At 31.4% G+C, this 72,089-nt stretch overlaps 4 protein-coding genes and 1 pseudogene across 9 annotated transcripts; 1 reads left to right on the top strand and 4 right to left on the bottom strand.

The window, feature by feature from the left end:
* Positions 1-5,996: 5,996 nt before the first annotated feature.
* On the bottom strand, positions 5,997-9,894 carry LOC129317052 (uncharacterized). 6 transcript variants are annotated; one of them, XM_054961380.1, is made up of 4 exons: positions 9,762-9,894; positions 8,935-9,051; positions 8,609-8,673; positions 5,997-6,620 (listed from the first exon to the last, which is right to left on the bottom strand). In XM_054961380.1, the coding sequence occupies exons 3-4, from the start codon at positions 8,635-8,637 to the stop codon at positions 6,086-6,088; spliced, it is 564 nt and encodes a 187-aa protein (XP_054817355.1). In that variant the 5' UTR covers positions 8,638-8,673; positions 8,935-9,051; positions 9,762-9,894; the 3' UTR covers positions 5,997-6,085. The 6 variants fall into 6 exon arrangements, with proteins under 6 accessions (XP_054817355.1, XP_054817356.1, XP_054817352.1 ...); XM_054961381.1 differs by having other exon boundaries at positions 8,609-8,681; XM_054961377.1 differs by lacking the exon at positions 8,935-9,051 and having other exon boundaries at positions 9,762-9,893.
* Positions 9,895-13,061: 3,167 nt separating this feature from the next.
* On the bottom strand, positions 13,062-33,326 carry LOC129317206 (callose synthase 7-like). The gene is made up of 42 exons (XM_054961571.1): positions 32,947-33,326; positions 32,500-32,600; positions 32,141-32,253; positions 31,929-32,016; positions 31,722-31,832; positions 31,459-31,620; positions 30,929-31,015; positions 30,706-30,797; positions 30,450-30,573; positions 29,629-29,763; positions 29,464-29,540; positions 29,272-29,359; positions 28,463-28,588; positions 28,252-28,369; positions 27,794-28,125; positions 27,634-27,686; positions 26,768-26,828; positions 25,190-25,274; positions 25,053-25,102; positions 24,848-24,934; positions 24,516-24,620; positions 24,055-24,149; positions 23,892-23,973; positions 23,638-23,801; positions 22,822-22,945; positions 22,337-22,440; positions 22,126-22,231; positions 21,890-22,041; positions 21,331-21,440; positions 21,132-21,254; positions 20,979-21,047; positions 20,688-20,874; positions 20,484-20,595; positions 20,041-20,163; positions 19,839-19,957; positions 19,105-19,188; positions 17,197-17,309; positions 16,893-17,122; positions 15,250-16,047; positions 15,110-15,160; positions 14,327-14,512; positions 13,062-13,410 (listed from the first exon to the last, which is right to left on the bottom strand). Exons 1-42 carry the CDS (start codon positions 33,158-33,160, stop codon positions 13,165-13,167), a joined length of 5,787 nt encoding a protein of 1,928 aa, XP_054817546.1. The 5' UTR covers positions 33,161-33,326; the 3' UTR covers positions 13,062-13,164.
* An 11,234-nt stretch (positions 33,327-44,560) lies between these two features.
* On the top strand, positions 44,561-45,406 carry LOC129317253 (F-box/kelch-repeat protein At3g06240-like). Its single transcript, XM_054961619.1, has one exon. The coding sequence runs from the start codon at positions 44,561-44,563 to the stop codon at positions 45,404-45,406; it is 846 nt and encodes a 281-aa protein (XP_054817594.1).
* Positions 45,407-55,981: 10,575 nt separating this feature from the next.
* LOC129318838 (GDSL esterase/lipase At4g10955-like) lies at positions 55,982-59,061 on the bottom strand. The gene is made up of 2 exons (XM_054963810.1): positions 58,786-59,061; positions 55,982-57,178 (listed from the first exon to the last, which is right to left on the bottom strand). The coding sequence occupies exons 1-2, from the start codon at positions 58,923-58,925 to the stop codon at positions 56,128-56,130; spliced, it is 1,191 nt and encodes a 396-aa protein (XP_054819785.1). The 5' UTR covers positions 58,926-59,061; the 3' UTR covers positions 55,982-56,127.
* A 10,301-nt stretch (positions 59,062-69,362) lies between these two features.
* LOC129317254 (cis-prenyltransferase 4, chloroplastic-like) overlaps positions 69,363-72,089 on the bottom strand; it is a 4,218-nt pseudogene continuing 1,491 nt past the window's right edge.

The raw sequence follows: 72,089 nt of genomic DNA on the forward strand, positions 1-72,089 counted from the left end.
AATCTTAATTTTTTTAAAGTATTATATATTTTAAAATACTGAATCTTTTTTAAAAATATTTTATAATTTGAAATTGAGGGAGCATTTGATTCATGCACATTCTATAGATTTTACATTTGACAATAAATTTCATAAATTTTTTTAATTTTTGTAGATAATTAACATTTGAGTATTTGTCCGATTTTGTTTACTAATTAATTATGACCACTTCGTTGTTTGTGCGGTAATATTTGGACAAACTATTTTTAAATTTCAGAAGAGGCGCCTTCAATAATCTGAAATTTTTATGGAGGTACTAAAAGATATTTTTTTAGTATCAATTTGTTGAAGAAAATTAAAAATAAATGTAGCTTTTGCAACACAAACACAATTTGTATTAACAAATTAACACATTATAGCGTATGCCAAAACACTGGGCCCTTCACATGGAGGTCTGGTCTGGTCACGACCTCAGAGGCTCAGACTCAGCTAATTTTTCTTAATTTCTTTTATATTTAAAAAACATATGAAAAAGAACTATTAAATAACATTTATGATTTTTCTCAGGTTTCTCTTCATATACGGTTTTAAATTTGAACTCCAATGCATATAATTATTTGTATATTAAATGTTCAATTGGTTAAGTGTAAAATCATCAAATATTTATTGTGCTAGAAAGTGATTGTAAAGTTATGAAAAATTATCTATGTCCTACTTTTTAATTAACATTAAAGAACCTGATTAATTAAATAATTTTTTTGGCTTTACATAATTTTTCTGACAACTTTTTTCCCCTAATAATAGACGGCAACTATTATTGAAGAATCTTATGAATCACTTTTATCACAAGTGATGAATGTGAGGCTCTGATGGGCAGATACATTATTGACCAAATTCAGATATCTTAAAATTATTTTCGATATTTTTGACTTCCAACCAGAGTGAGTGGTTCTAATTTATTTTAGTTAAATTTTAGCAACTAGATTATAAGTCGTTTTACAACATTGAATAATATTGTTTAAAGTTGTAAACCATGTGAGTTCTTATAGAATATATATTAACAAATATATATATATATATATAAAGAAATTTTTATACTATACTTCAACTGTAATTTTTAAAAAATTAATTTTAATTTTGAAATGTATATAAATTTCTCAACTTACCAGTAATTTTAATTTCTATTGAAATAAATTTTATATTACTAACGAAACATTATAATGACCTTTTCCACATATTTTTTGAAGGATACTTTGAGAAAAAAATTAAAATAAAATAAGATTATATATTAAAATAAAACGACGTATATATATTTGAATCAAATTTAATAAATACCTGCGCGCGCGCACAAAAAATTGTATATATATTCATTTTATTATCAAAATTTTTAATCAAAATATAAAAGGTATGTTTACTTTTAAAAAAGACACGTATATAATCATTCAATAATAAAAAAAATGTATACGTGCATATACAATATTTTTTTTTACCAGCGTGTCTATACAATTTGGTAGTATTGTATATCAAATCATCAAATACTGCACAAAAAATGAGTGTAAGTATATGTATATGTAATTTCTGGCCAAAAAATATGTATTTATAATTTATAACAGTTACATATATGAAATGTATGGTTAAATTATATTTCTAATCATTTAACCTAATTTTATAAAATATATTTTTAATATTGTCAGTTAAAAGTGATTACTTTTTAGGTCAATTATTATGATTTTAAAAAAATAAAATAAATATGTCAATATTTAAAAATGTTTTGTTATATTTAAATATTTGATGTAGAATTTTTTTATCGATAAAATTAATGATATTATAATTAAATAAATAAAATAATAAATGATTAAAATAAAATATGTACAAAGTTAAAAGATTTAAAGGTGAACTTTAACTGAAAAGTAATATTTTTAAAAATTATATATAGTATTACTATATTTCCAGTTACATCAAGATATTTCAAACATTTACCAAATAAAATTAGTGCTAGTAGTATAAGATCTCGTTACTTAAGTAAATAATTGAAGATTCATTTATGTATGTCCCCAATTTAATTGGAAGAGGCTATCATTGATTCTTATTATCTCATGAAAAAAAATCTTTACTATCCTCTAGAAGCAAACTCTGTAGGAGGACCAAAATGCAAAATTACATAATAATATAAGGAATTGGTTAAAATTTTTTTGTAACATTGGACAAGCACCTTATATTTAAAAAAAATGTTTTAAGCATTTAACTGGTATGATTGTAATTTTAAATATATAGATATACGGTGAATAATTATTACTTCCTCCGTTAAAAAATGACATTTTTTAAAGAGTTGGATATTAAAAAATATAAAATTTTTTTAATATTTTGAGGTGTAATCATTGTCTTTTGTTTTAAAATGTTTAATAGGGATAAAGATAAAAATATATGATTAGTTTAAAAGTAAATAACTACTTTATTGAGAGATAAAATTTATTTAAAAATATCTTATATTTTTAAAAAGAGAGAGTAATAATTATAATGAGAGTATTTTTATTTTTTATTTTTTAAAAAAGAGGAAATAAAAAGGGGGAAAGGTGTCGGGGAGGGAGGGGCAAAGAGTCAAGAATTTCAACTGGGGGGTGGATTCGGCGAGGCACGTGCGAGGGGGGCACCGTCGTTTGACCGCCGTTACGCACGTGCGAGGGGGGGTGGTCCTGTGCTTGACCACGCCTATGCAATGTAAGTCCTTGTTTGGTAGTGTGGAATGTGATGCATGACATGAGGGAGAGATTTGACGTCGGGGGTTCCGGAGTTAGTGCCACCCGTCTTGCCTGTCCTTCTCGTTACCAAACAAAACAGTGGTTGGTCCAAATATCAACACGTACCCCACCCCCCACTTCTCTTTCTCCGCCTTCCTCTTCTTCCGCGCCTGTCATTGCTCGTTACCCTCTCTCACCTTTTCAAAATGACACTTTCGCCCTCTTTGCTGTGGTGGAATCATTTTTCTTCAATGGAATGGAATGAAGTGTTTTAGGGTCCGGACAAAAGCTGTTTTGAATGAAGATTGCACCGTTTTTAATGGGCCGGATTTAAAACCCGAAATTAATCTGGATCCCTGAAGTGGTTGAACATTTTTGGATTGTTCTAATTACTATCGTTTGTTTTGCATCAAACTAGTTTTTGCCTTTTATTCATAATAAGAATGTTTGTGGGAGAATCACATTTAGGTTCACAAAAGCAAGAAATTTGCAAATGAGGTTCAATGAAATCTGAAATTATTTTCAGAGCCTAAATACCTTATTTACAATTATAATTTCTAATAAAATAACCTATTTGTTCATTTCATAATCAGCTATTATGATACGACTCTTTTTTTCTTTTCCAAATGTCTTATTTTATGTTTCCTTTGCAAGCAATTAAATTGATCATTTTTCTTTGTTTTTCTTCAGGAAAAAAAGGTTGTTGACTTCTCTATAACTTTTTCCCCTCTTAAAGAATGATGAATCTACAATTTGTGTAGTGCACATGGTGGAAGTTAAACTCTTTGAATTTGAAATTGCCCACAATTTGTGTACTGCACATGGTGGAAGTTTTGAATTTGAAATTGCCGATAAGTTAAAATCTATAATTTATGTTTGTGTTTGTGTCTGTGTTATATGTTCACATTTAAATTGGGAAATTTATGACTTGTCCATTGTCATGAAAATGCCCAATCAAACACATTAGATTATGTGGTGTGAAAACATGAATATTGTCTTGTTTATATTAAATGTTCAGTTGTGAAAAATAAAAGTTGAGTTCTTTTTATGTGGACATTTTCTTATATTAATTTGATTGTTGCAAGTTTCATACAAAAGATAGATTATTTTGATAATTGTCTCCTTGGGTTTGAACTTTGCCAACGCGAACTTGTCAATTTCAAACTTTTGCTTGTGAATATATAAACTTTTACTCATAAATATCTAAACCTGGACTTGTTAATATGTGAACATTGTATTGTTAATATGTGAAATTGCAATTAGCAAAATGTGAGTAATTATTTATATATGTGATTTAATAGGTGTTTACATTGATTGCATTGCCAACTTATGTAGTTGTATATAATGGTTAATGACAAGATGAGAAAAGAGGAGAGGGAGCCATATAGGAGCTGTCGAACGAAAACAAAAGTGATAGAATGACCTAACTAATAGAAGTATCATAATGTAAATGCAATTAGGATTATTTTAACATTGTATCTGTGCTGTTTTAAGTTTCTTTTTTTTTTTTTTTCTATAGAATTGCTTTTTTGTATATGGATGTAGGGCAAATATTGTGGTGTATATTAGGAGAATACTTGTTATGATCTTATGGTTAAATCATTTTTAATGAAGTGTACAAGTTATTTAGGTTGAATTTATAATAAAATATCCAAAAAATAATATGGCAATATCCATATATTAACAACGCAATGTCTGTACTTTATATATTGTTTGTATGGTTTAGTAACTTAAAAATGAATAAGTTATTGAGGTGAAATTTACAATAGAACATCTATAAATAATTTCAAAAAGTTCATATATTAATAAGCACACAAATGGTTAGAAATAAAATCATGCATTAATAATAAGGATAGTGACTAGATGGAATGAGATGAATTCTAATGAGAATTCTTGACCGAGTCTATATCATGTGATTTATTTTGGCCATGAATCCACACACAACATGGGTTGGAGTGCATCTTAGTTATTGAACCCATGTTGTACCTCAGACTCTGAACTCTCCAAAACCGAAGATTCAAAGCGTAGGAATGTTTCACCTCAATAGGACGTGGCTTGATCAAATTGTTGGACTACCATGCTTGACCACACCACAGCCAATATTCCTGAACTAATCCTTCCTTGATTCGGTGTCAAACCCACGAATTCCCTCGTCCATGTGTCCGCAATACAAGTCCTTTTCCCATCTGTCCCTCTCAACATACTTTCCACTGCCGCGGAGGAAGGAAGATTGAGGAAGAAGAATATCGGGCAGTAACTGATTATGCAAGGGATAGCTTGGTCACTTCAGCATTACATATAAGGTCCTTGGGCTTGCAGAAAAATATCAGAATCTATTGGGCCTTCTTTACAAATATTTTCATTTTGTGGGCCCAAATGTGATTCTCTCAATTTTTATTTAGTTTAGAAAGATTGAGGTCAAATTCTTTCAATGTTGTTATAGTAAAATTTTGAGTGCTTGATTTGTTGATTAACATTATATCAATTAAAATTGTAGTGAAAAAAATTTAAAACTCATTTGTTTTAAAAGGACAAATAAGGCAAAAAAAAAATGCATATGTAAAAAGCCAGAAAATTAAAATTTAAACTAACAACTTTAAACTAGAAATGACACTATTGATATTTTTAATGTTTTATTTCTTTTATACACACATATTCATTATATTAATATTATTTTTTAATTTAATTATTATATCACCAATTCAACTATTGATCTATACGATTGAACCTTTAGAACCTTGACTCATTAGTCTTTCTTGATTGTCATTTGGTTTAGTTTTTAAATCATTAATAAAATGTGAGTGGGAATAAAAATCAGATATATTATTACTTGAAATTTTTACCGCCACCTTTTAATAAATTGTGATTTTAAATGTAAGAATTTCAATTTGCTTGAAATTTTTTGGGTGCATAATTTGCTTGAATTTTTTTTAAATAGAAAAATGGGTTGACTTGTTTGACTCACCAACTTATCCCTGAGAAAATTCACACTCATTACACACAATCCATTTGATTGAAAACCATCATTTTACATGTTATCATATATAAACAAGATTGTATGACAATATTCATATTAGCGTTTGGTAATAAAGAAAACATCCAAGTAACATTATAATAAACTATTTCACACAGCTCACGGGAATCTAGTGATCGACCCAATCATTGATTTTAAGTGTAACAAAATATAATTAAGATACTTAACCTCACGGATTCAAGACTCAGTATAGGGAAAATGACATTTGAAGGACCAAAAGAAGGTGAAACCACTAATCATAGCAGTTAGCAAGCAAGAAGGAACTCCCAGATTTGGATTGGATTTTGTAATGATATAGTAAATTGAGTTTTACAGTTGCAGATTTCACCCTAACTTACGAATCATGCATCCATGAATTTGGCAACGAAGAACTGAATATTTGAAGAAGCATTATTCTCTCTCTCTTTCCAAGCTTTTTTACACCATAGCCTCGAAAGACACCTAGTTTAAGTGCTTCTCGTCCTTCTTCCACAGCCCTTTTCCTTATGCCTGTCAATGAAGCAGCTCCTTCAGGAGTTTTCATGGCCTCTTTTCCGGCTCCAGGCATCTCTGTGTCAGCTTCTTCCTTTGCACTCTCTTCGAGTTTACCCTTCTCATGTTTGCAGACGTCAACTCCGTCTGCTTTCTTGCTGGGAGAATCAGCAGGACCATTGCTTCCCCACCATTTATTTGAAGTAGTCGAGAGGCCTTCCGATGGAAAACCGTACTTGAATTCATCTAGCGTAGCCATTCCTTTGGCCAAGTTTGAGTTGAGCAAGTGCTGCGATGGCCTGGTTTCAGTGTTCTTGCTTCCTTGTTGGTGATGGGGATTGTGAAACACCGTTACACCTTGTGCCTTTGACCTCGCATCACTTGGATGTTGTAAAACACTGCAATTATTCATTGCCCAAAAAAAAAAAAAACAAATCACCCAGTGCAATTAAAGAATAGCCACCATTGAAATTCGAACGTTTGTACTTTGATTAGGATGGATGTTCGACTGAGATTTGGATAAAGATGGAAAGATAAAACCATAACATATATGTAGCTCATATGTAACGAAAAAGTGATATTCACTAAAGAAGTTCTTTAAATCAAATCGTCTATAGGCATGCAATTATAAATGTGTGTGTGTGTGAAAATGTCACCATACATAGGTTCCATTCCATGTTTGTACTTCACGCCCATCAAATACTTCTCTCTACCTCTCTTTTTTTAATATGGCTATCTAAATGGGCTATATTCGAGCATTATCACACCTAATTGGAGATAGTTCTCCTAAAGAAGTTTTCTGTATTCAGAAGGATTCAAACCGGGAACCTTGAGTTTAAGTGGCTATAATTATTTCCGCTAGGATCAATGTTTGCTGGTCCATGTCTCTAAAGGCACTATACACAGCTATTTTTATGAGGGTTCGGATTTAAATGATCCCAATCGCTTGCTGAAGGCCATTTACTACCAAGGTTCTAGTTTGTTAGTGAGCCAAGTTCCCTGGTAACTTCTAATGCATATTTGGTGTCTTTTAACAACGTCTATATTATTAGCAATACTTTTTGGGACTTTCAAGAGGCATCTAATAACTGATTGATATAAGATATTACAACAAAAGACATCTGACATTTAAGGGAATTTAAACTAGATAACTGCTCTGTGTATGCATGAAGATAACCCAGTGCAACCCCAAGAAACAAATCAACACTTGACGCCATCTTACATTATTCAATCTAAATTGGAACTGGTTCATATATCAGACAAGAAACAATCAATTTGAGAACATGCATGATATAAAGAACAACGGTGTATATTATGACCATATGCTATACTTTCTATAAGGAACTTCTATCATGGCTGAACTATCAAGTAAAAACCATATAATATAGTTGGCTTCAATTTTCTCCATGCTTACAAGCAAAAGATGTACTTTTTTCCTGAGCCATTGAGATCTTTTTAAAATATCTAACTTCCGGGCATTTTAATATAGTTATATACTATATGATGCCAATTTCAGCATGCGAAAAGTAGCATGTTCTAGAGTCTAGACACTAACCAAGATCAAGGAAACATAAAATAAGGAAAATTAGGAAAGTATGAACTTTAACATGTCAAGTGCATGACAAAACCAAATACACAAACACCTAAGATGAGATACTGACAAAATATTCGCAACTAACTAAAATTAATCATGCAACATGCAAAAGAAGAACAATTATATGCATCTACTAGAAGTCAGATCTAAAGGCAATGAATAACATAGATTTATGAAAGCTAATTAATTGAGGCTTATTATTATTTTCCATCAAGATTTTCTTGTCATGCGATACATTATTGACTGTCATATCTTTCAAGGGCTCATATTATGTGGTAACGGACTCATATGTTTATGGTAATTGTAAGTAACTAGGTATTTGTGTACAAGAAGGTGCACAAACAAAAGGGTTAGACATTGGTAAAAAATAAATAAATAAAGTGCCAGTAAGCAACTTTAAATTGCAAGGTATGGCTGCAAGCAGTTGCCACACATTCTACCACCACATCAGACCAAAACTGAGCTCGTCTCACCTCAACAAGTGCTGTTGCAATTTGAAACCATGATTTCAACCAATATACTGCTCCCATATAGAAAGGAGCCTTTTTCTTTTTAGTTGGAATAAAATAATACTTTATAAAAACAGGAAGAAAAGAACAGAGTAGGAAGATCATATAAATCTTCTTATAAGAGAGAAAAGCCAGCTAAAAGAAAAAATGGAATGAGAAAAGTCAAAGACAAGAGAAGGACATCAAGATAGCCCATTAGAAGCTGGTTAATGAATACATTCCTGGTATCAATAGAATTACGAATATCTAAAGAATGCATAGATGTCAGGATGTTGAAGCTTACCTTTTGTTGTTGCCACTTATCAATACCATTGTCACAGTTCTTAATGCAAACAGTTCAAGTCACACCTGGAACACTAAAAGTTAGAATAAAATAAGATTTTTTTGATAATCAAACAATAATTTTTTATTATTAAAAGATACAGCATGTTTAATATTTCAAAGGTTGTTGGTGCAATATAAAATTTGTTTAAATTCCCATGCATGACAACAACATTGTGAATACATCCTCAGGAAAGCTTCTGCGATGAACAAAATTGAGAACCTTATCTGTAATAAGTAAAGAGCAAAGATATTGTCGTCACAAACAGCGATAAGAATACAACATACGAAGTGGCTTATTCATGGTTCTTCTTTCGCAAATTGTTGAGGAGAAAGTAATACCAAACTCAAACAACTCTCTATCCCTCATCCTCTCTTCCCCTGCCAGATCAACTGCGGGTCTCCCTATTACCAGATAGGAATTATCCAAACCGTTCTAGTGTAAAAAAAGAGATTCAATTATCATTTCAATAACTTGCCTATTTCTAACAAAGATATTGAACCAAAGTAGAAAAACTTGTTCCAGAAATCATGATTAGGAAATACAAATACAATAGTTTAAGAAAATAAAAAAAAATGTAAAACACACTAGCACACTATCTACAACAAAAAACCCAGCTGCCATTAAACCGCAGAAGAAGCCCAAAAAAAAAAAACTCCAATATTGCTGCTTATTATTTAGACTTACTACTGAATTATTGATTCCTTATCATCTCACTAAAAATTCTTTTATTTCAAGGTCGTTGCTCGTTGACAAGAAAAGGAAAGTGGAAAGTGAAAGAGAATGTAGTTCGACGACAGAGTCTGAGAAGATAATATAAGAATCAAGGGTTGGACCAGTTTTATACAATAATTTTAGCAATTTGATAATTTTGAAGAAAGGAAAAATAAGCAGCACAAACAAGGGGGGAAGAACTTGCCAACCATCAAAAGAAGAAAACTTGCTTCCCAGCAGACAAAAATTTGATTGCAAAGCCCTTTATGGACTTCATTGCAATCGTAAAATCTTAAGGGCACACCACTTTAGCCATAAATACAGAAATTCAAAACCCAAATACGAGGGCTTTAGAAGATTAATAGCAGAAAATAGAAAGAAGCCGAGTCGCGTGGATTACCTCAGGGATTTCGCTTTGAATTGGGATTTGGAACAGTGCTTAGTCGCACGGGACTACGGCCGCTCAAGGGTGAAAACTGAAAACTCATTCAAAAAATGGAAATCAAAATAGGAAAAAGGGGAAAAAAAATAATTGAGGAAAATTGAAGGGAAATATTTTTTTCTTAAAAAAAATTTCCACCTTTTTTTTTTTGCGGAATGAGAAAGGCCAAGAATCCATGCCAATGACGACAATTTAAATCAGCCAGAATTTACAAAGCTTTTGTTCTTTAAAGGTGGCTATTTTAAAATATTAATATTTAGGTTATCATTTAAAGTTTGACGTACGAGCCGGTTGATGCAATATTTGATTTATTTAAAAGTATGACCAAATATGATTGTCTAATATCCCACAATAAACTCTTTTTTTTTTTTTTTGTGTGTGGTGGTTTTAGAAAGAGGATGCACTGAAATCATGGTGAATGAGGGTGAGAGTTTAAGAGAATCAGATGTTGATTTTAGTAAACTTATTATTTCAACAAAGATAGAGTCTTTTGAAAATATTTAAAATTTGGCAATAGTATTGAGATAATAATTAAGGTATTTAGTAGAGCTATATCTAGACAAGGTCAAATGAGCATTATCTTTACTTGGTGTTTGATCCAATGTACAATTTGGGCAGCCCGATGCTCAACTATTTAGGTTGGTTTTTCTCAATTGATTTAAAAATATTTTTACAAATATTTTTAAAAAATGTATACAAAACATTTCTTTAAAAATATATATTATAATAATCATTTAAAATGTATACCTAGGGAAGGTCAAATGAGCATTATCCTTACTTGGTGCTTGACCCAATCATTTAAAAATATATTTATAATGAAACTAATATTAGAACTAAAAGTAATTTTTTTAAAGTTCAAATGAATGACAATGGTCAATTATTTTTTATATAATAATATGTTAAAACGAATTTTAAATTTTGGATGAAATTCTAAAAATTATAATAACAAAAAATATCTAAGCGATCATAAAAATAATGTAATTTATGATAATTTTTAATGCAAAATAATATCATAAGATAAATGTTATTTACAAAAAAAAATTAGTATATATTCAAGTAGGGTCAAGTTTGACCTTTCTTGGTGCTCAACCTGATATTTTTGAATATCTTGAGTGAGACTGAGCTAACTAAGCAATTAAGCATAGTATGCAGCCTTGATACTTAAAAAATCTTTTTATCCAATTCTCTCTTTCATCACGGATGGGACTATTATTAATAATTAGTCATTAATGTTAAGTTTAACCCAATCAAGTTTAAAAGGTGTCATCTAACTATAAATCTTTTATGATCAACATTTTAAGGTTTTAAATGAATATCTGCAACTGTAAATTGTCCAAACAAAAACAGCTGAATATCTATAATGTTCTATTAACTATTCTTTATAAATTTCTTACACATACGAGAACCAATTAATGGTAAGTCATATTTATCATGAAATACTGGCAAGCCTAATTAAGAATAATTTTTTCAAAAGTATTTTTTTTATTCACACAAATTTAAACTTAGTCACAATCTCTTTTACCGAGACTAACATATATTAATATTCTAAAATTTAATTTTTATTAAAAAAAATTATACATTTAGCTTTGTATATTTAAAGAACTTGTTTGCGGTCAAACTAATGCAAGTTGATATTTTATATATTATTTATTGTATAAAAAAATTTTGTTATTAATATTATTAACACTTTAAAATATACTTGTTTTGACTTAATTAGATAGAAATATATTAAGTATATGAGGTTAAATATTTAAGTCATTTTATAAGATGATGCAAAAATAGATGAAAAATACTCCCTTTGTCAAAAAATGTAAAACATTTTTAAATAAATAGTTGATTGTATTTAAAAAATATCATCTTTTTATATTTACCTATGTTTAATAGGGTGTTTACCTTAAAATAAATATAAAGTGATTTATTTATTATAGACACTTTTAAAAAAACACATTGCACATTAATTATACATTGAAATATTAAAAAATTCTTATATCTTTAAATGTTCTTACATTTTTAAACGAAAGGAGCACTTTATATTTTTTAACAGAGAGAATATAGAAAAGCAGTCATATATTATTTGTAAAGGACTTGTAATTTTCTATTTTGCTGTTTTGCCCTTTGAAACAACAAAACTTTTAATGATCTTATTATTTTAAGAGTTACCACATACCTACAGCTGTTTCTTGGCATAAAAAATTCTCTTTGTATCCTAGCAAAAATGTGTTTGAATGATTAAAATGTTTCAACAAGAAGACTAAATAATTTTAAGAGTTACCACATACCTACAACTGTTTCAACAATAATTAAAATGTGTTTGAATAATTAAAATGTTTCAACAAGAAGACTAAAATAATTTTTAACGTTTGAAACTGCATGATAATACATGTTTTATTTTATTATATACGTATTTAAGAATCAAAGATGAGTGAGAAAAGGCAAAAGTACCACAATGTAGAGTATGCCAAAAAAAAAAAAAAGAAAGAACCAATGGAATGGCTGAAAATTATATTGATACATGGAGGGGAGGGGGTCTCTCCTTTCCCTTACCCCCTCTTTCCTCCACTTCCCCTGCCTTAACTATTCATTAATTATATAATTTTAAAAGGAGAGGCACCTTTCCTCAAAAAGGAATGGTACTTGTGATGGAAAAATTGACAGAAAATATTAGAAATATGTTAGCTTATACTTGGAATATTGTTGTGGCAATGTTTATCAAGAGGTTAATGAATGTGTTAATCAGTTGGCAAATCATACTCATAACATCAATTATTTGGCATATGCTGATCCATTTTTAGATTGCAGGGTGTGGATTGACTCCAATAGACATGGCCAGAGCCTTCTGTTCCAAGAAAAAAAAAATGATGGAATAGTAATTCTTTCCCACTCTTGAAAGAACCCATTTGCTTGCTGTAGATCTTTCCATCAGTCAATCTAGGGAAAGTTGGTGGATTCGATGGTAAAGATGCTACAAAGACTAAATTGCCCTCGGTCTTTTCACATTTTCTTCCCAGAGATACAAGTCTCTCTCTCTCTCTCTCTCTCTCTCTCTCTACACGCATATTTCCATTCCTCTCCTAATTTTATTATATTAGACATTACTTGAATTCCCTTTTGGCTTATAAAAACTCCAAATATATATATATATAGAATTCCCTTTTGGCTTATAAAAACTCCAAATATATATATATATATATATATATTACATATTTCTAGCTGACTATCTCATTTTCTCTTTCATTCCATTTTTTAGAGAATCTTCCATCTTACCAAACAAAACTTTCTATAGAGCATTTTACAAGATTCACCTTGATACACACACTACAGAATAGAATAGTAGCTCAAGACTAACACAAAGTTAACAATCTCATGCTGACTTATCAGAGTCCTTCTCCTTCTTGCCGGCAAGAATCATTGAAATCTGCAGCCCTCTACTGAATGCTTGGTTAAACAACAACCTTGTTTGGAACTCTGATACAAATGGGAACCAAGACAGTACAGCAACAGGCATGAAGATTATGAATCCCATTACGTATTCATATGCTCTGGACAGCTCCTTCACTGAAGCCCACACTATAGCTTCCTTCAATAATCCCCTGCATGCTTGAGCAATCTTGAAAGGAAAAAGAATGAAAGAAAGAAAGATACCTCAGTGGTTTGGAGCGCAAAACAGAAAAAGTGATTTGACTGTTTGTTTTGAGATTATGTAATAAAATTATAACATGTGAAGTTTCGTTTTTAAAACTCAGCATCAAGTTAATGACCTATTTAGAAAAGTTATCTAATAAAATACTCCCGCTATCCCACTTTATATGACAATTTCAGACAAAATTATGCATACTAACAAAACTTATTAAATATACTTCACAACTTTTTAAAAAAATAAAATAAAATTTTAAAATACCCTTTATTTAATAACTTTATAGAAGGAGATAGAGAATATAATAAGGAAGGAAGGGTAATATTGAAAAATTATATTTAATTAAAACTTATTGTTGTCAAACTCTCTTATATATTAGGACACTGAATTACTTCCAAAATTGTCTTATAAATTAGGATGGGGGGAGTAGATAAGGAGCCGTGCATTATTTCCAATTTATAATCTGAGGAACTCATTCCTCATATCCTGTGCACCATACGGAGTTATGTGTCAAGTTGCTTCATGTCAAAAGGTTCCAAAATGAAAGTGGCCATGCAGACCTGGAAATGCTTTTTCTGAGAAATATGGATTGTTATCTAAGCTCTATCAGACTCTACTAGTCAAAAAGTTGATATCTAACTTCTCTTAATCTTTAGTTGATCAAAGGTGAAGACAGTTACTTTCTAGATGGTAATTATTTGCCAGAGAAAGAACAGCTATATCTCCTGCTATAATATTGACCTTTGGCTTGGTTAAATCCCAGGCAGCACATGAAATATAAAGCGATAAGACTTCAAAGTCCAACAGACATCTAAGATAAGCCAGTTAACATAAAAGGCAAAAGATATTCTTAAATAGTGATTTGGGAAATGTATAGGTTTTAACTCACCAGAATAAGAGCCCATCCAGAGGGCATGAAGGCAAGGATTGCAGCAAATAGATCAGTCATGGTAAGCCCACAGACAACGAATAATACAGTCATTACTGACATGAAGCCAAGAAAGAGAAGCGCCTTAAGAACACGGAACATGAGCTGAAAGTCAGTGCCAAATCTTTGTCTGCCCATGGACACCATCTGACAGCCGCATGAGATTTTTGCAAATAACAGCAGAGCAAATACAAATATGTATTAGAAACGTAAGAGAACCTCCAAATGCAAAATGGTAGTCTAAATGCTTCTCTAACTTGTCAGGAAGTTACGACTATACATCTTAAATTTGAATTATGAGGAAAATCGTTTCCAAAATCAGTTTGGTTCTTCAATCATATTTTACACACTTCACTACATAAAATTTCAGTTTTACATCAAATCAATCCTTCCTTGATTCTATTGGATCAAATTTAACATTTCCAGATACAACCCTGGCAATATTTATGATCTCTTTGTTGAAGCATAATCTACAACTATAATTGGATATCACAAATGGATAGACATAGAATAACACAACAGAATCATAGAAGGACTGATTTGATATAAAAATGAAATATGTAATATCATTTGATGTGAAAAAATGATCAAAGGATCAAAATGATGTACAGTCCATCTTTAGGGGATAAGCAAATCAACTTGCTCATTTTTTAAATTTTAATCCACTTTGAATGAAGACTATGATTAGAGGTCTCAGCCAATGCAAAACACTCAGCTCATGATCTATGTATAACATTTACATACCTTTAAAACGACAAGAACAGTAGCCAAAACTATCCAAGAAAGTCCAAAGACCTGTAAGGAAAAGTCCAAGTTGTGAGATGGTGCCATTTAAAGCTAACAGTTATTAATACGATTGGAGAACACATAATTGAGTGCTGTACCAGCAAACTTTTGCTGTGATGAGCTATGTCCAGGTGGTAAACGATTCCATATTGGTACACAAAGAAGCGAAAAGCAAGAATTATCTCAAGTACTTTTCCCCTGAAATGAGAGTATTTCAGGTGTTCATTTTCTTTATCCCACCAAGATTCCCAACTTTTGTCAGGTGGGATACCAATACCACCACGGTTCCCCATCCACCTCTTCCAATCTGACCAATCATCCACTGTTTTTTGCCAATCAAAGCCTGAGGGATTGAACAAAAAAGGGGCAAACAACCATGAAGTGGCCAAAAACCACATTGAGAATGTGACGAACATATAAACATTTGAGCTGCGATAAGACTTCTCATAGACTTCACATACGATCAATAGTAATAGAATCTCTACGCCTTTCACAAAATGACTTCTTGAGTACAACCTGTAGTTATCAGCAAACTTTGCATGGAATACAACAAACCCCCGACCAGTCGATCTGTATTTAGAGCCTCCATGCAAGAGAGTTCTTCCATAATAATGTGATTTTGTTCCTAGATGGAAGGTAAAGAAGACGGAGGCCAGCTGGAGCTGCATGACGATAAAATCACCCAAGGCTGTGCGAAATCCCTTCTCCAAGCCAGTTTCCATAACCATGGGCAATACAAGCAGTAAGCCCAACTGAAAGACAGACTGGGTTGCCAAGGCCTTCTCGAGGACTGTGTTCTGATTCATATTTGGATTTTGAAGAATTGCTCTTTCAACTCCACTCAAAACCATGTATAAGCGTCCATACAAGAACACATAGACAATCCACACCACCACCTGAAAAAAAAATCATAGCATTAAATACAACAATTTGTCAAGCCGCCATTTAATACATGAAAGCAGGGTTCTCTGTTTTCCGAATCTCTTTTTAGTTCCACCTATTTAGACGTATGATTGCATATATCATGATTTGTAAATTACATTTTTCATGTATATATTTCTGTTATGATCACATATATCATTTCAGTTGTATATAATAACATCACTTAAGACGTAAGTATGTTATCATAAACACTGTTCAACTTTAGTTGTGTTACTTTCATGCCTAAAGCCCATACGAATGAAGTGATTCTGACAGGTAATATGAATTTGGTCCAACCACAAGATTTTCATGCAGTGAACAAGGTCTTAAGTGAGCTTATTTATTATTAATTATAAATATTTGGCATGAGGTCAAATATGATGCGGTACTACAAGTGTTTTGACAGCCATGATTAAGTGCTAGATAAGACATTATCTAAATATCCCTTCCACGATCTGTTTCATACTAATCACACTGAGCAGTTTTCAGTCTGATAAAATATAGGTGCAGTTTTAGGTGTTTATATTCTCCAATAAAAATATGACAGGTACGTAGACATTTTTCCAACTCATAATCAAATGCTTGCGTTCTCCAAGAAATTTCTTCCACGTGTCATTGAAGAATTTGATAGCAAATACCTAGGGGATTTACTGAAGTCATCTGTGCCATTTAAACCATGGTGGACCTTCCTTCAAAATAATTGGATTAAACATTATCTCAAAATCACAAGAATCGAATCACAAGTCATGTGTTAATCTATTCAAACAACATGTTAATAATAGCCATAAAATAACTTCCAATGATGAATTAAATTTATTACCATGCTACTGAAATAGAAACCAACTGTTGTGAAGTAGAAGGACAACATTCTGTAGAAGTCAAACCGTCGTCCAAGCCGATAAACATCACGGCTAAGTGTTTGCTCCCCATTTCCATTTGCAAGCTTAGCCTCAAAAAGTGATATCTGGTTCATGCCCACATCACGCGCCTTACCTACTTGGATGTATTCATGATGTGTGATAAATCCTCCGCGAAGAGTTGAATTGAACCCTAACAATATAAGTGCAATTAATGTTACAAGTTCCATCTACCAAGCAGACATTTTCTGCTGAACTTTGAAATACCTGCAAATATATCCTCGCTTAAGTTTATAACTTTTGAAGCTTTGCTTATGCCACCTCTTGTTATGTGGAAGATTCTGTCAAATATATCAGGATGTCCATAATGGAATCGTACCCTGTAAATTAAGCAATATAGAAAACTTAAGCAAGGAAGACTCAAATAATATTCAACAAGGGAAAAAAAAGAAATTGACTCTTGAATATCCTGTCACATGGTTGATTTAAAAATCTTCAAAATTTCCCTTATACTTTATCATTTCTCTAATGGAACTTAATGATTAATTGAACAAGTAGTTAAATCCACAAAAGTCAGCCACGGAATGTCTCCTTTTCACCTGCAATGAAAATAGTAATTTACAAATGAAAGAAAAGAGAGCAAAAGAAAAGAAATAATTTCCTTCTAAAGTAATGGCTTTTTTAGGTTCATTATGGATAAGTAATTTAAATCAAAGAAGATAAAACAGATAAAAGTCCCCCAGTCCCTAAATTAGGACAACAATCCTAGAAGAATGCCCAGAAAATGCTTTAATATATATATATACACACACACATACTCCCTCCATCCCCATATATAAGGTGGTTTCTAGAAGCTTATTTTGTCCCTAAATATAAAAGGTGTCATGATATTTTTGAATACAACAACAACAACAACAACAACAACAAGCCTTTATCCCACTAGGTGGGGTCGGCTACATGGATGCAAGACGCCATTGTGCTCTATCATTTATTAAGCTTTTAGAAATATTATTAATTAAGAGATCACGTTCAACAACTTCCAAGAGTGTTCTCTTAGGCCTTCCTCTACCTCTCTTAATCGGACTCAAAGTTATATGTTCCACTCTTCTCACTGGTGCCTCCCTTGGTCTTCTTTGTACATGCCCAAACCATCTCAACCGATTTTCTACCATTTTTTCCTCATAGGTGCCACCCTCACTTTTTCACGTATGTGCTCATTTCGATTTTATCTTTACGTGTATGTCCGCACATCCATCGTAACATTCTCATCTCTGCTACTCCAACTTTATGCTCTTGCTGTCCCGTTAGAGCCCAGCATTCACTACTATATAACATTGCCGGTCTGATAGCAGTACGATAAAACTTTCCTTTAAGTTTATTAGGCACCTTACGGTCACAAATAACTCCAGCTTTTCTCAATTAAACCACCCAGCTTGAATTCTATGTGAAATATCTCCACTGATTTCGCCATCATCATGATATTTTTGAATAATTAAACAATTTCCCTCGTCTTGAAAATGGAGGAGACATTAGATGCATGTTGTAACCATCATGACCACGACATTAATTGACATTATTAGGGGAAAACTAGAAATTATTGTGATTTTATATGACTTCAACTAAATAACAAACTTTTATTGATATGCGAGATTCAGTTAAAAACACCTCACATATAGAGACAGAGGGAGTATTTGATAACGATTTCTTGAATCACTAACAAATCATCTTTAACTAAGTGTTAAGGGTTTAGATTGTCACTACTCCAATTCTCGTATTTGATTTAATTTAATTTCAGAGAAAAGTAGCACTAAAATCCATTCCTACGGTGTCAGGCCAAGAAGGCTTTTGCCTGACAAGCTGTTCCAGAGATATAAATAAAAAAACCATGCTTTTGCAATGCCATAGCATCACAAGCTTTTAGGATGTATGGTTCAGTGGTTTCCTAACAATAGAGACAGAAGATAAATAAGGGAGCAAAAAGGAATGGATAAGTGGGGAAATGCTAAAGATATACCTGCAACTACCAACCCCCTTTTGGGCGATCAAGTGGAACAAAAAGAAAATGATAGAGAGATAAGAGACAGCCAAGGGCAAACACTCAAGAACCTTTATTCCATATTATGAACTACATGCAATATCAAATTCAGAGTTATGGACAAGCAAATTGGTACTGACCTTAGAGGATTTGCTAATATTCGTTGGCCAATGGTCACAAAGCTGGTCTCTTGGTTTGACATGAACCAAGCAAGTGATGAAACACTGTAAAATAATAACAGTTAAATATTGTAGATACCATAATCATGTGATTACGCAATAACTAGATAATTATGTAATTATTAGCTGACAGAAGGATATAGGCATAAGATCATGGGTTTTATCCCTTTAGTTTAGCAATTTGTGTCCCAGCATTTATTTCCCCCCTTTTTTTATAAATACTTCATGCAAGTTCTCAATGAAATCATCAGGAGCTATTTCCCTCATCCTTTTGTCAGTAACATTATCAATATCATGAAACCAATCATATATTTTCACTTTATAACTTATGTTTTTGAACTAAAATGGTTCTTAACACCGTATAAAGACTCTAGGATCAAATGGTCTAGAGTTTGTTCCTTGTTGCTACACAGATCTCTTAATTAAAATTTCCCACACAAAGTACGGCAGTCCTATGTTTTGTTTGCATTTCAAGCTCAATGGGCATTCATGTGATTGGGCATGTCAAATATATTAATAGAACTAATAGTTGGCTTTCACTTAATGACTTAAACATTACATTTTAAGTGGTTTTCATCACTAACCATAAAATACAGGTTTTAGGGTTAAACCCCAACCCCCCCCAGGGGGCGGGTTGATAAACAAAAAAGAAAAGCTTATTCAACTGATATCTAATACATTGTGACAGGGCTGACCTTCCAGTAAATATATGCTCCCTTAGACCCAATATGGAGGGTTTCCGCTGCCCACTATGACTTCTATGGAATTCCTCCAATAAATTTCTCATTTTGAAAGCTTCTTCATAGTAGTTGTCCTTATAAAAGAGAAGATGACAGTAAGCAGACTGAATTACAGAACATCAAGTGCATCCTACTTTTATGTCTCAAGCAAAGCTACCTGATTCATGTCTATGGTCTGCAAAGCTTCTCCACGTGTAAATATAATAGCATGATTTTGGTTTTCAGGCTTCCCTTCACCAATTGCTGTTGGAGAACCAGGAAGCTTGATGCGATATATTTCCTAATAATGCAAGAGAAAATCATTTGTACTAGAGTTACAGGATTACAAACAAGGACATTAACATTAAGTTAATCATCAACCATCATAGACTGATCCGAATGATGAGGACATTTAAGGACTGGAAGAAGGGAACTGAATTATATCCATAGAATAGCCGCAAAACCAAATTACATCCCTCTAATTGAAAAATGGGATCCCCAGGGATACTGTTCAGTAATTTCATTCCCCATTCAACAATGACTTGTCACATGACTTCTGTTAGAAAACTTGCATAAAGCAGAAATCACAAGAAAAATCAAACTAAAGTATTTTGTACATACCTCATCATACTTGTCCCCTCCTTTGACAAGAACAGAGTAATAAACCTTCTTGATGTCCTTATCCACCATCTCTTCTTTTTCATCAATGTAAGCTACGCGAAGAGCTGGATTTCTGCATGGTAACTTAGATTTTTATTGTGGATGCTATGGATATCATATATTATGCAACTATTTACAATTCTCCAAATGATTATATTGACTCACGTTAACATAAGATTGAGAACATTATTATAGCAGCTTCTATCCCGAGAATTTGTTGATTTCTTTTGAGAACCATAGATCTGACATGAAACAACATAGGTGAACTTTAAATCAGCTAGAGCTTTGGCACGATCCAAAGAGTTTCTCTGATCTTCACTGAAATCCACAGTCCTGTAGCCCCCAAATATAGCTGCACAGGTAACAATATTATTTCATTTATATATGGATGGATTCTGCCACATTTTGGGATTTGATTTTGAAAAAAAAAAAAAGCATACGAAATAGGAAACTAACCATTGTCTCCAGCATATTCTAGAAAGCATTGAAGGTTCAAGGCTTGCCTGTAGTACATCATTCCTCTTGCTACAAAAAGAAACGGAATAAAGATAAATAGAAATATAAATATTAATCTGAAAAAGAAAGCTAGATATACACTATGATATTAACCTGTTCGATAGAGTGTCTGGCCTCTGCAAGATGCCCACTGACGTGTTAACTCACCCTCATCAACTTCTTGAGGATAATAATGCTTTAGATCGTTAAGTCTTTCATGGAAATTGGTCCATTCATCTACATTTAGGAAGAACAATGAGCACAACTAGTAAGTATTTAAAAGGATCAGGGAGCAAATCAACAAAAGACTCACCAGGATATATCTTCTTTAAGTAAAATAAAATCGATATCCCATCTTCATTTTCTTTATTGAGTTCCTCGTCAGAATACAACACATCCTCTTTGTAATATGGGGTAAGAACACTAAAAAACAAAACTCAGATAAGTAACACATCACAGAAGCAAGAGGTGAAAAAAGCAAAACAACCATCTATATCTTCAGGACACTCAATATACTGTAGATAAGGACATGCGACTGTCTAAATAATTGGAAAATTGGGAAAGACAACCATTATAGCCACGAGGCACAAAGCATAATTAAAAAAAAAATGGTAAGCATAATAATTACTCTTCTCTTTTGGTTGATTATAAAAGCTGGAAGCTTCATTCTAGGTGTACCAGAGGTAACCTCGTCACTTTTTTTTCCCCAACACCCTCTCAAGGCCTTACGCCTCCTTTGTAGCTGGGGGAAAAAAGCAGCTCCCAAAACTGAACTTTAGGAAAGCAATACATTTTGAACATAAAGTACCTATTTTCTGACTACATGTACATTGTAATTTACTCCAGTACATTAGTCTATCACAGTGACCAACCTAAAAGACAGCATGTCCTGCACTTTGGGAGCCTTTGGCATGTTCATAAATAAAGAGTTTGCAAAGAATGTTGTACGCCGACGAGCATCCAGATTTTGTGGCACATTTATGGCAGACTCCTTCACAGTTAAAAGCAAATGAAGCCTAATAACCTATAGAGAGGGAACAAAGGTTACAAGAGGCATGCACAAAGAATAATGTAAAGCAACCGATTAAGCGCAGCTGTCATGACTTACCTTTTCCTTCCATGATTTGTCTCTCGCAAGTGCAATATTAATTTTGACAAACCTCTGTCCTTTCATGTCATTATCTACAATATTACGCTGGGGTGCTTGCAGGATTCTGAAAGAGCACAGCCAAGCCAATGTATCAAATCAGTGGGCAATCATATTATAGTGTTTAAAGGAAACAATACATTATTATCAAAGAAAACATTTTCAGACTTACGAATGGCCATGAACCATAACATCCTTGACAATAATTTCTATTATATCTTGCAGAACATTGATTATCTGGGGCCTCAATGACTCAATTTTGTGATCATCAGTTCGCTGTCAATGGAATAAATATCAATGCTCATAAGCTTTGAATGAATACCACCAATATGCCTCACATATGATTATGAGAAGTATGATATTCCCAACGGTCCAAAATATAAGTCTAGTTTACCTACCAGTGTACAGACTAAGGAAGGAAGTTAACTCATTGAATTTATCAAAAAATTATAATACTTTCCAAAACAACCTTTTAAATTCAAAGATGACAATAATTTTAATAGAAAAAAATTATTGACAAGGGTAAATCAAGGAAAAAATATTACCATATGGGACTTATATTTTGGACCAAGAAAATCTTGGAGAAAAGGACTCATGTTTTGGACCAGAGGGAGTAAGAAACAGACATGTAAAAGACATAAAATGGAAGCAAGATACCAATAGAGTAAGAAATTTCTCCAACTTCTCACTGAGAGAGGGCAAGCCATTCATTTTGAATTCTTTGACAAATGTGTGCTGTTGTATGCTCATTTCAACTCTCTGATGTATTTTCTTTACAACCCTGTTTCACGGCCATCCAGTTGAAAGGATTCTATAAGCAGATAATATATGGGCAAGCAGCATGGGGAAGCAAGTTTTTGGGAGAATGACATTCAAGGACCCTCTTAAGAACATTATTTGCAATGAAAGATCCTGAAATTTTGAAATTCCAAAGAGGACCATAGTCCTTAACTTGAATTAAAAAATTTTCTGAGTTAATTTTTTTTGGTACTCATCTTCCACATTTTCAGTACTCATCTTTAACATTTTCAGCATTTGATTTTTCAGTAGTCAGCTTACATGTTTTCAGTATTGAAAAACACTTATTTTCAACTCTTTCCAGTACTGGTATAGATAGTATCTAAGGTTACTACTAATACTAACAAAGGACCATGGCCATTTTCTGAAATTTCATTGGTCCATAACTAGGATTAATGTTCTTAAAAGGTCCTTAAATGTCATTTTCCCTGAGTTTTCCCCCCTCTCAACTTATACATTATAAATAACGCATAATTTTATTCAGAGAACAGATAAAAAAAGATCCACAGGCTGAAAAATATAATGAAAGACCAATTGACCACAAGTGTAGTTGATTCGATAATGGGTCATTTTCCTTAAACATCATCACCCATGGTCTCTTTCAATAATTCTCAACTTTCTAGGCTGGAGATGGGAGGCAGGGGCAGGAAGACAATCAAATTGCTTCTTACTTACGCCTTATCTTGTTCATCCACCAGGAGGTGATATATGATATCCCTGAGTGTCTCATAGCACTCAACAACTGCTGAATGCATGTACTCATCACTCTTAATCTTTTTAAATAACTCAGCATCATCTTTCCCCTTGTAATCTTTTGCCATGTCTAATGCTATTGGAATCTATCATGCATGAAAGGAAAACAGGAAGTAAGTAAAAGTCACACGAATTGAGCCAAAAATAACTTATACTGATCCATTCACAACATATACCTTACTAGCAAGCAAAAATGGGGGCCACTGGATTACAGAAACATGATTTGAGCCGTAGGGGACAAGCAGCAGATCTCTATCCCTGCACAATTTAAAAACAAAAATAATAATCAGAATCTTGAAACTCATACATCAGCTGCAAGGAGCATTTAGTAGTTTGGACCTATTGCTGATCAGGTCTTCATCTCTCATGGAATTTATGAACTCATTCCAAACCTGAGAAAAGTATGCAATATTTCTGCGTTCATATGATTCATCCTGAAACAAAAATTATTCTTTAGCCTGATAAAGAAGGAAACAGGTAAGTCAGTGAATCCTTCTATATCTAATGAAATTTTGGCAATTCTTTGGCACTCATAAATCATGGGATATTGAGGAATTTTTTTCTCACTCTCTCATCTTGAGTGATAGCGTTATGCATAATGTGGATGCTAGTGCATGCACATGACTATAATTCTACATGCATATATTATATAAGAACTGTTAAAAAAGCTGCAAGTAGGGACTGTAACTAGTAGAGTTAAATGTCTTATATGATTAACTAAATAATTTCAAGGTTCATGTGGGTCAAATTACTGCATCACATACAAGAGCTTCTGAAATTGTAAATATGAAGTTCAGTACCAAATCCTCTGGCTTAGTCTCACAGTTACTTCCAGGCAGGAAGCACTGACTGAAAGCTGATGGTATAGATTCAAATCTGGAGCGCAGCATCCCAAGCGTCCTTATCTAAGAGATTAAAAATGCCCCCAGGAGATAATCAACAGAAAAGTTTTGTATCAGGAGTAACACAACCTTATTAGAACTATAAAAGCAATTTATAAACATTTTGAACAGAAAAATCATGTAGGACTAGTTTCATGGAACAGCTGTTTGAATTATTATATATACTTGAGGAAACTATTTTGGAGGAGTAAAAAGAACAAAGAAAATATTAAAATGAATTTTCCACTAACCTCACCCAAATGATGAAAGGCTCCAACAATTCCACCAAACAGAGTGGCATAAATGCCATACCATATTTGAGTATCCATAAAGTAAACCTAGATATCAATGAAATATATAATAGAGGCATGAATTCATGAAAAGAACAAGTACAAGCCAATGGAATAGATCAATATAAAGTCAGTGACTCAAGAAATTCCGTTTTACTCAACTCACCAGTATAATTGGAGCCCAAATTGCAATCACAATAAAAATATTATGAGTATCTGTAGAATTTCCATAGCATGAGTTGGCGCTAACAATATCCACAGAATATACAGTATAGATAATGAGAATATACAGTACAATGTTACCATTTTCTGGAAAGAATTCATGCCACTGGAAGTTATCTACAGGCATCTCCATGATTAATTTTGTGGGTCCAACAAGGGGCAATATCTATGAAAAATTAGTTCAGTAGAGCATAGACAAAACAAAATGATATAAATTCTTGAGAAAATTAAGTTGAGGATACATAGTTACATACACACAGGACAACAAAGAAACAGCATAAAACTTGATAGCAAGATCTCAACAATTGACATTGTGAGGGGGTAGTTTTATTGATTTCTATCTTTGATCCCTTAGTTTACAATTGAACTGTACATATTTGTTTCTCGTGTAGGACATTGGTATTTGGTACTCAACAGAATAAATACCAACAATATGCTGCAAATTTGAAGGCCAAATAGGATTTTTTCTCTTTTTCTCTAACATGTGTTTCTTGGGCAGGACTATTTCTAAATAAATATACAATTTGTTCAGTTGTTCTTACATTGTACTATGGCTGCTTTGCTTTGGAATATGTTATTTGGAAGCTTTGGACAGAGTTGGGTTTGTCCAGAAAATAGGGCTTCATTTATATTGATTCAGTATGTAATTGTTCAGGAAGAAGACATAAATTTTCTGGGGAAACATGTGAATAGTTGTGTTTAGTTGGAAACTAATGTTAGAATATTTTGTAGTGCCTCGACATATCTCAATGAGTTATGGGAAAGAGTCATATCTCTTGCTTCTCTCTAATGTTCTCTATGGTTGTTTCAAGGGAGTCTTCTTGACTATTATGGACAGAGATTGGGGAGCTTTCCTATTTTCTTAAGCTTACATTTTTTTCCTGTCCTTTTCCTCGTTCCCCCCTTTGTTTCTTTCTTTTTTTTTGGGGGGGGGGTGTCCCTCTTAGTCTTAGGAGGTGGTCACAGTGTCTATTGTTACTGTACATCATTGCCACATCAGCACATGTCATCTCCAAGGACATTGACCAAAGTTGACCTTAATGTTAAGAACCGATTCCTCAATGAAAAATTATAGAAGCCGTGGAACAAACAAAGAAGCATCCTCATTTGTTTTAGTTTTGTAATCATAACTGCACTATTTTTCTCTTAATTTGTTGTTGTTTAACGAAGAATAATGGTTTCAACTAATCAAGCATAATAACCAAAGTGTATATCCTATAATCATGGGGCTAATATGGAAGATAATTAAAACATCTAGAATTAAGGAATTGATTGAGGGAAGAATTTGCTGGGAAATATGTCAACAAACTTTCTCATATACATCTCTCTTCCCTCAATTTCTGTCAGCCCTATCATCCCTTTTCCCCTTCTATTTTTTTCCTCTCCCAATTTTCTGCTCTTACAGTAAAGAAAATCCATTTGGACTGGAAAAATGAGAAAAGCCTGTCAAGCTAAGGTGACCTTAAGAAGCCAAAAGGGCCCACATGTGGAACCAAGGGGGTGAGCCGCTATGAGAGGTTTACGTGCATAGTGGTGTACAAAGGAATTGAGGTTTGTCGATATTCATCACTTTGTGTCAACAACTAACTCAGGTGTGATATATTTTAAAAAATGTAAATGATATAGCAAAGCTGCATATAATTGACCTAGAGATTTTACCTCCACATAGTAGCTAAATGCTAGCTTGCTAATTAGCAGCAAGATCCAAAATAGGGTGTACCTGCCACAGTAGACATATTTTAATGCAAAAGCAAGAGGGACTTACTTGATGTGCCAATAATTCAAACAACAGCAGCAAGTCTTATCCCACTAAGTGGGATTGGCTACATGAATTGTACGACACTATAGTGCTCTATTATTTACCAAACTTTTAGGAGTATTATTAACCAAAAGGTCTCGGTCGACAATTTCCATAAGTGTTCTCTTTAACTTTCCTCTACCTCTCTTAATAAGACTCAAACTTATCTATTCTACTCTCCTCACTGGTGACAATGGGTCAAACATTTTGTTTAAATAACAGAAACATGATAGGAATACTTTTCACATGGGAAAAAAGTGAACATGAGAAATAGAGTGCTCAAAATTGAAGAAAACACCACCATGTATGTAGTGACTGATGCATAATGGAACGGATGATATAATACAAAAAGTAATTTTGAAAATGGAAAAAGATCCTCATGTCCCTATGATAGAGACCATTCAGTTATAAATAGAAGAATATAATTAATATCACACAAGAGCGAGAAGGGGTGGGGGGAGTCACTTTCCTCCTGCTTACCAAACAGGCCATAGTAAATTGCAATCAAAGATACATTCATCAGCATAGTAAATTGCAATTAAAGATAAATTCATTAGCACGTACATAACAGAGACTGAAAACCCTGCCAATTTAAAATTGGAATTCTGTGTCATTCTTATTGATTATCCAACCATCTGGAAACAATTTCTTGCAAAATAGAGGTGGAAGCCAATTGCCATATAAAACCAGGTCATTAAATAAGAAGTTACCAGAGATTTTCACTTACTTCAACAGTGATAACAAGTCCTCATGCATACCCTTGCCTACATACAGTTCTGGCTGAAGAAAGGTTGATGTTCATGAAGAGCAAACAAATTAGAAAGATATAGACGAATTAATTCAAGCACCTAGCATGCTGTAAATCTCACAAAAGCTGGTCTTGTTACCTGAGTCCACCACATTAGAAGGGTAACAATTTTCACGTTTGAGTTCTCCAACTTTCTCCATATGGGTGGAAGGAAAAATAGTATTACAGCCACAATATTTGGCAGTAAGTATATTACAACAACATATGTATATAGGGACTGGTCCCCCCAGTCCCCAGCCCAACTGGTTAAGGATTTGATAAGCCCTGATGGATTCTGAAGAGAACTAGAATAACTGACTGGCAAAACAACAAACCAAACAGCAGCGGCAGCAAATTTCAGAAGATACCGCAGCAACTGGGAAATTTTCATATTCTTCAAGGCATTCCAAGTCAGAATAATATCCAAAAAAGCTGCAAGTAGAAGTCACGAGAGGTGGCTTGAATATTCATAGTAACAATAATAGTAAGTAGTTGAATTAGCATTTATTCCTGCCCGACTTAAAACACAGAAAAGTTCAAGCACATAAGATCAAGTACCTTGCAGAAAATTGAGGATGGCATGTGTAATGAATATGCTCATAATACTTCTAAAGACATCTCCATCATAAAACATAGCAAAAGGTCCCGAGGAACTCCATGCAGCAATAATCATGGCCTGAAAAGCAGTATCTATACAAATGAACAAAAACTTCTTTTGTTGAAGTTCAAAAGCAATGTTATAAGTCCAACCATCATGAATTGAGATTACTTGTAAAGCCAAAATAAAGAAGATCCACATTCGATCAAAACTCCTGTAGAGGTGCCAATATGTACGAACTTCCACAAAATTTGTTTTGGGCTTCTTTCCAGCTCCAGAGCTAGCTTGGCTAGGACCCTACCATTGGCATTTGATATTCAATAAAAGATCTCTAGGGAATAAATGATCACTGAGAATAAGGAAATGAAAATGCATTTTTTACCCTTACAAAGAGAGAAAATTTTCTTAATTCTGGAGACGGTCAAGCAAAAAGAAATATAACTATAAAGATTGGCGAATAAATTTTGAACCATGAACCACTTTCAAATGAAATATGGTTCAATACCATTTGAAAAAAAAAAAAAATTACTCATCCAAAAGCTAAAGCTGCAACGACAGGACCACATAAAGGCTTTTATATTTTCAATAGAATCTACTTAATTTTTCGACAATTTCTTAAAGGCAAAAAAAAAAAAAAAGCTAATCAACATTCTTGACCATCTATTTCTTATTTTCAGTCTGCGATTTCATTATTCTCAATGGCAATATAGTAGTGAACAAACCTTGCCGCAGAAAGGTCTCCATACAGAAGCACAGAAGAAAATTGAAATTTTCATATTGGCACAGCCAAATAATAAAGCATTTCATAACATGAGAAAAATATCAAAACACCATGAAGGAGTAGAAGATATATACTCATTTAACAACATTCCTATCATGCAATGTCATATATATGAACAGCTTTGTGAGAGTACCATTTCATAGTTAAAAACCACAACTCTTGAGATAAGAAAGAGAAGAAGAAAAGGCACAAGAGAGACCTCATTTGATGGCTGTGACTCAGCTGACTTCCTAAAAAAATCTGCTTCTAGATCCATTGGCCACCCCAGCTTAAAACATTTGTCAGACCTAGGAAAACAGAGTTGGACTTTTTGTAGAACAAGTAGATACCGAAAAAGGCTGTAGTGTTGCTTTCATCATTCAGATAATTATAAACTCATTAAAACGTTTACCAAAAGTATTCATTCAGATCATCATAATTTCTCCACTTGGAATGGCTGGCCTTGCCCTGGTTATTTCTTTGAGCTTCCTGTTTCATTAAATTTAGAAAAGAGTTTCAGACACATTTTTGTAAGAATGTAACAAAATTAATATAATTATTACTGTATCAAACTCACCTTTGCTAAAACATCATAAATAGGAGTTATAACATCCCTCAGAAAGGTTTCTTCATATGGAGCTTCTACTTTGTCTTTCTCCCCACTCACAGGATGGACATTACTTAGTAAAATCTCATCGACATGACCACACATCTTTGGCAAAGAAAGGAACCAAGAGGTATGTCATAATCTCATCAATTGAAGAGTTTGCACTTTTCAATCTCATGCAACAGATTTTTTTCCGTGATAATCTAGTACCAGTTTACACCGGTTAATTACCAGAGTCTTGCAGAATACTGTTGTACCAGAATCTTACAGGGAAGTGTGATTGTTATGTAATTGTAATATTGAAAGGTTAGTTACTGTTAGTTCTTCTAATCCTTAAAATTACCAAACGGCCATTTCCCACAATTAACTCTAACTAACTTACAGTAACTAGCGTTTCAATATTACAATTACATAACAGGAATGCTGTGTGGGGAACTTTCTAACAGCTACATGCAGTTGATAGTCACATTATTACACAAGGAATATCGAATCTGGTACTGTTTATATAACAGTTAACTTGGGTAAGGTAAAATGTCATTCTTAACTTCAATGTTTCATAAGCGCTTCGAAGAGCAATTTCAAAGTTAAAATGTTTTCAGCAACATACCTAATTCTGATGGTGGTAGTGAGGAAGATGATATGATAGCATAATAAAAGTAACACAAGGAACATTTTTGCATAATATACTTTTACATAAATTGCGGGGTATTAGAGCATATGCTTGATGCAGGACTTACCATATAAATATGAATTCTGTCAGTGATAATGATGGAGCATTAAACAAAACTCACATGATGAAAAATGTAACAAAGACATTCGGGCATAAAGCGAATATTTGAAGCTTCTCCCCAAATAAGAAGATAAAGAGCTATGTATATCAGCTCTAACTGTTGTTTGTCACCATCTTCTGGAAACCTGCAGTACCAAAGACATTGCGCAAATGAAAATTATACAAGCTGCCCCTGTTTCTAAGGCACTAATTAAGCTTATTTCACCCAACATCTCATAGACTTCAAATAATGATCTCCCGATAATAAATTCACATACCTAATATTGGATTTACAACGCACATGATTACACCATGAATAGTAATTCTTGAACATTTTATCCATTAAATGCAGCGCAGTATTTTCATGAAGCTGCAACAACCTCTCATTAGTTTTCAATATCACACATAGAAGTGTAATATTATGTTGAGCCAATACATCTAAAGATTTCAGAATGAAAAAACTAGAGAAACTAAAGCTGTTAGTGAGAACCAAAAATTCACCTTATGAGATTCAGGTTTTGTGTTCCTTATATCAATGTTGGCAAGTAATAATATGAGGTGCTCTCGTTGATTTGCCACGTTTGCTTTCTTCATGTCCCAAAAGACAAGAGAGATTTGGTTAGATGAGTCACTAGAAGTTTCTAGGACAAAAATAAAAACCCATATTCCTCATTGATAGCTAATATATCTGTAAAGAAGGCACAAAAGTTTAAATTTTATGATTGGATTCACAATTTTAAAGTAGTTAACAAGTTAATTATAAAAAGTAAATGATGATACAGTCCTATGATCCAGTGCAAAATTTTAATGACTCTTCAGATGAAAAGAGATAGTATTAGATGATGGATGACATTGATAAATACGTGAGTTGTTCAAAAAGTTATTATCTCTTGCTTCCCATTGATGTTTTGTTCTTTAACACACAGAATAAAGGAAATTTGGTCCTAATTCTCTTCTACATAATTAACCGACTCAAATTCCAATCCAAGAGGAACCAAGAAAAAGAAAGAAATAAGAAAAACATTGATTACCTGAAACCCAAAAACAGAAGTAAGCCAGTCAAGTATGTCATTAATTTCTTTGAATCTCTCCATAGGCATTCTAGAAGCACCACTAGAGGAATCATTTCCTGAATGAATTATGGGCACTGGAAGATTTTCCACCTTACGAAGAGCATTAAGTGCAGCTTGGATCTATAATTTCAGAAGAAATAAAAGACAAGCATAGTAAAAAGAAAAATTTCAGGAAGACTATCTTACTGGCAGAGATAGCATGTACTTTGAAACATACAAACCTCAGGAACTTCCATGATTGCTGGTTTAACACCCACAGCATACAATGGAAGAATGTTATAGTTTTCACATGGTCCCCTTTTCTTCTCAACATCCATTGCATATTCTTTTGTCTGGTGATAAAAGGACATCCTTATTCTGGATCCTTACAATGCCTAACAAGTATCCTACAAAATAAACTCACAGTAATCTAATCAAGAAAATCAAACCTTATTTTCAATGTCTTTTGGAGATACCATTGCCTTCAGAACATCATACAATACAGTGGCAATCTGAAGAATCTTATCCATCTCCTCTCTTCAATAGAAATATGAGAAGAATAAGACATGGTAAATTAATGGCATCACTTATTTCCCAAAAAAAAAAAATTATGCCATCATTGACAGAATTTGCAAGAGCAGAGTTTAAGATGAAGCCTCACGGTTTCTTTGTAAATTCACCCTCCCGGACATTTTGCTCATAGAATGCTTGATAGTACAACTGCAATTCTTTGGTATCACTTCTTTTAGTAAACTGTTTTGTATAGTCCCCTTCCTGCAACCATTTTTTTTTTTAAATTTCCAAGTGAAAATTAGAAATAACAACAGTTGTGATTCTGGCCTGATGATAACAAAATTTTCCTGATCAAAAGCTAAAAAACAAAAGTAATTATTGCTGAGATTAATGGTTAAGATATAATCCAAAGGACACACATCTTTGTTAACTGCTCAATGACACCAATGAACAGTAAGAAAATAAATAAAAAATGGAAATTGAAAGAAAACAAGATCAGTAATCTACTCTTTGAAGTCTGTGCAGCAGAAAAGTCTTGAATTGACGAACACCTCGCCCACTTGATGTTGGATCCATTGTGTGAGCCTTCTCAAATGCATGGAAACGGCCTATTAAACAAACAAAAGAAATTAACAGCATTAATGACCTATACAGTCACTCAAAAGAACCGAAAACACGCTAAACTCCATGTGCAACATTTCCTTCACTATTTTGAATTTTTAAGAAGACAAGATTGAAAATTAAGTAGTCATCATCTTAATTCATAAACAGAAAGTAAAATATTTTAATACAGATAAAAGCAAAATGCTAGTACCTCATCGTAGGGACAGAAGCAAAGTTTTCGCAAGCATATTCAGTATCTTGTTACACAGTTTTTTTTTTTTTTACTAGAAAAGCTACATGCACATGAATAGATAAAGTAGCAAGGGCAATGAGATGCATTCAAATCCTCACAAAGATATGCAACTCTGGGATTCTCCTCCTCAATTTCATTGGCTGCACGGAGTATTGGAACAATAACTGCAAGGGAAGATGGCACAATCTCACTGTCAGTAGCACCCTCCTCATCCAACAACCCCGCATTCCTCGTAGGCAGCCGTGTCATCCGCCGGGAAGGCAGTCGAGGGACACCGTGCACAACACTCTTTGAGCCACTCGAGCTCGCCATTTCGCCAACAACGCCACCACCACCAATTCAAAAATCGTTTCCTCAATTTTTGCCCAGAAAATTTCACAAGTAACCAAATGCTTAAACCAGGCATTCCGGTTTGACGAAGTGAAAAACAACATGGTTTTTTGTATAGAGGAAGAGAAAAAGGTGGATTGGGTAAGGATAGATTAGGAACTTTTGATCGTGGAGTGGGCCAAAGGACGAAGCTTTAGGGTTATAAAATTGAGAAAAGGCAAAAGGGGTTTTGGATGGAAAATCAGCAAAACAATGGTACGTGTGCTTGTTGGAATTGTATTGTTGCAGTGAGTGCAATTGCTTTTTGACGAAAGGAACTGATAATCAAATGAACGATGAATCTTGACGGTGCTTTTCAGGTAGTATGGCTCTATAATTGGGCACTGTATCTCGCTTTTGCTTTGATTTGCTTTATGAGTGTTCTCTGTGTTCATCTTTCCTAGTGACGTTGAGAGGCGGGAATGGAACTGTTGGTTTTCTTTCCACCTAAGGAATGAAGAACGCGGGAGCCTTGCTAATCAAATCCTGGCACAGCAGGCCTGAAGCTGAAATAGAAGTTAAATATATTATATATTTTAAATGCAAATATACTCCCATGGTGTTTTTTAACTACACTTCCAAAATGTTTCACCATCAATCATCTAAAACTTTGACAAATTTTCAATTTTATACCGATTAAATATATCTATTTTAAAAATAAAATATTACATAGTTAATAATTTTCTTATTATTTAATAAAATTAAAAGGATAAAAATAAATTTAGAAATTATTAAGGTGTGTTATAAATATAACCCAAATAAATAGTTTTTCTGTATTATAAAATAGGGTTAAAGGGGTCCGACTATTATCAAGACCTAATTATCATTAATTTTATCTTTTAGGACTAAAACAATCATTCTCCCCGTTATTTAGTGTGTGAAATAAGACTATTAAAAAAAAATCATAACTTAACTATTGAATTTTATTCCCATTTTAATACTTTAATCACTTTTATGGACATTTTTAAGAAGTTTTGACATTTTTCAATTATATTTGCTTATTAGTAACTAGCATATAAAATAAGACTAGTAAAAGAAAAATGAGACTATTATCAATAAGATTGGGTCTAATAGAAGGGATTAATCCCTCGTAATATGGTGAAGTAAGGTTTGAATTTTTGACAAAAGAGATACCTATATTTAATGCTTGACTTTGTGCTAAATAGTATTACTTCCAATAAAAAGATAAAGTACTTGTTAGCAATAAAAAAAATAAGACCATTAAAAATAAAATAATAATTTTTATTATATGCTTTTTGTAGAAAAATAAGAATCTATTTCTTTTTGACTAAAACTAGAAAATCCTAGACTTTTTAAAGCCTTCAATTGGGGGTAATCTTAAGTTTAACTGCGCAATCAAAACTCAGAGCCAGATTTTTTTCAATAACTCATATAGTTAAGTTCAATAACTGATTAAATGAAATGAATTTCAAATGAATTTATAATACCTACCAAATGAGACATAAATATTAAGAAAAAATATAACTTTGAGTCTCTATATTTTTTTCGGTATTATAAATTCCTACACTTTTGATTTTCAGTGTTCTAGGTTTTTATAACACCACTCATGAAGTGACCTAAAATATTCAAAAATAAAATTATATAGATCTAAAATATTGAGAAAGAAAAAATGTAAGGATCTATAATAAAATTTAAGTAAAATGTAAGAATCTAAAATTATATTTTCTTTAGATATAAGTATTTAGGTAACTTATAATATTGTCCTTGCCATTATTGATGTGATATGGCCGAAAAACTTGCTTTTATTTTTAAATAAATACATTATGCATGAGGGTAAAGAGAGGGAGAAAAAGAATAAATAAATTAGTAACTTTATTATCACTAAAGCTAGTTTGACCTGTGAGCTGATGATGAGTCAAATTATAACTAATTAAATAAATTAATTCCACATGAGAAAGATACTCTGTTAAAGCAATTTTATCTTTGCCTAACCCATTAATTCCATAAAGGCAATGTCGTATAATAATACACCTTCTTTTTTAAAACCTTACACTTTGAGAAATTAACCAAAAAATAAACAAAGTGAACAGTCCATCCACTTTATAGAAAGAATAAATAAAATAAACTAATGGCCAAAGTAAAATCAAAACATAAAATAAGACAAACTTACTCAAAATTTTTTGTTCACAAGTGTCATGCGCGCCTAGTGTCTTCTTCTTTGTACACATAGTTTAACTTAAAATTTCAATACGTTTATGATATTTTATTTTAAGAGCAATATTACATAATCAAACTAAACAAAAATCTTAATGTTTATTATATTTTATATTATGATCGATTTATTATATTTGTGAATGATATACCGTTATTTATTAATGATAAACTTTTTTTATATCAATAAGAACTAATTAAACTTCAAAATTTTTAAAAATTTAATTCATATTTTATGATCACAAGACTTTTTTTTTTTCCCCTACCTAGAGTCAGAAAATCAGATGACATATATACTTTTGTCTGATTCTGCATTGCTGCTAGCTAGGGGCAAAAGAAAGCAACATTAACTATTATATTATCAATTAATTAATAATTAACAATTGATTGGTTGATCTCGTATTATTTTATATATGTCGTCACCTAAATAGTAAGCTCCGTGGCCTCCCTTCTACTTCACAACACACTACACTATCACTGCTAGTTTTTTTTTTCCCCCTTGAAGGCTATATGTGTACAGTCATATACATGTGTGTGTGTGGAGAGAGGATGTCAAAATTATTTACGCTAATTTTCAATCATGTATTCATGAATGTACACACACATACATCCCTCAATTTTCTGAAATCTAGCTATCTCCTTGCATTATTATTTTTTGTTAGACTTTAATTCTTTCAAATGTTGTAGAAAAAACTTAACCAATGGGCTTAATGTGTGCATTTTTTTTCCCAATTCGATGCTACAATATAAAGGTATATATATATCAATAGAGATTTAGTTTATTTTATTTGGACCGATCAAATTTTCAATGTCTATTTATATTCATATGTGCTTCCATGAAAATTATCATTATTAGTCAATATATATACAGAGATAATTATACACAAGTCTCACACAACACATTTAAATATTATAAGGTTTCATTTATAATTTAGAAAAGAAAAATGATAACTTTAAGGTTATGTTTGCTTAATAGACTAAATTAGAATGAAATGGATTGAAAAAAATTAAGATAAAAATAAACTAAATCATCCTTTCTCCATGATAAGCATTACAAGCTCATTAATATATATTACAAATATGAAAATCATCATACTCCAAAAATTTCATGAATTATGATTTTCAACCTTATAAATTAAATTACTCATCTCCCTTATAAATGTGACCATCTATCCACTTTAATCATTTTATTTTTACTTTTATTTTTTCAATCCATTCATAAAGTCACGTTTAATTTAGTTGTTATTTAACATAGCTAGATTTTGTGGTATTTAAATGTAGGGTAAAAGATCAAATTGACTCATAAACTATAAAAAGCATTGAGACCCTAAACTCATTTTTGGTGCAATGTTCCCTTTTAATTTTTGAAAATGATACAATCTAGCCCTAAAAATTACAAAAATAAAATAAAATTTTCTTGGTTATTTTTCATAAATTTATGTTTCATTTACTATAATTTTTTGGTCCCTTTCTATCATTTTTTTTATTTTTTGTAAACTACGTATTATTGAGCTAAAGACGTGTTTGAGAGTACACTGTACACGTTTAGAATCACATTATATCATAATTTTAAAACCTTGGTTTATTCAAAGGTAGCCAGTAGCAAACATGTATTTTTTTCAAGCATGTACTGAGACCTTGCATAAATACTACTCTAGTCCGTTTTATAAGTCATCACGACCAACATCTTCAATACCAATGAAAAAAAAAAATTAATCAAAGTGTGTAGAATTTTAAATATGTCTCTATATAATAAATCTAAAAATTAACATCATATTACTTTTTCTTTTTAATAAAGGATAATTTTAAAAATACTTTTTAAATATTACCTAAAAAGCCACACCATATATGACTTATAATGGAAATTAAATAAACTTTTTTAAAATATGCTTTATAAATAAAACAGGAGGGAATAATAATTTTTTATTTTTTTATTTTTTTACCAGCAATGCTATATCGTCGACACAATCGCACACCCTGAAAATGAGTGGCACGTAGGGTTCCATTCATTACCCCACACGATCGACAGCTAAGGCCAAAAATCACATATTATGTACGCGCGAGGGTTCATATTATATACACAGCTAACGTGTGTTTGTGTCCTGTGTGCGCGTAGTGGATTATTTACTCTCTAAGTGATGATGTCTGCAAATCATTTTCATTATATGAGAAATTCTTATACAAAGACCCTCCGTATCATGTTATCCATACTATATGTCTAATAAAAATGTGTCATGTCAAATAATTATAAATATAAATTAATTCTATCATTGATGATCGATTGAGAGAAAAAATATAAGAAATTGAATAAACACTTTATTCAAAAAAACAAAGACATAAAAAAAATAATAATAATAATAGATTAAATTTTATTCAATTGAACTGATATAACATGACATATTTTTATTAGAAAAGCATGCATGAATGATATGTTAACCGATTCCATGCACGAATTTAAAAAAAGGAAAAAAAGGAGACATGAATAATAGACAATCTAGATGTGAATGCACTTGCTGATAATGAATGATTTCTTTATTTGATTCTTTAAGATTAAGTAGTAATGAAAATAAAGTAGGATGAGTAAATCAAACTTAACAAACATATATTGAGGTTTCAAATTCCACCCATGTAGATAAAAAAGAAAAATCATGATAAGTTCTATTTTTTAAAAAAAATATTGCTAAATTGGTTATAAAAACAAATTAATAGAAATTTTTTCCTTTCACTTTTTAATTTAAAATAGTTACTAGATCACAAAAGGGAGAAAACATTCATAAATTAAAATTTTCATCTGCCTTGATTGAAAGGAGTAGTCTCATACACAAAAATTGAAAATTGAATCCCTCAGCCATTGGCATAAGAAACGAAGAGCTCCTACCATACAAGTTATATATCCTTGCTCTTGATTAAGCCAAAAAAAAAAAAATCAATGAAACAATATATACCATCCCCTCCATGTCCTCTATATATATTTACATACTCCCAATAAAGTTAATTTAGATATCTATTGACTATATATGTATATGAGGAAAAAAGCTATGAAGCTTAATTTCTAGAAAATGCATATATGGAAAAGAATAATTAAGCTAGTATACACCAAGAGCTTGGATCTTCTTATTCCTCCGGCTCAATCTAATTATAATTTTTTTAATATAATGTGTGTGAATATAGATGCTAATTAATGGCAAAGCAAACAACATTAATTGGTTAATACAATCTTATTAAGAAGCTGCGTGCCCTTCATGCCCTTCTGTTAAATTAAATCTCCTATAATTGCAAGTTATTATTTTTTTATATTCACAAGTTATTATTTTTATTCCTGAAAGCCATATTGAATTGACCAACATTTACTTCCCATACGTAAATCCAAAATATAGCATTTTTGGATGGACTCTCTTACTTTTAATTTGAGACACAAAGAAACACAGCACCAAGTAGAATAACAAACGTTATGGATAGCTTGACCTTTCAAATGTACTTTGAAATTGTTAATAATTTTTTATTTACTACTCTATCAATCAATGTTTCATTATTTCTTAAAATGATAATAATAGTTTCATCTCTCATGTTTACGAATAAAAAATTATGTAAATTTATTTAAATAGTATTTGTTATCAGAATTAACAATATATATTCCAAAATTTTGGTTCTAATTAAAATTTCATTCTCATATCGATGAAAATACGTGTAAAAATATTCTAATTAAAATATTGGAAGATATACTGCGTGGGAGTTTATTTTTGGTGCACATATTTTAGGGAGCTCTGTAAGGTAGGCGCCGTAGACCTTGCTTGATTTGTGATTTCAACGACTTATCTAAAAATGATTGTACAATATTCATCATTTTCTCAAAATTGGTCACATTCACCCTATAAGATAAAAAATTAAAATTAAAATTGGATTAAAAATAGTGAATCTCAAACTGTTCAGTACAACATGAATGGTTCAATATGATAATAACTACTCATGAGATCCTATTTATAAATCATTTTTTAAAAGAAATTAATGGTCCATTTTTAAATTATTTGCATAAAAATATGGATTTTTAATTATTTTATTTCAATTTTACTCTTTCACAACTTTCTATGAACAGAGTTAAAAAAAATACATATAAAAGAGAACAGATCTTAAGATTTTATTAATTTCAAGCTTTCAGCAAATAGTTAAAACTTAAATGTGACCTATTATGGATTTAAATCCTCTAAATTTAATATTGGTGAATTTATGTGAAATTTTACTGTTTAAGAAAGAGAGAAACTATTTTATATTTTATAAAAAATACTAACATGAATACAATTATTAAAAAAATTTCATCCAAATTCACAAATTTCAATTTCAGAAAATTTGAATCCGACTTATCATAAGTAGCAATGGAGAAGTATACACAATGTGTGGAATCCAAATACACATGTATGCAGGTGGGTACGGATTTTTAATATCCAATAATAAATAAAATGAAAATGAAAATAAACAAATAAACATCATTTTCAGCATCTCAATTATCTTAACATGTCTCGTTTCTTGTTCTATTTCCTCCCATTTTCATGCATATCTTCATATTCCACACGCAAATAAATAATACACACACATACACATACATACATTTATATAAAGACGTACTTATTTGAATCCTCCGAGATTACCAAGAGCCAGCTGTATAATAATTCCTAGGTTAATCAGACCCACATCATCATCTTCATCGAAACTATCATGGGAAAGAGAGTGATTAAGCAGCAAGCATCCTCGAAAATCTCGAAGAATAATCATCGTCAACATCATAGTAAACTTCACCACCACAACCAATGTCATCTTCAAGAGTTTGACAGCTTGATCAACGATCTGAAACCCAAGGTGTACATCACAGATTCCTCAAGCTTCAAGCAGCTCGTTCAAGACCTTACTGGCAATAATAATGGAAGCCCTAGTTCTTCATCGATAATAATTTCATCTTCTTCCAAAGCTGTTCATGATCCTGATCATCATCATCATCAGGTTCAGACGACTCAGATCAGTGTTGAACCTTCGGTTTCAACAGAAGCACCAACAACGACAACGACAGCATCATCTGAAGAGTTCTGTCATGATGATGATAATGATATAATTAACATCCATGACACTGATGATCTTATGATGATGGTGTACGAGGAAGACGAAGACCTTGGTGGATTCTTGTTCAGAAACAACGACCAGATCAAGGTGCAGCCATCATCGGAAGAATTAAATGACACAGTTTTTGAAGACGTATTGGCGTGTGATTTTAATCAGATTAATTATCTGGAGTCACTGCTTTTTGATGATGATGATCATCATCATCACCAAGTTGTTGTTGAAGAACCCTTGATCAGTGACCCCTTATACGCACAGATCATTCAGCCAGAGATTAGTGTTGAGGATTATGACTTTTCAGGATTGATTAATTATTAGCGGGGTGTGTGTGTGTGTGTGAATATAATATGCATGCTAGCTTTTCTGGTTGATGTACTTTTTGTTAATGTATGTTGAGTTACTTTTTTCCGGCCTGTTCATATGTACATCTTTGGGCTTTGGTTATTGTATCTGTTTCAAACCGTATTCTTTTGTATATAAAATCCAGTTTTTGAACTTAATATGATATGGATGATGTGTGCTTGCTTTTGCTTTCTGTTTTTGCTCTATATATATATATTGTGAATTTGTGGATAGAGCTATATCTACAATTTGTAGACTATAATCTGAAACTCTGATCTGATCAATATATCAAGCAATGAACTTTAAATTTCAGAAAGTTGAATAGTTAATAATGTTTGCAAATGACTATATATCACCTTTTTTATTTTCAGTACTTGCTCATCAGATTCATTTCCAGCTGAGAAAGGCCAAGTTTTCCAGTATCAGTATCAATCAATCAGTTTCATTTGGCAGTAATATGTGAAGAATATTGTGTGTGTAATAAATATATTGCTTTGAGTGATTATGAATCATCGGTCTCACTGTGTACTTCTCTTTAATTAGTTTAATTTGTCATCTGTCAATTGTTTTTTTTTAAATAATTCAGAATCAAGACAAAAACTGAAGAGGCAGAAAGAAGACAAACCCTGAATCATTGATGATAATGGCGTGCCTATTAAGTCATTCTACCTTATTCATTTATTGTTTTTTTTTTTCTCATACATATACTACTTCCTTGAAGGCAACAAATTAATGTGTGATGACTTGAGGATATAATAATTTATAGAAATTGTATGTATGTAAAGCTTCAATATTTGACTTCTGTATGTATATAAAACCTTTTCAAGTTTTTTTTTTGACTGAAAAAACCTTTTCAAGTTAACGGCAAGCTGCCCCACTGAGAGTCTGGGGTAATTTTTTTCTAGTATACTATAATATTTTACTATTTTTTATATAATTAGATATAGAAAAGAAGTCAATTATAAAATTTAGAAAGTTAGAACAAGTATAAGAGCTTACAGGATTAGTCCTAGTCATGATCATTAAGTTCAAGTTTTGCAAAACCTATCACAATATAGAAATAGTGTACTTGGACCAAAGTAACAACTTAGCTTATAACTCACCAAGTCATAAAATTAAATTTTACTATTGATGTGAAGATCTTATTGGTAGGCGATTGATAAATATTTTTATAAGTACTTTTAGAATTTGAAGACAACTCACCTATACTTGTGTGTGTGTCTATATATATACACATACACTCCCTCTATTCTAATTTGTAACACACTTTTTAGAAGTAATTTTTAATTCAAAATGTAGGACACCTTATAATATTTAAATTACTTTTTTCAATTTTATCTTTAATTGTTTAATCTAAAGGTATTTAATATAGTTGTATTATTATTAAAAGTCAAAAGTTAAAAAAAAATGCATCTTATGTTTTCATGACATTCAGAGGTTGACTCTTTCTCTGGTGCCAATTTCAACATGAATGGATATATCAAACGCTCACATTATGTATAAAATCACAATAAATTCAATAAAATAAAAAACTTAGATTACTAGCTAGTTTTATATATTTAAGATCCTTGCTTCTAATTAAATAAAGGCCTTTGAGTTTTTTATATATTATATATTGTATAATAAACTCTATTATAAATATCATTAATATTTTAAAATTTACTTATTTTGATTTAATTGGATAAAAGTATATATTAATTATATATTATTAACTATCCAATTTTTTCAAAAAGTAACACATTTATATAAACATGATAACAAATTAGCAATTATGTATTGATAGATGATTGTACAAGGGGGAAATTAATTAACAGAAATTATCAGCTAGAATTTCAATAAAATGACGCTATGGAAGTGGGGCAAAACAATATTATTTACGCATTAAAGAAAGATTCATTAACAATTAAACTAAACTGTATTAACAACACAACCAGTTGTTAATACAGTTTTATTCAGTTATCAATAAACCTTACAATAATTAATTTATCTGTGTAGGACTTGATTGTAATTCTCTCTAAAAAACATTAACAAATATTTGGATAGCTAAGCAATTCTGTTATTAAATGAAGATATTAGGAATATTAGTTTAAATGTGTCAACAACCATAAATGTTAAATATGATTAATTTATTAGAAATTTTGTAATAAAATAAGATTTATTTCAATTTTCAAACAATATTTGATGTCTAACTCATTCAAAATCCTAAAATTATGATCGAGGACATTAAATTAAATTTAAATAACATAGTATGTATAATTCTAACTATTTCCAGTTGAGGTGGTCTTTTAATTATCACATATATAACTGCGAGAAATAAAATCCAAAGTACAGAATCAACAACTTATCCACTTTTATCTATACTATATGAGTATTTTTATATTGATTATATATTGATATATCCCTTTGCAATAATTAATCTAGACAATAATTAAAGAAATCAAAATTTAAGAGCACCATATCTCTAGGTCAAGGTGGTTATACCTATTGCGATTATATTTTCATATTGTATTTTCCGATTTTATATTTGTTATTAGATTATTAGATATTTGATAGATATTAGATTACTAGATTAGATTTTCTTCTTCCCTTCTACATCAAAATTTAAAATCGTTTGGCTATATTGCTGTGTCTTTCTTGGACTTTCTCTGTTCTGACGTTTATAAATCTAAATGAACAGCATGCTTGCCTCAGTCTTCGTATCACACCATTGAAGAGATCTCAGCGAATTGAGGAGCAACGTCTTTGGCCGCTTTCAATATATACAAGGTACGAAAACCAACGAGCCAACTTGTGGTTACAACAAGTAAATTAGTGGCTGTTTGATCGTGTTTCTATTATTTTTTTAAAAAGTTGTTTTGTAGTACAATTTTCATAACTGCTTCAAAAGAATTAGAACAAAACGAAACAAGAATATATCTGATTATGTTAATATGAACAGTTTGAGTTAAGAAAATCTGGTCACAAGGGTAGTCACTGTTAATTAATAGCAGTAACTTATAATAGTGACTGGTCATAACTAACAATAGTTTCTAATAGTCATCTGTTTTAAAAAATGAAAATGTGATGATAATAATTTTTTATTACTCATATATATTCTTATTACAGATAATTTTCAAGGCACAGTCATTCATTAAATATAGATACCTTTCTGAATGAGAATTTGAACCATGTGAGGAACTATATCTCCTTCCACTTGACTTAATAATGTAAGAATAGTTTTTCTTTTGGTCAAATGTAAGAATAGTTTTGGAAACATATTAAATTCGAAACACTTATCTCAACAAGTTTTTTTATTCTTTTATTCTTAAAAACATAAAACTGTTTTTTTTAATCAAACAAGCTACATATTTACTGTTTTTATGTTTGATTTTTATTTTTTATTTTTGTGCAGCCGGCGGAGATTATATATATACACACGTATATATAGACATTGAAGCTATGTCTTACTATTTTCCTCTAGAGATATGGGAGAAAATCTTCTATAAATCATCTGTCAAATCACTAGTCAAATGCATTTGTGTCTGCAAAGCTTGGAAATCTCTCATAACCGATCAGTACTTCATAGACTCTCATCTTAAAAATAGCATTGCGAAATCCAACAATGGCAATCACTCTCTCTTTTTTCACTTTTATTACTTAGAAAAGTCAAGTGACAGGTTTTTTCACTCAATATTAAATTCAGATAATCACTTTTCAACTTTCAAATCCCCTCTGAGTCATGTCATGGACTTGCTCGTGGTTGGCACCAGCAATGGACTAGTATGTTGCGTCGACGGTTCCATAGTATTTGACCACACTATCATAATCATGAACCCGTCTATTCGAAGATATATTGCGCTTCCGAAACCCAATAATGTCACTTTAACTAGGCTTAAACCGCGTTTCATGGAGAAAAATAGTTTGCTAGGGTTTGGGTTTGACCCCAAGAACAATGATTTTAAGGTTGTCGAACTTGTTTACAAGGCACAAGCTTATCCTGATCCACAAGTTGGTATCTTCTCTCTTGCTTCCAATGAATGGAGAAACATATCGCACGATAAAGCTCTTTCTTCATTGTTTTCCATTTTCATCCATGGAATGGGATTTAGACGCGAGCAAGTTTGTGTCAAAGGTGTACTGCATTGGCTGGTTCGTGCTTCCTACAACAATCGATATTGTCGGTATTTTATGCTAACGTTTGATTTGCTTGAAGAGATATTTGGAAAATTGATGTTACCAAGAGATGAGACATCAAAACCATCTTTTTTGTATGGAAGCAATGATTCACTTGTTGTGGTTTATGCGACATATTCAGAGTCATTTAGAATATGGGTGATGACAGAATGTGGAGATGCAGATTCGTGGAATCTTAGGTATTGTTTTGATGCAAGACATTATGGAGGCATATCAAGAGTGTTGACTCTCAAGTGTAGTGGAGAAGTAGTTCTACAGAGAAACAATGGTGAGATAGTTTTGTTAGACCCTAAGAAACATTTGGTCAAGTGGGTTGGACATGAGAGATTTGTTAGTGACTTTGTTGGACATCATGTGGAGAGTTTGATTATGATAAACACAAGAAAAGGCAAATAATGTAGTCGTTTTTTTTTTTAGCAAAAATGTAAGACAGTGATGATATAGGTTTTTAGACTCTGTCAATAGCAAATATTTTATAATCTGTCTATTTTTTGGTTTTAATTGTATGTTTAGTATCTGTATTTCAGTTTCTTTTATACTTTATGTAAATATAGCCATCATCAAGTTCATTCTCTTTAAGATTTTCATATGTGCAAGCTTATGTTTTTTATTCCATCACCAACTGGGTTTGGGCTCTCGTTGTTATAAACAATAGCCTCACGGCCACGGGTAACTTGGAAATTCCTTTGGTTTTTTGCTTAACGTGATTGTATATCTGAGAACTCAAACTTATTTATAACTACACAGGAACACTTATTGCATCCAACTTGGGAACAGTGAGCGTGGGTGAATACAAATTATTTAATTGTAACATATAAGGAAATTTTGTAATGATAAGTATTTTCAATTTCTTGAATTGGAAAAGGTTAAATTGTGTCATATATTTGTATTAATTAACAACTCTTTTCTCAAATCAATGATTAGCTAAGATGAAGCATTTGCTATTGTTGCTTCGTCTCTCTCTTCCCGTCATTCTTTCGTTAGTGTTGCATACCAAATTGGTTATGATGACGATATTTTTTTTTTTGAAACAAAGTGAAATTATATTAGAATATAAGAAAACGATCACAAAAAATTAATCTCCCAAGAAACAACTTCTTTGGGCCCAAACGGAGAGAAACACATCAGAAAAAGACACAGACTTGACAAAACAAGTTACAACATACCAAATTCAAAAATACAGGATACAGAAATACAAAAAAAAAAAACACATAAAGCCCAAGCCAAGCCTTTTCAGTTCATGTAGACAACACTCAAAGAAATCCAACTCAATGTACAATGAATCGATAACATATTATCGGAATTATCAAACAATCTGCCATAGTGGCATAGGATTTTAAAAACTCATCCTCATGGACCACTTAGAAAAGGGACTTTTCTCAAGAAGACACAAACATCAACAAGATGAAGGAAACAAAGAAGGGAAAGTTATTCTAAAGTCCCGTGGAAGCAATCAAAATACGCTGAAATCCCATAAATTCATCAAATAGCTACCAGATCCCAAGAGACTTAAGGGTGAATAAGTCTAAAAGTAAAATTACTAATTTGTCCTCTACTATTAAAAAGGAAATCTTGCTTGAACGCAGATCTCACGAAACCCATAATCAGCGAGACTGAAGATTAATGCATATACATGATTGTTGATCACAGTAGGATAATTTTCACTTCCCCATATCTATAATTACTATCGTTGTCTTCATCTAAAGGAGATGGGAGTGTTCATCCACAATTATAGTATTTCATCGCGCGATAGAAAACAATAAAGTGATTGTTGAGCGAGTAAACGATTTCTCATACATTAATGATTTCATTATTGTTTAAGGGTAAGATAATGCTTTCTGGGTATGCCTATGATCATTTGATTTGCATAGCTAATGGGTATGAATTCATCTAGTGCGACATTGATACGTTAAAAGATATCTTATACGAACAACTCTATATGTTGTCAATAGTATATTCTTGTATTGTCAATATGCTATCGATAGTTGTCGATGCACTGTATTGTGCATGATGACTTGTAAGAATACTTATACTATCAAAAAACATGTATTATGTTATATTTTTTCATATAGGGGACATTTTATATATTACTCTTAAGCATGTGATGCAAGCTTCTTTTATTGCAAAATCTCTGTTATACCTTATAAGAATGACTTGTGATGTAGGATGACCTCTATAAGAAGAACTAAAGAAGATAGAATTCTTGTGGTGGCTATTGAGTCATTGTAACAACATGAAGGAGCACAAAGCCATGCCCTTGTTAGAAAGATCTTAGGAAAGGAAGAAGAGAAAATAGAAGATTATTGATAGAATTTTAAGATATAACTTTATTGATAATCATGTCTTTTTATATAGTTAGCCTATTTCGTGTAGTTAACTTAAACAATGTTATTATGAATGGTGATTACAAGTTTGTAAATGTGGTAAATAGTTTATTTTATTAATTAAATATTGACAAGTGGCCAACTGTGATTGACAAGTGATTTTCACTTTATTGATAAGTTATGCGTTCGTTATTGACTAATGATGATACATTAGGTGCTGTTATTCCCTTTAAAAATTAACAAACTACAAGAACCTATTGATTACTTGCCATTGGCAATTGAGAAGTGATTATCACTATATTGACATGCTATGCATTCACCATTGACAAATGCTGATACATTAAGTACTATTATTCTCTTTAAAAATCAACTAGTTATAAGAACCTGTTGACCACTTGTTATTGGCTATTGATTGCAAATAATCACTATATTGACAAGCTATGCATTCACCATTGACAAGTGTTAATACATTAAGTGCTGTTATTCCCTTTAAAAATCAACCAATTACAAGAACCCGTTGACAACTTGCTGTTGGCCATTGACTACAAGTTATCATTATATTGACATGCTCTGTATTTTTCATTAATAAGTGCTGATACATTAAGTGTAATAATTCCCTTTAAAAATTAACTAGTTACAAGAACCGACTGACTACTTGCCATTGACCATTGATTACAAGTTATCACTTTATTGACAAGCTATGCATTTTTCGTTGATAAGTGCTGATACATTAGATGCAATAAATAAAAAAATAAATTCCAAATACATAAACAAAAAAGTACACTTGTTTCTGATATTTTCTAGCATGGATTAGGATTTTTGTAAGTCTTGGAGGTATGACCAGTCTCATGACATCTTGCACAATGATAAACCCTTTTGTTTTGGATTTAAGATTCTCTTCTTTTACACTTTGGCCTACCCAAAAGCCTTATAGTGATTGGTAGCTTCAAGCAGGTTTGGTTTAATAAATTTGTCATCGTCAATGCTTATGGACATGGATAGTCATGTATGACTACCGGCCTCATGTTGTTGGCATACATCTTCTGTTGAGCGATAAACTTGTAACATTCATCCACAAAATTATACACATTGCCATAAACTAGCTTAATTGCTGCACATGCATGCACACAAGGTCTTCTACTCATTTGCCATGCTAAACAAAAGCATGTATGTGCTACTCATTTGATGATATCATTTTGGTCAACTATTCATACATTGTCTGTTCCTTTATTGTTCTTGTTCTAACACTCCCCCTAATATATTGCATACTTCCTTGGTCATAATTTTAAAAATGTTCCCTATATGAAAAAAATATAATATATGTTCTCCAGAAGAACTTCCCATCTTATAGGTCAACCAATATTACACACAGTGTATTGACAACTATACATAGCATAATGTCAACGCATTTATCCACTATTGACAAGAAGCAATGTTGTTTCATAATAGAGATTTTTTAATAAAAGAAGCTTGCATCACATGCTTGAAATTAATATATAAAATGTCCCCTATATGAAAAAAAAACATAACATAATACATGTTTTTCGGTGGTATAAGCATTCTTACAAGTCATTCTGCACAATATAGTGCATCGACAACTATCGATAGCATATTGACAATACAAGAATACACTATTGACAACATGTAGAGTTGTTCGTATCAGATATTTTTTAACATATCAATGTCGCATCAGATGAATCCATACCCATTAGCTATGCAAATCAAATGATTGTAGACATACCCAGAAAGCATTATCCTACCCTTAAACAATAATGAAATCATTAATGTATGAGAAATTGTTTACTCGCTCAACAATCACTGTATTGTTTTCTGTCGCGCGATGAAATACTGCAGTCGCAAATGACCACTTCCACCTCACTTAGATGAAGACAACGACAGTAATTATAGATATGGGGAAGTGAAAATTATCCTACTGTGATCAACAATCATGGATATGCATCAATCTTCAGTCTCGCTGATCATAGGTTTCGTGAGATCTGCGTTCAAGCAAGATTTTCTTTTTAATGGTAGAGGACAAATTAATAATTTCACTTTCAGACTTATTCACCCTTAAGTCTCTTGGGATCTGATAGCTATTTGATAAATTCATGGGATTTCAGTGTATTTTGATTGCTTCTACGGGACCTTAGAATGATTTTCCCAATAAAGAATCCAACCAGAAGATCCTATTCTGGCCGTAGTAGCTAAATATTTTGAACTTGCAGCAAAAGGTGAAAATTTACATGAAGAATATCTAATATACTTAGTATATTGATTAGGTGGCAATCTAATATATTTAATTATTGAACTAAAATATACCAATCTCCTTCTCTTTTTTGTTGAAATTACATGATATTTTTTTTATTTTTAAAAAGAATCACTTGTGAAATTTTTGACCTTTAAATTTGCTTCATTTATCGATTTGATCTTTAAATTGAGTCCTTAAAATTTCATAATCATTCACAATTAGCTCTTATGAAATTATTTTCCCTTCAAATAAAAAATAATTGTGTATTTTAGTCCAACTTTAAAAGTTTAATCCAATTTCAATTAAAATTTAGGACTAAAAGTTTTCATTATCCCTTTTTAAATTTTATCTTTCAGTCCAATTTTATACCTAAACTTTTTTTTTTTTTTAATCCTTGCAACTTGTTAGCCGGGTCACTCAATACCGGACCTAGATCTGAATTCAAGCCCGCCTTTTGAAAATACTCTACTTTTCTTTCTTGTCGATTATAAAAAATAAGAGTTCCTTAGTTGTATTGTACGTTCAATCAGTATATATATACACATATATAATTTTTTATCCTCTCATTATTCTAATTTTGTCCCTTTTTCTCAGTTTGTGTTATTTATAATATGTTATTGGCAACATGGTGATACGATTACTTTATTCCTCTCTCATATAATTGCATGCTATCTAGTATCTTTAAATTAACTATTGAAAATAGATCAAAGATGTGCCACACATAGAATTATGGGGCACCATTTAATAAAATGAATCTGAAGATATTCACATATATCAACACAATACAAAGTAGCTAGATAGTAAAAATGCTACATTTAAAATAATATATTATCTTTACTTAAATTATTTTAACACAGAAAATGTAGCTCTTGATTTGTTATATCAATATACTTGCTAAAGGTCAAGACTTATGTACTTGGTATTATATACTAAATGTACTTGTATATAATTATCAATTCAAAATAAGTGAATTTTAATGCGTTGGTTATTAATAACAAAAATAATTAAAAGATACATGTAAATAACTTGTGTTAATTTAATTAGAAACAAATATATATAAGTTTTTCCCTTTGCAGAATCAATACGTTAGTTGTTTAATTTTAAATCTTCCTAATTGAATTAAGAAGTCTTAATTTATATATTGATATGAGATTATGATATAAAACAAATCCATCATGATTCTGTTTCTTGTATATCTTTCCTTCCCTTTAATGTTCTCTTCAAAAGTTAGCACTTAGCATGCTGCTTACATATTCGGGAATAAAAAGAAGTGTTTATATCCTTGTGTACATTCTAATCATTAGGATGGTAAATATATTCTAATTTTATTTTCCTTCTCATGATTCTCTTCAATTTTTCTTTCTTTATTGCACTACATTATACTTAATTTTTTGGTCCATGAACTAAACTGTTACTCATTTATTTATTGAATGCTAAAGAATATTATTTTTATAAATTATAAATTTATTCTTGTGTACATTCTAATCATTGGTTGCTTTATTTGTTTATTTAATGGTCTCACTAGCATATAGCAATACTAAATTTTTGGTTATATATATTATTCCATATAGTTAGAGTTGTTATAACTTTTTTTTTTTGGCAAATATACTGAATAATATTTCAATCATCATAAGTCTGATGATATACATGATAAGTATTTATAGTTTGCCAAAATAACCATAGGGACCATTTGGTTTTGTTACATTTTACTTTTCAAAAATTCTTCCTCACTTTTTAGATGCTAGATGTTATTTGAATAATTACAATAGGTGTAAATGAATGTGGATTTGACAAGGTGAGAGCTTTTGAAAAACACTTTAAAAAATTCATTGAAACTCACTTTATCATTGACCATACTACCTTTCAATGCAATGCAAATCACAGGTCTCTTCATTCCAAAACTCCTCAATAATTTTGTCTTCATATGCTATGATGGTGGGACCCATGACTTTAGGTGTTTTGAAGATAAAAATATGATTAACACTTAATAGAAAGATAAATAGAATTTGTGATTCTCTTAAAAAAATTAAATTGTACATTATAAATCGAACCACTAATTATGTAACCATTTAGTATTAATGATTATTAAACTATTTATTGCATAATTTTTTCACACTTTATATTTTTTATTCTTATTATTTAACATATTAAATTTTTTCCTGTTGTTTAAAAATTTTTAATGTATTATATTTGTATAAAAAAATTCACAAATTAAATCAATGTCTTTTTGAGTCATTGTATACTCAAAAGTATATTTCAAAAGCATAAATCATTATTAATTTAAATAACTTTCAATTTGTCAAATTAATTTTTTTAAAAAAGTATTCAAATATAAATTTTATTATAATAATTAACTTTTACTAAATTGATATTTGATAAATAAACTTTCAATAAATGAATTTTTAATAAAGTAAAAACCAAAGCACACGTCGTAGATAACTACAAGCCCAACACAAAGCAGAAAGTAACTCGATAGTAAGTGACATAAGACTTCACTACAGGTTGTCTCCTCAAATGCTGGGATCTTGACGGGATCTTGCGTTCCTCCTCCCTTTCGTCTTCCCGGCAATCTTCACATTCCGTGCCCGCGTACCCAAACTTTTGACATTTCCCTGCAAAAGATGGCTTTTGAGATTTATTTGAAGAAGATGGCTCTGCTCCATCATTAATGCCTTGTGAGGACCAATAATGGTCTGTGAATGGTCTAGGGAAGAGAACCCATGACATGTAAGGACCTGGCTGCACATCATCCAAATACCAAGGCGTGACTAGCATCATGTACATCTAAAACCTTGCCAAAAATCACATGAGACCTGTCAAAGCTGCGATTAGCTCCCAATGTTATCACAAAATGAGACCCACAATCATTACAGTCTCTTTTATCTATTATTAATAACCCTTCCCTATCTTTGGTGAATTGGAAAATATGAGCCATATATGCTATCTCCACCTTCACATGAGATAGTTTTGGGACTCATTCCCTTTTCAATTTGATGCCGCGTAAGGGGCTTTGTTATGGAATAGCTTAAAAACCATCCTTTTATAGCGCCCCAATCTATACACATCCATATAAAGAAGGGGTGCAGGATCCTCCTCCTCTGCCATTGTCTTGCTTTTGTGAATTGCAACTCAGGCCAACAAAAACGCTTGGAACGATGCGGAATGGGGCCACGGCAAAGACCAGCACAGGTCTGGGTGGCACGAGGATGGGCATGGATCTGGGCGACTCGAGGCATATATATGAGCGACAGTGAAGATAACTTGGGCGATCAAGACAGCATATAGGTGAAGAACGAGCATAGTGGGCATTGCGGATGAGAGATATCCATAAAAAAAAAAAAAATAAACATATATCAAAAAATAAAATAATAACACAAAATAAAAGTTATAATAACCATACAGGGGGAATGACATTGAAGGCTGTAAAATAAAAAAATTATTATAATACAGACTTATCAGTTTTGTATCGGATATTGTGTTATGAATACACCAATATGTTATTGTGAAAAATTAAACTTTAATTTGTATTTTTTGTTAGGATTTCTTCAAAAATTTAACAAGTTAATTAGGCTCAGCTTTTCATAATAGCATATTCACGTTTTCATAACACAATATCTGATACAAAATTAATAGGCTCTTATTATAATAATTTTCTTTTTAAGGGCCTTCAATGTCATTACCCCTAATATATATAATGAAAAATTTAATATTGCTATATGTTACTCGCCTAAACAATTTAAATCTAGGTGAATCTTGGCATTTAAATCCAAGGGTAAATAATTTTTCTGAGTGATTTCCAATGCGACGAGCTTGATTAAGTTTGCTTAGGTTTGACTTGTTCGTGCTATCCTAAAATAAAGATTAATTACGTAACATCCACTAATCCACTGAGAATAAATATATAACTTAAATAAATGAGTAACATTTAGCCAATTGATCAAACAATTAAATATAATTAAGTATAAATATGCAATAACCCTTAACACATGAGCAAAGGAAAATTGAAAAGAATCAATCGAAAGAAATTAAAATAAAAACCAGATGTATTGCCATGCTAAGTATTTAATGTAAAGAAGGATATATATATATATATATATATATATATATAGAAACAGACTTTATATTTATAAAACAAATACAAACACAAAAACAAATCATCATGATGTTTTCGTTTTATCGTAATCTCAAATATAGATATAACAAAACTAGTTAATTACTTCAATTAGGATAATTACACAAAATAAAAACGCATTGATTCAACAAATATAGTGATAACAGGACATGATACGGTAGCTACGTTTATAAAATAATTTACGTAAAAATAATAAAAACCTAAATATTTTTAGGATCTGTTTTGTATCCTTGTTGAATATTTTTAAAATTCACTTTATATTTTATGTAAATAACTTTAAAATCTATTTTATAGAGAAAATATATAATATATAACTATTTGGTCATTTGAGAGAAGAAGAAAGTTATCATATGAAAGAAGAATCAGAGAAAGAATATGACACAAATAAAGCAGCATAGCTATTGATAAATAAATAATAGTTAAATAATATATGAATATAGCCAGATAGCTTCAACACCAAATCAATCTAGCCAGCAAACAAGAATATATAGATGACTGAGATCATACGAGTTAATGTTCAAGTGAATATGCCTCCATCTCTTTTAAAAATTGCTAATAACATTATAAATAATGGAAACTGAGAAGAAAAGGAGAGAAAGTTAAAAGGAGAATAAGAGAAATTTCTCTTGTATTTTGACACAACAATACGATTTGAGGAGCTATTTATTTATAGGCATAGGTTTACAACTCAAATCCTATCAAAATCTTTAAATTAATAATAAAGAAGATACTGAAAGATATTGTGGAATAACTATTTGATTTGTATTCATAACAAAATTAAAATTGTTAATTGCAGAAACCATCCGAAGTTATGTTAATGGTTTCTCTTCCATCATCTACCTATTCATCCTGAGTGAGATTTTTTTTAAAAAAAAATCAATTGAAAAGTTCTAATTAAAAATTAATTGATTTTGAAATGATTTGAATATTACTACTTTGAATAATTTATTCTATACGTTGTATTTACTGAAAAAGTTATTTATGAAATACTCAATTATTTTAGAACCGTTCTTTAATTTAGCTTGATTTAAATATTATCGCTTCAAAAAATATTAACAGTTAATTCTAGTAATGTTGTCCCAAAAAAATTCTACCGAAAAATTTTAAATAATTTATTTATTTATTATTGTGAAAATATTAGTATTAGTGGGAAAATTAAATAAGATATTATCAAATCTCAAAATGGGAAATCAACGACATTAAAGAAGGATTTCATTTTGGAAATTCGATTTAAGTACGTGGTTATATTTTTATTAATATTATAATTTTACTTTAATATTTATCGATTGATCAAACTAATTAAATTAATCCCATTAAAATTAATTTCGAAATTCATTGATATCAATTTTTACGAAATATATATTGATTCTAGTTGTCAAAATAAGTGAATCAATCTGTTCACATCAGCCCACAAAAACTGTTCACATCAATTGCAACATTAGTTGATTTTTTCTATCATGTAATTTGAAGATTGAGGTTAAGATTTCCTCAAGTCAACAGTAAATTATTTGAATCGGAAAATCTTATAATTAAAGTGATTTATGTATTTAAAACTTAAATATAATGCAATAGGTGTGATAATTCTTACATTAAATTAGATTTGGTGAGGATTCTCTCCTCTTTCCCTCCCATACTCTTTCTATTTGTTCCTTTTCTAATCATTATATCAAGATTTGAAGGGTTTTGATTGGATTGCCTATAAAATTATTATTATAAAATTTTAAATTATAAAAAAATAAATAATCAAATGCAAAACTGTTAAAATTTAATTTGAAAAGTTTAAAAGCATAGTAAATATAATTTAAAAAGAAATATTTTTTTGACCAAAAAATGAAAAAATATTTTAAAAAAATCAAATCCCAACCAACTAAAATATTAATCTTATGTTTAAAAAAACAAAAGAGGGGAAGACTATGGAAAGGAAGAGGAGACGATCCCATCCTAATATTTAAAAATGGACTAGTTCTTCATAATATAAAGAGGAGATATTCATATTTAGTATTTAATTATTTTGTATTGTTTTCAATTAAAAAATCATATAATGAAAGGAATCAAGGATGTCCAGAAGTTTAGTCTCAAATCATTTTGCTGTGCTCTTTTTTATGACTATCTTGAACTTTCTCAAATCATTTACATATCTCATTGAATAGCATGCCACAGCCTCCGTTTCGCCATTGAAGGAATCTCAGCTTCTCAGTCATATAAATGCAAGAAGGGTATGATGTGCTAGAGAGCAAATCAATGAAGAAGGACTACATTCACCTCCGTGCAGCACAGCAAAACCAATTGATCAAACAAGAACAAAAATAGTGAAAATACAACATGTGTGTATACAAGCGTGTTATTTCACAAACAAGAAAATTTTAAAAAATATCCAAAAAAATCAAATAAAATATCTACAATAATAACACTCTCACTTGAGGTTCCCTTTTCCTTGTATTATTTGTGAAGAAGCCACATTATACAAAGACTTAAGTTGCCTTGTTATCAACTTACTATTATGTATAGCTAGTTGGAGCTCCGCGTCACTGGACCACCACTGTTCCAACCCGTGAGCCTCAAGAAACCTCTGCTTCTCCTTTGTCACCACAAACAATTTCGCTGCAGTTTGACCGCCGCTGCCGCCACTAGACGGCCTCACATTCTCTTTGTCGGCATCTCCTTCTCTGGCTCTGCCATCATCGCCACCATGATCCGGGTCGGTATAAGAGCAACAAATATAATCACTGTTATTCACGTACAAATGTGGAACCCAGCGACCAGAATCCTTCCAACTTGTGAGCCGGGTCATCCAATTACCCGACCCGGATCCGGGAGTGACATTTGGAGGAATCTGATCGTCCTCGGGGTCTGAGTTAGAGACGAAAGATTTCTTCACCTTCTTCCAGAGCGAATCAGCTTTTTCTCCAATGTTTCTGAAGCTCATGGCGATTGAAACTGAAGGTGGATTGAACAAATGCGTGTCCACGTAAATCCCTTCTTTGGCCAAAGCCTTTCCGACCTGAAGAGCAAAACCTGCACCGAGAGAATGACCTGCAACACACACGTTGCTACTACCATACTCATCGCAAGCAGATCTGAGAGCTTCCAAGGCTGAGCTAAACCTCACGGACCCTTTGAGGCTTTCCCAGGCGAGAAATCGGAGATCGTCTACGATGTCTCTGCGGATGGTGGGGCCCTTGAGGATAGTTCCTCGGAGTGCGAGAACAGCTTTGGGGGCTCCGCTAGGTCTGAGGAGGACTAAGTCGGCCATGGCGGCGGATCGATCCCATTCGAGGATTGCGCCGAAAATGGATCCGTCGCGTTCGTCGATTAGAGTTTTGGTGAGCTTGTACTTGAAGGGGATCCACCAGTGCGGGGCTAGAGCGTTTGATTGGGATCGATTCTCTTGCCTGTCTAGTTCCAGGAGGTACACTGCTTGGATGAAGCAGGCTATTACTGTTCTTTTGTAATTTGGATCTTTCCTGTAAAGAAATTTTCATGATGATAATTTGAAAATCTGTGCCAAGGTTATAGTGATTAACGCATGTCTCTGTTTTTGTTGAAACAGAGATATATGAATAAGTGATTTCTTGTTAATCCACAGATTTTAACACTTCTAAGTTTTTTTTTTTTTTGGGTAAAACACTTCTAACTTCTAATCTGCCTTGCAGAAATCAAAATTTACTAAAATCTAGGGCAATGATATAAAAATGCACAAGATCCTGTTTTTAAATTAAAACAGAGTCATAATGCATTAATTAGAAGCTTGTTGGCTTTTTCCCCAACACAAAGTCTTGTGTATTTTCTTTATTTATTTATTTTAAACTGAAAATCACAAAACATACCATAAAAACTTTTTTGGTCAAAAGTAAAACATACCATAAATTAAATTCACACTTTCATCTTAGCATTTCCACTAAAATACTTTTAATTAATTTTTTATTGCTGAGCTCTATTCTAATATATCTATTTATATATTTGACGGAAAATAAATGATTTGGGTCACATTATCACCATCTACGTATCTTCATGTGACTCTAGGGATTGATTAAAGTATTTTGTGAAACAATGCGACAACATCAGGCTTTTTAGCATAAATATATTTTTAAGAGGAGTCAGGAGATGATAATGGAATCAAATTACTTTCAGCAAGAAAAAAAAAATTATTATGGAAAAATATATGGTTTCTACTTTCTACAAGTATCAAGACATGATAATAGGGGTATGTTCAGTTCAACCACTTTCAATTGCTTGATGGTTAATAACATTCAAATTAAGAAAACAATACAAAATTTCAGTCCCTTGTTGTCTTGATTTTGACTAAAATCAAACACGCAAGGTAAGCTAATCCATGAATCCAAATAGGAAACAGTCACATTACATTAAGTTATTGATAATAGTTAAGGAAATGCAGTAAATAAGGGTCCTCAAAATTCACTGGCCAAAAAAAAAAAAAAAGAGGGTCCTCAAAATTCTATTCTCAATACTTGCTTACTAAAGCAGCTAAGGGCCAGAACAATTTAACAGGGAGATAAGCCTATTCAAGAATTACCAGAAGCTATACCTTCAAAATTGATTACAGAAATTAACTAAACATAGAAAGACAATCATATAACTAAACAAGCAGATTTGGAAATCCAATACACAACTGCTAAGCACAAAACAATTAATTATATCTTTGAAATCCAGCAAGTAGTTCATGAATTTTCTTATCTCCTTCCATTTCTACATAGTTACTTCGATCAGAAGCAGTTACCAAGGAAGGGAAAAAAAACAAAATACTGGAGATTCATTTGAAACGCTTTCAACTATGCATTCATATGCCAGAACTCTTTCAGCTAAATCTACTAAATCGGATCAAAATACAGCAAATGAAAACACAATAGATCCATTTCGAAAAGCTTTCAACATTACATTCGCAAGTGAAAATCCATTCCCCCAAACACTGCTCTGTTTTCAACTTGCTGAAACAGAAGCGAAGTTCATGGACTAAGGTGAGAAAACGAAGCTAAATTACTCAGTAACTAACCAGATCCCATAGCGAAACGGTAAAAATTCAGATCGAATCAGTGAAATTGATAGTGCTTACCAACTAGAATTGATAAGGTCTCTCCAATTTAGGGTGGTCAGATTGCGAGGGCCAGAGACATGAAACGCGTAGGGGTGAGCTTCGTTTTCGACTTTGGCCATCTGATTTGAAACCTCATCGTCTGAAACGCGCTGCGCCATTAAAGCACTGAAGATCTTTCCTTCTTCGTTTCTCACTTGGTTTGTTTACATGATAGAGGGGACAGAGAGAGAGAGAGAGAATTTATGAGAAGTTGGTGGCTTTCCATTGTTGAAGAAACATATATTGATGCTTTGAATCCGATTCGACGTGGCCACTTTCAGAGAGGAATTTAAAAAAAAAAGGGACCTCAGAATATACCCATGGCCTCGCTCCAACGGCTATATTTTGAGTTTTCAAGCCATCCGTTTTGCGCGAACTGAAATGACCAAACTGGCCTTTCCGTTTTGTTCCTTTGACGGACCCTTATTTCTAGAATTATAATATCATAAAATGGGTAATAATGCATAATTATTACTATTTATCTTGGTTTTCCCTTTTATACAGTGTACACACTTTTTTAATTCTCTAAAAATTTAAAATTATACCAGGAGTGTTGGCAGCAAAAAAAAAAAAAAACACAGGAGCCTTTTATAGTTGTATTTATATTTTAAGATTAAATTGGATAGGGAAAATTTATTCATCAGTCCTTGTGATTTTAAATCTTGTGGGTTGATGAAGCAATTGCCTCCCTACTCTGTTAGAGAAGAATCATGTTTTTATTTGGCTGCAAAGTAGTTTGAGAAGTCTTTCAACTCCAACACTCCTTAAATGAGAATAGAGGAAACTAGTTAAATAAAACCATTGGAATTGAAAATCAAAGTGGGTAGGTTGAAGAAGCAAAAAAAAGGGGTTGCACTAGAAATCATGCATTGAAGGAGATTTAATATATTAGTAAGAGAAAAGAGTGAAAGATTAGAAGCATCAAACATAGATAGAAAGTATGAGAGTGGGATGAACTTTTTGGTTTGATTTGAGGTTTTTGGAGGGGATGGAAGGAGAAGAAAGAATGTTTGATTGAAAAAATTGCAAGGGAGGGAATCAAATTTTCTTTCTTCTCTCCTCTCACGTTCTTTTATTTTGCTCCTCTCTAATTTGAAGGTTTTGGAGAAGAGATAAATTTTATGGCTAAATATCCTTATCAATTTTATTGAATTCTAAAATTATCAATATTTCAGTTAAATAAAAAATCATGCCACTACTTCTACATGTCATCAACTATCTATTATTAACTGTTACATATGTTTTCAATTCCAACCCTGAGATTTTCTTCTATTAAAAATATATTTAAAATTAATGAGATAATTTTTGAAAATTAATCAAATAAATTTTTTTAAAAAATATTATAAGAATTTATCATAAATAACTTTTCCATTGAATATCATAAATAGGTGAGATAAAAGATTTTTTTATTCAAAAATAAATTCTAATATAACTACTCTTTCATAAAAGAAAAGGAGTAAACTAATATAAAGGCATATATGTCATTTTATAATTAACTCCCCTCCCCTTCCCTCCTTCCAAAACTGCAAGCTAAACTCCTCCTCTCATCTTCCCTTCCCTCCCCTTCATTAACCTCCCCTCCTGTCTTTTGAACCAAAATTTGTGTGTATGACACATTATCCTCTATCACCCTAACTAATGGCAGTTGATGCATTTTTTAACATAAGTACTAATTTCTTTGATTGGGTGAACTATAATAAGGACTTAATTCAAACTTTGGAAAAAGTATAAGGATATACAAATTAATTTTCCCAATTAGATATAACTCTTCCAAAATTTAGACCATGTACAAATAATTTTTTGACATTAAAAATTTGATAATAAATCATCATAAGCATTTTTTTTGTAAGAATATAAATGGTAGGCTTTGCCGACAACAAATAATATCTCCTCTGAGATGTTGAGATTCTCAAAGAAATGAATTACTATGCAGAAAACTCAATAGTGTTTCTTGAAGAATGAATCACTATATGAAAAAAAAATTAGGAGTGATTATTATATAAATGAATCACTGGTTGAAAAGTTAAGGGTGATTCTCAAATAAATGAATCACTATATAGAAAATTCAAGAATGATTCTAAAAAAAAAGTAAAGTATAAAAAAGGGGAGTGTTAGAGCTTTGCTATACAAAATAAAGCTCCAACTTGGACAAACTATAAAAACTTAATTAATTGGGCTCTGATACCATGAAAGAAGTTAAAAAAGAAAAAAAAGACTTGAAAAAGTACTATAGATTAGAAATCCAACAAAAAAGAATTAAAGAATAAAAGTTAGGGTATGTCTTGATAGAATTGACTACTATGATGACAGTGAGGATGGATCTTACTCAACTAAATAGCCCCTTTCTATTCAAAACTCAAATACAACAATCTTTGCACTCTCTCTCTCTCTTGCATGCCCTTTCTTTTACTCTCTCCTCTTTTGCATATTAGCACCAAAGAGCATGTAGGCTTTCTATTATGAACTCTAAATTCCCAACCATTTGTTAAAGTGATGAGAATTTTTACCACTTAGATTAACTTTAGTTGGTATAATCGTAAGCTCTTGAATTTATGTGAATAACTCAATCTCTTACTCATAGTTTATCAGTCATTTTGGATAATAATAAAATATAATTTGCTTGTGTATATGAATTTAAAAGCTTATAAGGTTTTTTTAATTTTTGTCCAAGCATGGCTATGAGGAGTAATTTTTAAGAATAAAATATATGGATATTTTTTCTATTTTATTTTAATTAGCATAAGCAAGCAAGAGAAAGGGACTACTGAGACTTCCTTAATTCTAAATTCTAAGCACCCACAGGTTTTATTCTTTAAAATTTATAAATCCTTACATCTCAAATCTGTATGTAAGATATCTAGCATGTTACATCTAATTTAAATTTTAATGGTTAATTTGAATTAATAAAAATTTTGTAGATATTTAGATCTAAGTAAATTAATTTAGAGATGATTATTAGATCTAATTTAGGATATAATTTTAAGTTAATATGTTTTAAAAATTATTATTATTATTATTATTACCACCACCACCATCACTGTCATTATTATTATTAGGAAAGAAGAAAAAGAAATGTAAAAGAGAAAGATTAATAAAGAAAAAAAAAAGGAAAGGGTGAGGACCGGATTGCATTGTGTCTGTAGGTGTATAAAGTTAAAAAAAATGGCATGGACCCACATCTTTTTTGAAAACACACCCCTCTCCTCTCCTTTCCCATAGTATTGAAACCCGGACCGGACCGGCCGGGTCAACCTGAAAACCGATGACCCGGTCCCTTGTTCGGTCTGGGTTTACTCCTAAACCGGTGATGAAATAAACCGGTGTAACCCGGTATAACCCGGTTAACCCGGTGGGTTGACTGGGTTAACCGGGTTATTTTTTTTGAGAATTTTTTTTCATTTTTTATTTTTCAGAGTGCTGAATTTAGAATAAGATAACAAAAAAAAAGTAAAACGAAAGTCAAAAAATAAAAAATTAGATGTAGAGCACGCTAAGTCCAATTCAGATTTTCAGACAGCATTTATTTCGGCCTCTTATCTGTGTCTCTCCTCTCTCACCCTAACCTAATCAGTGTCTCTTCTCTAGCTTAGTTTCCGTCTCTTCTTCAGGCTCCAGCTCTATCTCCATCTCTTCTCCAGCTCTATCTCTGTCTTTGCTATCTTCATCTCTTCTCCAGCTTAGTCTCTGACTCTTCATCTTTTTTCTAGCTCAATCTCCGTCTCTTCTCCAACTCTATTTCCATCTCTTCTCTAGAACTTTGAGATTGAAGAGTTGTAAGTGTAATGATAGATATTTAAAATATTGTATTTTATTACTGTTAAATTTTTAAGTGGTTGAATTTAGTTAAATATTTTTATAATTAATGTCTTTTTATTTAAATTATATTATTTTAATCATGACCGATTTGCCACCGGTTCAACCCCCGGTTCAACCCTAATTGAACCACTAACCCGTGATCCAGTGCCATAACCGGTTCAATAACCGGTCCGGTTTTACGTACCTTGTCCTTTCCTTTTTATTTTTCCTTTGCTATCCATTTCCTTTCGTGCGCGTGAACAAAGAGAGAGCGAGAGTGCACAGTAGCCAGGGGATTTTACTTTTAAAGGCAAAACTTCTTAATAGGATATTTGAGATGTGATTTTAAAATCTTTAAGATTATATAAGTATTTTAAAAAAAATTAGTTATTCATTTTCTTAGTTTCTAATTTGGTGATGATGAAAAATCTAAAGTTTGGAAGATGGATGAATTTATGATGAAAAATATAGTTCTTAAGATTGTTAGTAGTATAATAAATATTCTAGAGTATTAATTTATTGATGAATTTAAATTTAAAAATTATGAGTTAAATTTTAAACTCCTATGGGTAGATTTTTATTAAATTTAAAAATATAAGTTAATTTATTTAGATTTAAATAATCATTTGGGATGAGAAATAGATTATTATGGCTATAAAATTATGACTTTAGATTGAAGACTAAATTTGCAATTTTTTTTTATACTTTTAGGTGTGAGTTTATGAAATAAAAAGAGAATTTTGATAATGAAAATTGATTTAGAGGTTTATTTTAGCTTATTAGATTTATTGATAATTAAAAGAGGAGTTAAAAATTTCATTTGAGAGTACTAACCATAGATTTGTATTAATAATGATATTAGGAATTATGTTATATTCTCTAATTCTATTATTAGAGTTATTTTATTAGTTTTAATAATTGAAACTAATATTTATAAATAATACATTATGTATAGATTGTGTTGTTAGTGAAGATTATAGTGGAAGAGAAATTGTAAGGACTAATTTATTAAAAAAGCCATGAGATAATCATATAATAACCTCACTCCACTAACCATATTTAATAAATAAAGCTCATGATAATCGAAGGATTATCTTCGAAAAGTGATTACCAAGTTTTTAATTCAAAAATAAGAGATCTCAAGTTTTCTAAATAAAAATAAGTTGACATCAATAAAAATCATTCATGTCAGAGTAAAGATAAGTTTCGGAAGCATGGGATACTTTAGAGGAATGAAAGAAGTCAAAAACAGTGAAGAATAAATTATGTGTTGAAAAACATACCAGTGCGCCGCGGCGTGTTGCTCTCTGTGTCACGTGCTACAGCTCAAACGCCATGCACCACGACATGTTGTATGAATTTTCATTGGTTTTGCTGTTAAAATGACAGCAACATTAGGGAACTTTTGACTTGCCCTGATTTTCCGTCCAACGTCCGTATGACGTGATTTAGGTATCTACAAAAAGCTCTTCTCCTGTACTAACTAATAACAGGGGTTTTACTTTCAAAATAAGTTACACTAGAAAGTTGGACACCCAAACATAATTTAACCACTTTTCAACACTTTTATACAAAATGGGTGTCCAAAACCTTCAACAAGTGCCAAAATTTTTCCTTTTGATGCTCGGGTGGCCTGTCTCGATACTGGACCCATAATAGGGTTGAAATACCATCAATTATAGTTGTTAAACCTCTCTAACCACACACTATTTTAATTTACTTAATTACCCTAGTTAAATTTAATTAATTAGAGAATTAAAACTCGAAATATTACAAATCATGCTTTGATTTGTGATTAATGTTGCCTATTTTTTTGTGAATATTTGGAAAAATATGTTGAGATGTTTGTTGAGAAATTATGTGCATATTTTATTGAGAAATTATAGAATTGAAATTATGTATTTTAAAATGTTTTGCTAAGTGGGATGTTATATTGTAATATTGTCAGAAATAAAAAAATTGTGAATGTTGTAGTATTGTATATTTATCCAATGTTGATATGTTATTGTTTGAATATTATGGGAGATATTGAGAGATTTATTATTGTATTTTTATACCACATGGTAAGTCCCTATTGGAGGTCCAATAAGTGGCTTTTAAGGGCTCAACTTAATTTTATCTTTGATTGGATAATCTAGCACCAAGTAAGTAGTACGACTCAAGGTTAATGAAAGGAGATAATGATGATTCTTTGTCATGCATTATAATATCTCTTGTATTTTTGTTGAAATTATATAATTACTATTTTTCCACTTAGCAAGTACACATGTAACTATTTGCGAACATTATCATAAGTTGGCATTAGTTACTAGGAATTTTGAGTCTCATTATATAATTAATAATTTTAGGAGAGGAGCTATGAGTGACACGTGGAGGAGTCTTTAAAGCTTAGTGGCGTAAATCCACTATTTCTTTTGGATACTTTGATCTATAATTTTTAATGTGTTATATTTTCAATGCTAGGACTTTTTATTTATTGACAATTATATAAATGTAATGATGTAATCATGCATTTCAAACTGTTTCTGCTATTTGTACACTACTGTAACCTTGATGTCTAATTTATTCTGAATGGTTTGAAATGACATGATTATTGGGCTATAGAATTGGCTTATTTTAAAAATTAATTGAGTTATTCATTTTGGTTATTGGTTTATGATTTGCACTTATTGGAAGTATAAAGTTGGAAAAATGTGATTTTGGCTTAATAGCATGTGGGAAGTTAAAAGTTTATTTAAGTTGTTAAATTGTGTAAATTTAGGTTAATTATTAAATGCATTTATATTGAATTGATTTATTAATACAAAATGTGTTGGGTGGTTGTAACTTAACTATGGTAATAGATGTGTATTAGTAGTATTGAAAATTATTTTGTGTTATTTGACAAAATTGATAGGTGGTTTTAAAATCTTAAAATGCATAACTATTTTTTATTTTTCTATTTTATGGGGTTTACTATATTTTCAATGTTAAATGGATATTTTGCCCTTTCACACTTATTTTATTTTTTTTTAATTGCTTGGAATCTTAAATTTTAGAAATGACAATTTACAAAGTTTAAATTCTACTTACTATAATATTATTTATTTATCTACCTTAATTTTTTCTACCATGATAGTTATTTTAAAAAGTGAAATATTTTATAGAACTATGTTTTTTTCTTTTCCTACCATAGTAATATTTTAAGTTACAAAATGATTTTAAATATAATATGTGTGTGTGTGTGTGTAATTACTTGACTTCTATTTACTATGGTAAATGCTTTTTTATCATGGTTAAGTTAATCATTAAAAAAAATTAAGATGTTACACAATATTTGGTGTTTGTATCATTTTTTTTAATTTTTAAAACATATGTAAATATTCTGGTAATACAAAATTATACATACAGAGCTTTATTTTGAATTAAAATACCTTTTTCATGACAAATGTTTAAAAATCATTTGGGTTACCAACAAAATAATCTTAATGCATACATTTTTAAACTTTTTAATTATATTTAATTTTTTAGTTGTGAAATAAATTGGCTAAAATAATATTTAAAATGTTAATGTAAAAAGTTAATAAGATACAAATTTAATACAATGTGAGATAAATTACACTCTTGTAAGCCTTGAAACTTTTCTAAATAGACCACTTTATTTAGGCTAAATTATAATAATGACCACACAATATTTTTAGAGTTAAATGGAAATTTAGATCATAAATTATAGATTTAAGGGTGATTTGAACCCTAAATTTATATTTATTATATTTTAAACTTTGAATAATTAAATTTGGAACAATCTCGTCCCTATGGTTAAATTGCACTAAACATCTATTAGTTTAAATATAGTGGGGCTCACATTTTCTCTACTTACACCCTCTCTCTTCATCTGATTCTCTCCTAACTCCCTTCCTCTCTCCCCTCATCTCTCTCTCTCTCACCTCTCTCACTTCAAGACCCTCTCATGTCTAGCTAAGTATAAAGAAAGGAAGCCATCATATAATTTGTCCAAGAAGCATCTTAAAAAGTATGCATGTTGGTGTACTGAAAAAAAAATGCATCTCTCTCTCTCTCTTTCTCTCACACACACTAACTACATTCTCTTCAATGTTCTCACATATTTCAATTTTCAATATCCCCCATTAAAGTTGCTAAGTGCAAAGCAATGTGCCTTTATTGTTCTTAGCCCCAAGCACCTCTTGCATGTTATGACTTACTCCATCTTCAACTTTGTCTTTTCAATACCACATGGAATCACTACCAACATATTGTCCTGAGTTTACCAAAATCACAAGCAGTAGTATTAGTTGCTAGCTGTTTCATATTAGAAAGTGCATGAGTCCCTCCAATAATCATTCTAGAAGGATTCTCGAGATCCACATCCTGAGCTATCATCCTTGATTAAGGATCTATCGAAGCTAAAGAAGGTTATTGAAACTTGGCCATAAGTGTACTTAGATCATTATGCCTCATGTTTTAGCCATCGTCGTTATTGTTGGCACCTACTAAACTTATGGAGCCATTGATAGTGACCTGTGACAATATGACCATGGTTGCTGTAATCCACTTCCCACATAAAGGGCTAAGGCATAGAGTCAAATATTATTCAGAGTAATACAAGAAGCTTGATCAGTGAAGCACATGCCATACTCGCTCAGAACACCAAAGCCTAAGTACTTGAAATACTTCTAACTCAGTGATGCCATCAATCATCACCTAGAGGACATCTAGCCTAAAATTTAGCTACATATTGCATCATAAGTGTTCATGAGAAGAGAGACATTGACAGAAGGGGAGGGAGAGGGAGGAGGGAGATGTCAAAATGGGCCCACCACTCAAACATATGTTTAGTGCAATTTAACAGTGAGGGCTAGACTAACCCAAATTTAATTGTTTAGAATTTAAAATGTACTATATATGAGTTTAGGGTGTAAATTACCCCCGAGTTTATAGTTTAGGGTCTAAATTGCCATTTAACCTATGTTTTTAATATTTACATGCGTGGCCACACATGTTGAATTTTATTTCAACAACATTTCATAAGGCATATTGTTAACTTTTTATGACAACTTTTTTTTTTACTCTCCATTAAATATTGGTGGAAAAAATAAGGTTAAGAGTTATTTTTGTCCTTAAAACGTATACAAAAGTTCATAAATAACTCTAAACTCAATTAAGGGTCAAATTTATCCTTGAACATCATAATTTTACTTCCTATGTGCCCAGTCTATCCATTAGTAGGGCCCACTCCATATTCTTTTTTATTTTTTACACCCCACCCTTCCCTCTCTAATCCACCTCTCTCCTTTCTCTCTTCCCTACTCTTTCCCTTCTCTTTATCCATCCTCTCTCTCTGCAATCTTGTATAAAACCAGAGGAATATTTGAGTCAATAATGTTTAGACAAGAAGGATAAAAAAGGTTTACACAAGAATGTTCTTGACCATGGCAGAAACTTCTTTGGCTATGAACCTGGCGACGTGGGTTCTTGGCAACTTCATCTCCCCCCACATTTTGGCTCTCTCTCTCCCTCCCAGAGCTCATCCGGCATCACCACTACCATCGCCTCCTTCATCAACAAGTTGCTATATAGCACTGATTCAACTTCCACACTACTCACATTCTAAACCCCATTGATAACCATTTCCTTGGATTGATCTTTAATCTCTAAGTAGTCATTCTTGAACTAGACATTCTTTCTCTCTAAGCTCTGTCCCCTTAAATGTTCCTAGTTAGCATAGGCACAGTGCACTGACGTCCCCACATTCTGTGCTTCACTTTGCTATGAGCAATATGGTGAGTAAGTGACTCCTCATTCACATCTTTTGCCATCACCCTTTTCTTGTCCACCTTCACTACTAGATCTAGCATCAATATGTACAGTGTCAGCTCCCTTAATACTATTTTGTTTAGAAGCCTTTTAGCTTTGGCAACACCAACAACACTTCCTCTACTACTCTCATGCTCATTGGCACTATGTAGCTGATGTTGAGAACGTGAGCATAATGGAGGAAGTAGTTTCTACAACAGCATCATCAAGCCAAGTGCAATGAGGTGAAGGGTAGTGGACAAAGTGTGTGGGAACATCTAAGTATAATGAGGTAGAGATGGTAGATGAAGATATGGAGAAGATAAAGAGGCTTTAGAATGGGTCAGATGTGAGAGGGGTGGCATTGGAGGGAGAGAAAGGGAGGAAGGTCAATCTCACTCTTACTGCGACGGAAGCCATAACTGAAAGCTTCAAAGAGTAGGTCATCAATGATGTCAAGAAGGAGGGTGACATAAGGGTGTCATTGAGGCATGACCTAAGGATTTTCATGTCAAATATGAGCATCATGGTGCTTAGAGGGCTTGCTTGTGCAAGTTGCATGGTGTTTGATATGGGACTGGCTACCACATGATGTTGAGAGAGTGGGGCGGGGCAGGGTGTAAAAAATAATAAAAAATATAGAGTGGGCCCAATAACAAAAAATTAACCCTAAGGACATGGAAGAAGTAAAATTTTAGGGTTGATGAATAAAATTGACCTTTAATTGAGTTTAAGATTATTTTTGAACTTTTGTGTACGATTTAGGGGTAAAAATGACTTTTAACCAAAAATATATATTATTAAAGTATTTATATTTTAGACAAAAACTAAAAAGTTTTAAGGTATTTCTTAATTCTTGTATAACAAATTGAAACTAATTTATAAATAAAAGTGCAAGCGACTAGATAAGTGATTAATTTGAATTGTAACTCATTGATCCAAATTATTAGTGTTACTTAGAAGTAAACTCATGAATGTCTTCCACCAAAGCGTCTCTGTCTTTGCTGAAACGAAACCAAAGCTTCCACAAACTGCTCTTTACCAAAATCAGGCCAAAGTTGAGGATTAAAGAAGAGTTCTGTGTAAGCCATTTGCCACAGCAAGAAATTGCTCACTCTGAGTTCACCACTGGTTCGAATCATCAGATCTGGGTTCGGGAACTCAGTGCACTTGGTTTCAAGTTCTTGCTCCACGAGGCTTTCGTTGATGTCTTCTACCTCGACGACGCCGTTTTTGGTCTTCCCTGCGATGGTCTTGCAGGCCTGCACGACGTCCTATTTGCCACTGTAGTTAATTGCTATAATTAGTTGTAGTCTTGAGTTTTGCTTTGTTTTCTCCTTTGCGTTACTTATCATCCTTTGAAGAGTGGCTGGGAGTTTTGTTGTGGCTCCTATCACTGACATTTGAATGCCGTCCCTGTAAAATACCAACAGGAATATAGTAACTTAAAAGATCAAAGGAAATGAATAATATTAAGTCACAAAAATCTAATTTGGATAAGAGTTGCGTCTTAAAAGATTTTATAGCAAGATGAGTTACAAATATCATATCCCATTGACCCATTCCTTTCAAAATATTTGTCATTGTCATTTAAAATTATTGCACACATATTAAAAAGTATGAGTAGTATATAAAATATGATACCTCCCAGTTTAATATTATAAAACACTTTTCTTGAAGTATTATGTTAAAAAATATTATAAAGCGCTTTGATTTTTTTAATGATGTAATTATTAAGGTTTCCAAAAAGTATCCTTAATCATGAGAGTGTAATTGATCATTTTTTTTTAAATTGAGATATCCTATTAAATATGAATAAACATAATAAATGATATACTCCCTCCGTTTAAAAATGTAAGGCATTTTTGAAGAGTTAGATATTTAAAAATGTAAGGCATTTTTAATTTTTTGATGTGTAATCATTACCTTTTTTTTAAAGTATCCCTATTAATAATGACTTTATATTTATTTTAAGGTGTTTAATAAGGGTAAATATAAAAATATAGAGTTACTTAAAAAATAGGTAACTACTTTATTGGGAGGTAAGATTCGATTAAAAATACCTTACATTTTTAAATGGAAGGAGTTTAATTTTAAAGATAATTAATTTATTGGTAGTTATAATTTAACTAAAAGCAGAATATACTTTTATCAAATTTGCCCTATCTACATGGAGTATATTCCATTAATGTGCTAATAATATATTAATTCCTTCAAGAGTAAAATAGAAAAATTATTAAATAATTTAACTGAATTTTTTTGGTCAAAAAGATGATTTTTTTTTTAAACTAGAGAGATTAAGAGCTTGTTTGTTTTCTATTTTTAAAATTTTTTTTTGAAAACAGAAAAATTTAAAAATGTGTTTGGATAATTATTTTTTATTTAATTGTTTCTAACGCTATTTTCATTTTGGTTTTTCAAAAATAAAAAAAGAAACAACTTCAAATTTTTTTCATTTTATTTTTATTTTTAAATATACTACATTTGATTATTGAATATTATAGTTACCTTGATCAATTTTTATTATTAATTATTATCATTAACTATCAATATCATCATTATTAGTTTATCTTTTAATTCTAAAATTATTATTTAATTGACACAATCAAATAGATTTTTATTTTATTTCATTTTAAAAAATAATTTTAAAAACAATAAATGATAATAGAAACCAAACAAGTCGTAATATTTTGAAACAAGAGAGTATTTGAAAAGTTGCAAACTTGAGAGTTTTGTTGGCTTCAATAGGAATGATCTCTGATTTGCAAGTAAACTCATAATTTATTTCGGTTTTCATAAACCTCATAAAATTAATAATTTAAATTGATGTTTACAAAATTATGTTTCAGTAAAATTTGTCATTGACAACAGTCGAGTAATAAGCTACCTTTTGAAAGTCTCAATTTCGGAGTCAATGGTTCTTTCAAAGAGCATCAACAAAAAATCAACCTCCACCTGCACACGCCAACGAAATCTTCAAATCAAAACAAAGAAGGCCATTCACATGAAGACATGGTACAATAACTACAATGACTTTTTTTTTTAAAAAAGAAGATCAAATGAATATATTAGCTAAAGACATAAAAAATAGTTCTACAAGTCAAAAGAAAATATAAAAGGACAATTACAGAAGAAAAGATCAACCGGCCATTGCAATCATAATTACAATGACGGGCAAACCATTACTAAATATGTGGGTCTCAATATTTTAAGTTCAATAATGTGAATTTGTGATTGTTTTAGTTGATTTAACCTAGTTAGTTTTATTTTTTGATAAATTAAAGTTTAAGTAAATTAAGTCTCAAGAGTTTAATTATTGTATCAGATCATGCTTTTAAGCTTAAAAGAATGTTTATAGAGTATTTATATATCACCCACAAGCAAGATCTTTATATCAACAATAAAATTTGACCTTACAATCTTATAAGTTGTGGGTCAACTTCTTATCAATGATATCAATTTTTATTGGTAATCTAATTTAGTTTTATTTCTTCACAAATTCATCATAGCCTCTATATACAATTAATGCATGATAAGTGTACTAGTGGCACAAGAGAGAGAGGGAGACAGAGAATTGCTGAGAAGACCTACAAAAAGATTTTAATTACCAAGACTTCTTATAAAATATATAATTTGTTATCAAGTCTCAAATCTTATACAATTATAACTTAATAAAAAAATGATAACTTGATATT

Source organism: Prosopis cineraria, unplaced genomic scaffold, assembly GCF_029017545.1.
Source record: "Prosopis cineraria cultivar Desert tree isolate PC_DT_omini unplaced genomic scaffold, ASM2901754v1 PC8, whole genome shotgun sequence".
NCBI lineage: Eukaryota > Viridiplantae > Streptophyta > Magnoliopsida > Fabales > Fabaceae > Prosopis > Prosopis cineraria.

Excerpts from the sequence above, each read along its gene's own strand:
- LOC129317206 (XM_054961571.1), bottom strand. The coding sequence starts at position 33,160 with ATGGCGAGCTCGAGTGGCTCAAAGAGTGTTGTGCACGGTGTCCCTCGA. Across the intron at positions 19,958-20,040 it reads AGACCATAGACATGAATCAG|GACAACTACTATGAAGAAGC; the intron begins GTAGCTTTGCTT and ends CTCTTTTATAAG. Across the intron at positions 17,310-19,104 it reads ATATTAGCAAATCCTCTAAG|GGTACGATTCCATTATGGAC; the intron begins GTCAGTACCAAT and ends CTTAATTTACAG.
- LOC129318838 (XM_054963810.1), bottom strand. The coding sequence starts at position 58,925 with ATGGCGCAGCGCGTTTCAGACGATGAGGTTTCAAATCAGATGGCCAAA. Across the intron at positions 57,179-58,785 it reads GACCTTATCAATTCTAGTTG|GAAAGATCCAAATTACAAAA; the intron begins GTAAGCACTATC and ends ATTTCTTTACAG.
- LOC129317052 (XM_054961380.1), bottom strand. The coding sequence starts at position 8,637 with ATGGTATTGATAAGTGGCAACAACAAAAG. Across the intron at positions 6,621-8,608 it reads ATAAGTGGCAACAACAAAAG|TGTTTTACAACATCCAAGTG; the intron begins GTAAGCTTCAAC and ends GAATAATTGCAG.
- LOC129317253 (XM_054961619.1), top strand. The coding sequence starts at position 44,561 with ATGGACTTGCTCGTGGTTGGCACCAGCAATGGACTAGTATGTTGCGTC.